The sequence below is a fragment of the Orcinus orca genome, chromosome 6, assembly GCF_937001465.1.
Source record: "Orcinus orca chromosome 6, mOrcOrc1.1, whole genome shotgun sequence".
Classification (NCBI taxonomy): domain Eukaryota; kingdom Metazoa; phylum Chordata; class Mammalia; order Artiodactyla; family Delphinidae; genus Orcinus; species Orcinus orca.
In genome coordinates this window covers 41,061,074-41,133,162 of record NC_064564.1, presented here as the reverse complement: position 1 = coordinate 41,133,162, position 72,089 = coordinate 41,061,074, and the positions used below count along the sequence as shown (strand labels likewise).

Here is a 72,089-nt window from a genome sequence, read left to right as displayed (position 1 = left end):
GATGAGATGGGAAGATCCTGACTTCCATGGTCCACATTTCCCAGAGGCTGGGCCCCTGAGTTAGAATGAGGACAGTGCTGGCCTTTACCATCTTACTTTCTCTGGCTGTTTGAGACCTTCTCTGAGCCTGTGCCTGGTGGGTGCCTGTGCTCTGGCACAGGAAGCAACCAAGTGCATCTCTGTTCCCTGGCTCTAGCTCTCCAGCTTGCCTCTTTCACTCTGCTCCCCTATTTTTCTGGGGTACTCTCTCTTTCTCTTGCTTTTGACAAGATGTGAAGTAGGCCCCCTTCAGGCAGCTGGCAGGGTATGGGGCCTGGAGTTCACTGTGTAGATTCATCCTTTCCCCCATCCCTTCTCTGAAGTTCTCTGATCTGTTTCTTCATCAAAAATGGGAATAGTAATTCTTTTCTGTGGGTTTTTGTAAAGATTAAATTAAATCACACACATTAAGTGCTTAGCACATAGTCAGTGCCCAATAAATTGAGCCTATTAATATTTCTGTGTAGTTACAACTGGCCACACAAGGGGTTCTCCTTGATCTACAGAACTATACTAACTGCGAGGACAACATATGCAGTCACACACAGAGAGCTGCAGCTGTGGAAGGCCCAGCCTCTGCTTGCCGGAGGCATGCAGGGTTGTGACCCACTCACATAAAGAAGAGGGTTCTGGTGGCAGCAGGAGGTGGAGGGATGCAGCTGTGTGAGCTCTGAATCTGTTGGTCTTTGGGTGGTGGTGGAGCTCCTCAGAGAGGCTGGCACAGTGAGGAGGGGCTGCTGAGCCAGGGCAGCCCTTGGCAACAGCTTCCCAACCAAGGAATGAGAACAGCTGAGGGGGAGGCACTGGCAACCATGAGGTGTGAGAGGACAGGGTGGCCATTGCTAAGGCACCAGCTGGCATTTCTGAAGCGGTTGTGGAGCAACCTGTTTGCCAACTAAGGCAGTGCTGCTGAGGCAGCTCAGTGCGGCCTTGGCCTAGACCCATTTGCAGAGGACAACGGCTGCAGCACTGAGATCCTGATCAGCTTCAGGAGCAGTGATGAGCACCACTGATATGAGCTCTATCTGTGTGGACCACAGGGAGGACAACTCAGGGATGCAGGTGTGGTAGTGATGGTCAGCAGCCCCTTAATTTAGTTCGTGAGTGTGTCTGTCTCCTGGGGCTGCCATAACAAAGCACCACGAACTGGGTGACTTAAACAACAAAAATTTATTTCTTCACAGTTCTGGAGGCTAGCAGTCCAAGATCAAGATATCAGCTGTGTTGGTTCCTTCTGAGGACTAGGAGAGAAAATCTGTTCCGTTCCTCTCTCCTAGCTCCTGGTGGTTTGCTGGCAATCCGTAGTGTCTCTTGGCTTGTAGATGCATCATCCTGATCTCTGCCTTCATTCTCTTTTTCTTTTTTAAAAAAAATTTTATTGGAGTATAGCTGCTTTATAATGTTGTGTTAGGTTCATCAGAAAAAGCTACAAAGAACAAATGCTGGAGAGGGTGTGGAGTAAAGGGAATCCTCTTGCACTGTTGGTGAGAATGTAAACTGATACAGCCACTATGGAGAACAGTACGGAGGTTCCTTAAAAAACTAAAAATAGAATTACCATATGATCCAGTAATCCCACTACTGGGCATATACCCAGAGAAAACCACAATTCAAAAAGACACATGCATCCCAATGTTCATTGCAGCACTATTTACAATAGCCAGGTCATGGAAGCAACCTAAAATGTCCATCAACAGACGAATGGATAAAGAAGATGTGGTACATATATACAATGGAATATTACTCAGCCATAAAAAGGAACGAAATTGGGTCATTTGTTGAGATGTGGATGGAACTAGAGACTGTCATACAGAGTGAAGTAAGTCAGAAAGAGAAAAACAAATATCGTATATTAACGCATATATGTGGAACCTAGAAAAATGGTACAGATGAACTGGTTTTCAGGGCAGAAATTGAGACACAGATGTAGAGAACAAATGTATGGACACCAAGGTGGGAAAGCCGTGGGGGGGGGTGGTGTGATGAATTGGGAGATTGGGATTGACATGTATACACTGATGTGTATAAAATTGATGACTAATAAGAAACTGCTGTATAAAAATAAATTAATTAATTAATTAAATAAAATTTTTATTGGAGTATAGTTGCTTTACAATGTTGTGTTAGGTTCTACTGTACAGCAAAATGAATCAGCTATACATATACATATATCCCCTCTTTTCTGGATTTCCTTCCCATTTAGGTCACCACAGTATCTTCATTTTCATCTATGTCTGTGATCAAAATTTCCCCTTTTATAAGGACATTAGTCATATTGGATTAGGGCCCATCCTAATGACCTCATTTTAATTTTATTATCTCTATAAAGACCTTATTTGCAAATAAGGTCACATTCTGAAATACTGAGGGTTAGAACGTCAACATATCTTTTTTGAGGGACACAATTTAACTCACAACAATGAGCCAGCCTCAGAGAGAGCAGTGGGGTCATTCTTGGAAGTCTGTAGGGTTATCCTTTAGTGCAGAACACTGCATCCATGGGGGGTTCCATTCCCATCGAGTGGCGAGACAGTGTACCCAGGCATTTAGACAGGCATGTACCTGAGTATATTTATCAGCAACTCTGGCCTCTACCCATCTGATGCTAGTAGAGGCCCCCTCTTCAGTGCTGACAGTCAGAAACATCTGTAGACATTGCCCCCAACTGAGAACCTCTGCTTTAGATAATGACAGAATTGAGCTATTCCAACCATCAAAACTTTAAGAACCACAACATACAGAAAGAGTAACACTGAATGAAAGTATTTCCAGATGATCCCCAACTCCAATTCTAAAACGTTTATTAGGAGATAAATTTTTAAGCAAGGGGTTAATTTGATTATCAATGATGTCTACAATCATAGCTGCCTTAGACAAAATAGACTCTGCTCTAGGAACAAGATAGAGAAATTTGTGTTGACCTCCTATCTTAAGCTATAATTGGCTGGAAACCACGGGTCAAGAATCAGGCAGAAGACATGTGTAGCAACATGGATGGACGTCGAGATTATCATATTAAGTGAAGTCAGAAAGAGAGCGACAAATACCGTGATACTACTTATATGTTGAATCTAAAATATGACACAAACAAACTTATCTACAAAGTAGAAACAGACTCACAGACATAGAGAACAGACTTGTAGTTGCCAAGGAGGAGGGGGTGTGGGGGAGGGATAGGTTGGGAGTTTGGGATTAGCAGATGCAAACTATTATATATAATAGAATGGATAAACAACAAGGTTCTAGTGTATAGCCCAGGGAAATATATTCAATATCCTGGGATAAACCATAATGGTAAAGAATATGAAAAAGAATGTGTATCTATGTATAACTGAATCACTTTGCTGTACAGTAGAAATTAACACAACATTGTTAATTGACTATTCTTCAATAAAATAAAGTTTTTAAAAAAGAATCAAGCAGAAGAAAGAGTATAGAGACATGGAGGGTTTCTGGGTCTTGCTGGTGCTTCCTTTCTTGCAGGGCTGCCCAGGTTTCCTCCGTAATAAAGTCCTGGAAGCCTGGAGGGATAGTTACCAACCAAGCAACCTAGTATTTACTGAGCACCCTAAAATGGTGCAAGGCATTTCATAAACAGGTATTTTACTTCTATTTTCTTACTCAATCCTCTCAAAAACCTTAGGAAGTGAATATTATTTTCATCATTTTAAAGATAAGAAAACTGAGACTCAGAAGGATTAAATACAAGTTCCTATAGCTAGTAAGTGGCAGATCCCAGTTATAAATCCAGATGTTCTGGCTCTAAACCTCATGCTCTTTATGCTACACAAAACTGACAGGGAAAATTGGAGAACCTCCTCCTCCTGGGATCAGTCTTTTCAAGATAGTCTGAGTTGAGACCTACCCAGCTACATGATTCCACTCAACTAGGAGAGAGTCAATTCCCCTCAGCAGGCTTAGGTGAGAAGATCACATGTTCTCAATATCCCAAGGTCCCAATATCTCCACTTGGGGAAAGGGACTAGTATAGTCTCCTTAGAATTGATCCTCAAGGGATCTGGGCCAATGTGGGACCAGCAGTAACATTCTTCAGGGAAGATCCAAGTACACAGTGGAACCTCTGTTCTCCAGGTCCTTTTTCTGAGGTTCTAAAGGACAGGACTTTTGTACAACGCTGTTAACCAGTCATCAGTTACACTGGCACTGAATCACATAGGGTATGAGTCACGCTCCACCCGTTCTATTAGGCCAGTGGTTCTCACACTATAGAGTGCATCAGAATCACCTAGAAGGCTTGTTAAACCACAGATTGCTGGGCCCCACCCAAAGAATTTCTAATTCAGTAGGTTCGGGGGTAGGCCTGGAAGTTTCCAACAAATTCCTAGGTGATGCTGATGCTGCTGGTCCAAGGACCACACTTCTTTTGAATTACCTTATTAAGTCATGAATAAGGAAAACCACTCCATGGTAGTTGGAGGTAAAGTCCTCCGGCCTTACTCCATGCCAGAATCCAGGTTATGCCTTCACAGCCCAATGGACCCTGGTCAGGAATTCAACAGATCAGGATGAGGAGAGCATAGGGCCTTGACTCCATCCTAACAGGAATAACCATCTCCTCAGAGTGGGATTCTTCTCTTTCCTTCGGGAACCCAGAAAGCCAAGAAGTTCTTGTCCAGTCACAGAGCAGCATTTCCCACTGGCAGAGCCCAAAGGCCGTCCATCACAGTCTCTCCCTGCTCCCTGCCAGCAGCCCCCAGCAACACCCCATCCCCTCCCTGGCATCACTCCTCCCCTTAGCACCCTCCCCAACAACTTTCTCCCCAGGAGCAGGGTGCTGTTCTGGTTCACCGCTCATCTTGCAAGCATACTGGAGCATACTGGAGGGAGCTGTGGACAAGGGGGCGACGCTATTACTATGAAAGGCAGTAATTGTGTGGGCAAAGGACCAAGAACACTTGTTGAAAAGATGGTCATCCAGAGATGCCAGCCCAGCAAGTATCAATACTTGGGTCAGATTCAGGACTCAAGAATGGTATCAAAAGAATGGTGTTTAAACGTCACCGCTGTGAGTCCCTTGGAACTTCTGGGGCTAGTCCTCAGCCATCCTGCTCCCTGATAAAATAAGGACAAGATGCGAAGCTGATACTTGAGTTGCTCCTGACTGAGTAGGGATTCAAGTGTCCAGGACTGAATAAAAGCCCCAGCCTTTTATTTCAATTGGAAATCAAGGCTACACTCAAAATGTCACATCCTAACCTGCTTGGCATGTTAAAGATATTTTATCATGTCATCAGAGACTCTGAATTTGCTCTACTGGCAAGTGGCTTGCAGACAACAATAAGTTAGAATCTCTGTTATCTGTATATCATAACCTGTCTGGTAAGCCAGGGAATTCTTCCTTCAGGTGATACATCTTGAAGTATGAAGAACCAGGTGAGAATGCTAGAGGCTATGGTAGAAACTGTTGAGAAGGTGGAGCAGTAAGCAAATCCATCAAACTGTAGTTTCAGCTTTAGTACTGGTCAAGCCGGATTTAAGACTGAAGCTGATCCTGGGTCAAAGAGAGGCCTCCTACTACACACTTCCAGTTCTGGGCGTGGGAGTCTGAGTCGGAACAGCTGGGTCTGGAGAGTAGGTACTTCCCCTGCCTACAGTGTGGAATGCCGCAGAGCCTCCAACACCCGCAGACTGCAGGAGAGACTCAAAGAGAGAGAAGACAGCCTGCAGGATGCTTCTAGAACAGTGACATTGGACTATGGTGCAGGTTAGAGTCACTGGGTGCTTTTAAAACCCCTCATGCCTGAGCCTCACCCCACACAGATTATCTCAGAATCCAGGAGGTTGGACCCAGGCACTAGTACATACTTTAAAGCTCCCAGGTAATTCCAGCATGCAGGCCAGACTGAGAAACTGTGCTCTAGGGCTAGGCTTTAACCCATGTGTGTTTACAAAAAGTAAAGGTGAAGCAGAAAAAGAGAATGTGCATTGCTCCAGGTGGGTAGGCCTCAGAGATGTGGCCAAGACACAGAAGAAACATTTACTCAGTGAGTCTCCTCAATCAGGTAAGTCCTTCCTGCCAAGAGTGGGAAGAGACCGGCAGGAGCTTTGTCCCCAGGGTTTCTGTTGGCAGAAAATGCCTACTCTGTGGGCCAAGGCAAAATGTGAGGAGACAAAGAGGATTCTGACACCCCCCCCAACAAGTCATAAAAACAGCCATATTTAGTGAACTCCTACTGTGGCCAGGAGCTGTTCCATCTACTTTCACACATTTAAATCTAGGGACAGTCCTGTGAGGTGGGTCTAATTATCCCCATTTTACAGAGAGGAATGGAGGCTGAGAGACTAGTAAATCACTTGCCAAGTTCCGGGATTAACTGAATCACGCTGGTGTGTCTGGCTGCAGAGTGTGTGCTTGTCGTGTCATACCCAGCTACGTCTTCTCCAGAGCAGAGAGAATCAAGGTCCCCAGAGAGGGGTGTGTGTGTGTGTGTGTGTGTGTGTGTGTGTGTGTGTGTGTGTGTGTGTGTGTGTGTGTGTGTACAGCAGGGTGAGGATCTGTGCTTCATTTGGGCACTTCAAATGATGCAGTTCTTCTTTTAAATACCTGCACATACACCACTCAAAAATACTGTCTTTCCACTAAATGAGGCACACAAAGTTCTGGTCTACCTGGAAAAATGCAGTGATGTCCTGTGTATGGAAAAGTCTGTGATCTCAAATGATGGGCTAAGTGTTCCTAGAACTAGGAACTTAGTCAACCAGAAGCCATTAGATTAGTGGTTTTCCTCTTGCCTTTAGGGGCTACAAAAAAATTCCATTTAACAGGCATTTTCACTGAAGCTTCCTAGAGTGTGAGAGTCTTGGTGTTTGGGTAGCGACTGCATCATCTGGGCTCCTGCCAACTTTAGTGTGTGAGGGCTCCTTGTCAGGGACCTGTGGACAGTTTTGCCGAGGGGTATGCCATTTGCAAGTCAGCAAAAGGAAGGTCCCAGAGTTTACAGAAAAGACCTTAGGATCAGGACGTTCGCAGTTTTTCAGCACTGGCCCCATGATCTGAAATCCATAATAATGCTGAGTTGAGAGGATGCGAGCTTGGAGATGTGATTCAAATGTGAGTCAAAGATCGTGTAGGCTCTCGTCAAACTTATTTTTCTTTTGTCAAGAATCCTTCAGAATGCTCCAGTTTCATGATGTCACTTTAGTGGAGTTAAGTTTCAAACAGTACAGAATTATAGAATTGCTTACTTTAGGCTTTAGTTACAAGGCCAATCTCTGAAGAGGCAAGCTCGTTAGGGGACCCTAGAGGTAATCAGGGCAAACAGCAGGAGGCAGGTTAGAAACCCCAACCTCTTGGTTCACAGTATTGAGCATAAAGCAATTAAGCAGTGAGCCCTCAAGTTAATCCTCACCTCCAAATTCCAGGGGGATGTGTAATTATACCACACAGCAAATGTGCAACGAAAGATCAGTTTTCTCTTCATTTCCTAACAAAAAGTGACTCTTTTCCCCTCGACAGATTTGTAATGCCTCATCCGCTGACATGGTGAAAAGGGAAAGGCACTGATGCTGCAAAGAAAAGGCAGCTGTCCAAGAGAACACACGGAACCCTCTGGCTAGAGGGATGGAAAGCAGAGGCTGCTTCTGGTCATTCCCATTAGTGGGAATAGAAGTCTGCAGCATGTTACCAAGAATATGGCATGGAGAAGACAGTGGGAGAAGCAAATTCATGGAGCACCTAAAGATGGTACTTTCGGCAAACTGTAGGTAAGGGATTAAGAATTAAATAATAAGGACACTGAAGAAATAAGAAAACAGTCAGCATAAAACTGATATAGGGCATGTTCTTGTAGGACCCAAAAGAATCCCCAAACATAAAAGAAGAAAAATAATCCAGACCTTAGTTACTGGGCTGTCACCAGTTTCCTGAGGAGATGCTACTGAAAATTGGTACCAGAATCCATTGTGTATATTTTATAATACATAAACACCTTATGAAATTCTAATTAAAGAGTCAGAGTCATTCTGAATAAACCCATTCAGGTCTTCATAAAATTCCAAATTAAAGAACCCCTTCAGGTACCATCAGGTGGAGTGGCTCCTGACCTGAGGAAACCTTACCTAGCTCTTACAGTTAAGTTGTTGATGCTCAGCCAGAATGGGTAAAACTAAGCAGACAGCCCCCCTAACAGACTGTTTCCTAACAAGGCTTGTTTCTGCCTCTGTGTGATACACGTTAAACTGGTTAGTTAAACAAATTTTAAGATCTAAACATTACAGGCAGGCTGACTCTAAGGTCAGGAGGTAGCTGGCCCATGACCACATGGGATATGGTGAGGGCTTAGGATGAACTCCAATAAGCATTCAATGTGGATTCAGATGTATTAGCTATTAAGCTCCACAATAGTAATTTATGGGTCTTAAAGATAGTTCTTTTTTATATTTTATTTATTTTTTAATTGAAGTATAGTGGATGTATAAAGGTAGTTCTTGAAGTCACCAAAAGTGATCACACCCAAACCCTATGGCCAACCTGAAACAGAACAGCTGAAATATTGGGAATGAAGAAACTAGCAAACTCCAGTTATTCTTTGAGTTTGTTTAGGTACATTCAACTAGGAGATGTTGTATACTAAATACTACAGATAGTTAGTAGAGTCTTTTCTTCCTGGCTTATTGAGGTTAAATTGACAAATAAAATTGTAATATATTTAAAATGTGCAACATGATGATATGATATACATACACATTGAGAGAGGATTCCCACCATCTAGCCAATTAATCTATCCTTCACCTCACATATTTACCTTTTTTTTTTATAAGAACACAAGTTCTACTCTCTTAGCAAACTTTAACTTAATTTAGTCTTGTGTTTTTCTGAACTGGCCAAATCAGTCATAAGAGTATATTGTTATGACTGGTCTGTAATTGTGGAAATTTTTGCCAGCTGGTTCATGGATTTCTACTAATTCTACTATCTTGATTACCCATAGGCATGTTTTCATTGCCTCTTTTATCTCTTAGTCTTGTCTCTGGGTATATTCAGTACTTTTCTCTTTGTTTTTTAACATCTTTATTGGCGTATAATTGTTTTACAATGGTGTGTTAGTTTCTGCTTTATAACAAAGTGAATCAGCTATACATATACATATATCCCCATATCTCTTCCCTCTTGCATCTCCTTCCCACCCTCCCTTATCCCACCCCTCTAGGTAGTCACAAAACACCGAGCTGATCTCCCTGTGCTGTGCCGCTGCTTCCCTCTAGCTATCTATTTTACATTTGGTAGTGTATATATGTCCATGCCACTCTCTCACTTTGTCCCAGCTTACCCTCCCCACCCCCTTGTCCTCAAGTCCATTCTCTATGTCTGAGTCTTTATTCTTGTCCTGCCACTAGGTTCATCAGAGCCATTTTTTTTTAGATTCCATACATATGTGTTAGCATGCGGTACTGGTTTTTCTCTTTCTGACTTACTTCAGTCTGTATGAAAGACTCTAGGTCCATCCACCTCACTACAAATAACTCAATTTCGTTTCTTTTTATGGCTGAGTAATATTCCATTGTATATATGTGCCACATCTTCTTTATTCATTTATCTGTCAATGGACACTTAGGTTGCTTCCATGTTCTGGCTATTGTAAATAGAGCTGCAATGAACATTGTGGTACATGACTCTTTGTGAATTACGGTTTTCTCAGGGTATATGCCCAGTAGTGGGATTGCTGGGTCATATGGTAGTTCTATTTGTAGTTTTCTGATGAACCTCCATACTGTTTTCCATAGTGGCGCTATCAATTTACATTCCCACCAACAGTGCAAGAGGGTCCCCTTTTCTCCACACCCTCTCCAGCATTTATTGTTTGTAGATTTTTTGATTATGGCCACTCTGACTGATGTGAGGTGATACCTCATTGTAGTTTTGATTTGCATTTCTCTAATGATTAGTGATGTTGAGCATCCTTTCATGTCTTTGTTGGCAATCTGTATATCTTCTTTGGAGAAATGTCTATTTAGATTTCCTGCTAATTTTTGGATTGGGATGTTTGTTTTTTTGATATTGAGATGCATGAGATGCTTGTAAATGTTGGAGATTAATCCTTTGTCAGTTGCTTCATTTGCAAATATTTTCTCCCATTCTGAGGGCTGTCTTTTCCTCTTGTTTATGTTTTCCTTTGCTGTGCAAAAGCTTTTAAGTTTCATTAGGTCCCATTTGTTTATTTTTGTTTTTATTTCCATTTCTCTAGGAGGTGGGTCAAAAAGAGTCTTGCTGTGATTTATGTCATAGAGTGTCCTGCCTATGTTTTCCTCTAAGAGTTTGATAGTGTCTGGCCTTACATTTAGGTCTTTAATCCATTTTGAGTTTATTTTTGTGTACAGTGTTAGGGAGTGTTCTAATTTCATTCTTTTACATGTAGCTGTCCAGTTTTCCCAGCACCAATTATTGAAGAGACTGTCTTTTCTCCATCATATATTCTTGCCTCCTTTATCAAAAATAAGGTGACCATAGGTGCGTGGGTTTATCTCTGGACTTTCTATCCTGTTCCATTGATCTATATTTCTGTTTTTGTGCCAGTACCATACTGTCTTGATTACTGTAGCTTTGTAGTATAGTCTGAAGTCCAGGAGCCTTATTCCTCCAGCTCCATTTTTCCTTCTCAAGATTGCTTTGGCTATTCGGGGTCTTTTGTTTTTCTGGGGTTTTATCTTGTTCCTTCATCTGGTATATAGCCCTCTGCCTTTTCATCTTGTCTATCTTTCTGTGAATGTGCAGGGTCTTTTGTGTTTCCATACAAATTGTGACATTTTTTGTTCTAGTTCTCTGAAAAATACCATTGGTAGTTTGATAGAGATTGCACTGAACCTGTAGATTGCTTTGGGTAGTATAGTCATTTTCACAATGTTGATTCTTCCAATCCAAGAACATGGTATATCTCTCCATCTGTTTGTATCATCTCTAATTTATTTCATCATTGTCTTATAGTTTTCTGCATACAGGTCTTTTGTCTCCTTAGGTAGGTTTATTCCTAGGTAGTTTATTCTTTTTGTTGCAGTGGTAAATGGGAGTGTTTCCTTAATTTCTCTTTCAGATTTTTCATCATTAGTGTATAGGAATGCAAGAGATTTCTGTGCATTAATTTTCTATCCTGCTACTTTACCAAATTCATTGATTAGCTCTAGTAGTTTTCTGGTAGCATATTTAGGATTCTCTATGTATAGTAACATGTCATCTGCAAACAGTGACAGCTTTACTTCTTCTTTTCCGATTTGGATTCCTTTTATTTCTTTTTCTTCTCTGATTGCTGTGGCTAAAACTTCCAAAACTATGTTGAGTAACACTGGTGAGAGTGAACAACCTTGTCTGGTTCCTGATCTTAGAGGTAACGGTTTCAGTTTTTCACCATTGAGTACGATGTTGGCTGTGGGTTTGTCACATATGGCCTTTATTATGTTGAGGTAAGTTCCCTTTACGTCTGTTTTCTGGAGGGTTTTTTTTTTTATCATAAATCGGTGTTGAATTTTGTCAAAAGCTTTTTCTGCATCTATTGAGATGATGCTATGGTTTTTCTCCTTCAGTTTGTTAATATGGTTTATCACATTGATTGATTTGTGTATAATGAAGAATTCTTGCATTCCTTATCCAGTACTTTTTAATTTAATTTGGATATTGTCTATTTTTTAGAAAACTGTAGAGGCTCTGGATGAGTCTTTAACTGCTAGCAGGGAGACTAGAGGCAGATCACTTTCACTCAGGCTTGGGTTTCAGTTTCATAAGGCCTGACCTATTCCTGGTTTCCTTTTACTCCATGGAGGTAGTACTTGAAAATCCTAACTAGTGTCTTGGAGTGTTTATCAGCATCTCTTCTCCTTGGCAGAAGGTGAAATCCAATTTTTGTTTCCCCAGCACCACGAAAAACTTTGTTTAGCAACCACCTGTTTCTGATCAGTGAATGCCTCTGGGATAAGTGGTTCAGATTATCTCACTTCTCTGTAGGATTTTGGGCTTTTGAATTTTTGCTGTCTCTGTAGCCCTAAACTCTAGTTTTTGTGTCTCCAGCCATGAGAAACAGGTGAAAGTTCTGGTCAAATTCTCAGCCTCTTAGAAGTTACTTTCTGCCTGGTTTCTCAAACTCTCCATCCTTGCTGCTTAAGAATCAAGAAGGAATGTCTTGAAGGGAAAAGAAGTTTAAAACATCAGCCTCACCTCAGTGAGTTTCCCTTCTATTCAGAATTTTCTCCAGCCCTGGCTATCTTCATATCTCTCCAAAGCCTTCAAATATATATATATATATATATATATATATATATATATAATATGTTTTATTTTTGTGTGTGCGGTACGCAGGCCTCTCACTGTTGTGGCCTCTCCTGTTGTGGAGCACAAGCTCCGGACACGCAGCCTCAGCAGCCATGGCTCACGGGCCCAGCCGCTCCACGGCATGTGGGATCTTCCCAGACCAGGGCACGAACCCGTGTCACCTGCATCGGCAAGCGGACTCTCAACCACTGCGCCACCAGGGAAGCCCAATATTTCTTTTTTAAATTCAGCTTCTCTAGTTCTTTTCCAGTGGGAGATTTGATTGGCAATACGCTAGCCTACCATTACCAGAAGCAAAATTCCAAACTAAGTCTTTTACACTACATTTCACAAATGCTTTACAATGTGGATCCTGTAGAGCAAAGGCTCTTGACCTGGAGGACTGCAGATGGAGTTCAACAGACCCATTAAGTCTTGAAATTGTTTGTAAAAGTGTTTGAATGTGTGTAAATGTCTTCAAAAGGGCCCACAAGCTCAGGAGTTAAGAACTACTGTGTAGAGTATCTATAAATATTTAATTTGCATTAAATAAACTTATTAATTACCTATATTAGATGAATAATTTATTCAATACCTAATTTAACATAATACTGCCAAGGTCTCATCCTAGAAAATGGGTCTGTATACCTAGTTATCTAAATACTTGATTCGAAGCCAGTAAATATTTTTCTATTATAAAGTTTCTTTTGCTACCATTAAATAGCACCATGATTATAATGGCATAGACCTCTTTAACACTTGAATGAAGCTCATTTCTAGAACTGTAGTCTAGATTTAGTAACCTACCCATAAGACTGACATTGTTCTTTAGGGCTGTCAGACACAGTGATAGCCAACACAGTTCTATCATGATGGTGAGTCCATGATGTCCCTGTGTTTCCTTTGGGAATCATGTAAGGATTGTTTTCTCTTTATAAACAAACTATGCTTTATTTTCACAGCTTCTGATAATGTATCTTTTGCATTAACACTGTGGATCCACTTTAAGCTTATCTGACCTCTCCTTTTGGATATGCTCTTTAGAGATTTGTTGTAGAAAATACGTGCACACAAGTCTCTATCTCCTTTACATGCTTGGAAATCGCTGAATAGGAGTAGGCTATGGGATGGCGAATCCGCTGAAAAATCAGCAGATTCGCAAAAACAGCAACTGAAACAAACAGGGGAAGATTTCCATAGACTATGTCCTAAAGACAGATGTGTCTTAGAGAACAACACTAAGAATAGAACACATGCCCTTCACCCCCTTAGGTCCTTGCAAGTTCCAAAATGTTATACTGTCTCATATCCCCTGCCGTGCTCGGACAAGTCTGCCTTCCCAGGGCCTCTGGCCTAGTTGAAGTCTCAGCTGATGGCTGGGGTTCTGCTGCCTTTGGACAGATCCACCTCTTCCCCACACACCTCCAGCTTCCCCAGTATAGGATGACTGCCTGCCCTCCCTGGACCCCTTGCCACACTCAGACCTCCTACCTGGAATCTCATCCCTGAACCAAGGATATAAAGGGGAGCCAGGGGGATATGGTAGCAGCACTGGGACAGGGTCTGGCAACTAATAGGTACTCAAAGAAATCTGAATGAAGAAAGGAAACAAATGAATGTGAGAAGAGGCCAGGGAGAAAGTGAAACTCAGGAGCTGGCTTCTTGGCCCGTGGCTCCTATTCCCCTCCCGACCCTGTCTCCCACCCCCACCCCCAAACTTCTCTCTGCTAAAAACCCTTCGGGCCTCTGGGAGTTCTCTTTCTAGGATTTGGCTCCCTTACAAATATCAATATCATGGCCTCCTTGCCTCCTGGGCCTGGGGGAACTTCAAAATCCTCATTTCTAGGACTAGCTCTCTACTGTTCTCTTGGCTTGGCTTTGATCTTGTACAAGGTTTACATTGCCTGCTCAATAGCATTTCCAGATCTAGAATTCTGAAGGCATTTCCTAAGCACTAAATGTTTCCAGGAGTTACACTTGTTTCTCCAAGAGTTTTCACTACGTGGTTTTCCCTGTGTAGATCTGGAGATAGACATTTGACATACATTTGGGGCCTGGAATAATAGAGATTTAATTTATATTTTTTAATATATTCCTCTGGGTCTACTCAGACAAAATCATGTGGTGGTACTAAACAAACACTAGAGAGTTTAAGATGAATAAGATGTGAAGCCTATTTTCAAGAAATTTACCACTTTGATACCACATCGGAATTAGTCAGAATTCTTTTGGCTGCAAATGACAAATGGAAATTTTTTTTAACTTTTATAACTAAATTGTGGAAATTCATAGCCTGAAAGTCAACTAAAATCAGAAACAGAATGTTTTCTGGACTCTTTCTTAAGTTATCATCTCAGCCTCTGTCTGTATATCAGCTTTCTTCTCTTAGGCTTCTCCAAGTCACTGGAAACATGACTGATAACAGCAGCCAGGTTCATATCACCCAGCTTTGTCAGTCAACCTGACCCAAGAAAAACAATCCTAGGAAAAGATTTTTGGTTGACCCACCTCGGGTCAAGCACCCATTTCCAGAAAAATTAGGTATGCTAATGGGATGGGTAGTATAATTGGTTCAACTCAGATGTCCATCTCTGACCACTCAGCAGTGACCAGAGGACCGAGAACTATAAGAACACAGCAGATCTCATTCAAATTGTATGTCTAAATTAACTCTTAACAGACAAAAATATAAACATCCATTACTACTTCCATAGGACCAAGTTCCTTCCACTCTCAGAACATTCTAGATGGGGCATTTCGTAGAATGGTTATTTATTTTTCAATGGGCTGTAAAATTTTCCAAATGTACGTAGATGCCTCTGATTGCAGAGAAAAATCTGGATCTTTTCATTGTGAACACTCCTCTGACCTCTAAATTTGATCACTGTCCGGCTAGAGCCCTCCTGGTCTACGGCACCAACCACTGACTGGGTCAAATCTCTGTTTTCTGGCCTTGGGAATGGAACATAAGAAGCAAGTGTCCTTATATCTAATAGGCAAAGTTCCACTTTCAAGCCCCTAAGTTGCCTTGGGGACGCTGGTGGAGTGGCAGACTGTGAATGACAAGGAGATAGCAGATCCAAGTTCTGGCCAGATACCATTGGTCAGGTCACTTCTCCTGATACTCAGGGCACAGACAGGATGATGGGGATGAGCACATACACCTGAGCTGTGAAATGCCATGCAGACCTAGGATGGCTGTTAATACAGGCCTAGCTGTGGTCCCTTCTAGAGCTTTTCAGGCTAACCAGTTGGCCTCATGCCCAGGAGCTCCCTCCACTTTTAGGCCCCATGCCTGTCTGTTCTGCCCAAAGCTGACTTGAACCCCTCTGGTCCTTGGGATTGCGGGTGGGGGAGCAGAGGACAATTCTCACCCTTAATCTGAAGTGGGCTAAGCCTAGTCATGTCCACTGTTGCCAGGGTGTAGGACTTGGTCCTTGGCTAGGAACAGATGCCCTGCCATCCCAGGACTTGCTGCTTTAGAATGAACAGAGAGTGGGAGGGTGAGGGGGAAAAAGGAAAAGTTTATCATCTGTTCAATCTGGAGGACAATGAGAGATCAAATTTTTGGCATAAAATGTTACCAGAGGAGAATGATAATTTAAAATTTTTTTCTAGTAGTAGAAAAAGCTCAAGACTGGGAGACAAGGGGCCCAAGTTTTACTGTTCACTCAGCTACTAACTATCAATGTAACTTTTGAGAGAGTAACTTCTCCTCCATTTCCTCATCTGTAAAATAGAGTGATTGGATCCAGTAATTTGTGTATTCTCCTTCCAGCTCTAACATCCAATGATCTGGATACCTGTGCACAGGAAGGAGTAGGGTAGTAGAGAGGAGAGCTATAAAGACTCAGCCTAGATCTGTTGTTCCTGAACTTGGTCACACCCTCCCCCACAGTAGCAGAATTTTTTCAAGGGGTTCTTAAATCCATACATGAGCCAAGCGTCATCTGCAGACTGAATTAAAAACATTTCACACATATACGTACTATTTTTAAATTTATAGGGGTGCTACTGGGATTAATTAAATTCATCTTAAGGTAAGTGTTCATTTTAAAGGTAAGTGTTCCTCATTATAAAATTTTTTTAATCAACAAATACCAAAAGAACAACTACCATTGTTCTTGGGTAATCTTTGTTTTTTTATTTACAAATACTTACAAAATGGAGAACCACTGACAACGAGGAAAACTTACTGTATGGAGAGCTTGTGCCTGGGGATGTATCGACTTAACTATTGCCTTCGGATTGTGAGAAATTAAGGCTAATTTAAGTTTAGACAAAATTCTACTTAGGTTTTAAACTCTAATCCCAGGGTCACCTCCTTTGTGAAGCCCCCCTGCGGGGTCATCACCCCATCCCACTCCAACAGGATTAGACATAACATCAGCCAGGGACCCAGCCGGAAAAATGACACACTCGAATAAGGATCATTTGACAAAGACTTAATAAAGGACTATTTACTGAGGATGAGCAGTTTATAGGGAAAAACAAGGGTTAGCACAGTACCCAGGATGCTAGAGCAGGGCTGTCACCAGTGGAGGCCTGGCAGGCAAAGGGAAGAGTGGTTGTTGGAATTGGCTGGTCGCAGAGGGTCATGAAGAGATGGCTGCATTCAGTGGAGCTGTGACTCCTGTCGGAGTGAGTGATGCAGCCTGCTCAAGTCCACACTGCAGGGAGGAAACCAGGGGAATAAAAACCCTACTCCCTCTCCTTCCCCAACCCCTGTCATTTACTGCTGCCCACCATGGACCAATGCAGCCAGAAGCTGGAAGACAAAGGAATCTACTGGTGAAGTTCATGCAGGTCAGTCTCCTAGGACAGAAAGCGGGGTGAAGAAAAGTAAAGAGTGGACCCGGAGGAGCACACAGAAGAGGTCCCTACACAGTCACCCTCTTTCCTGAGCTCCCACAGCGCTCTGTACTTAACCTCTTTCTGGTAACCTCTGGTAATTATCAATTGACATTTCTATCTCCCCACTACACTGCAGGTTCCCTAAGGGCAGGAAACATGTCCTGTTCACTGCTGCAGTCACAAACCACTCACAATGTAGATCCCTAAGAAGTATTTGCTGAGTTTTGATTTGAAGCAATGGTTTTGAAAAACAAGTACCATATGGCCAGCATAGGTGGCATCTGCTGATGCTGCTGAGTGTTCCTGGGACCCGTGGGTCCCAGGAACACATCTCCTTTCCCAGAGCTCCACATGAGATGAATGGAGAAAATCGCACTATTCAGGTGTTTGTGAAGCTGAGGCCAATGAGGGAATATGTCAAACAAACCGCTGGACTGATGCTTAGGATTGTAACACAAGTGATTAACTCTAAGCTCATGGAACAAATCTGAATCTTCTGAACGTTTCTGAAGGGCAACTTCTTTTTTTTCCTTCAAAGTGTTTCCTATTATATTACCCTTTCTTGTTTCCAAAGTCACAGACATTGAAGGGATTGGGGAGAGTGCATGTGAGAAAAGGCCAAGATCTCTCTGACTCTGGAACAAGAAAGTCCTGATCCAAAAACTGTGACCACAAAACAGTGTTTCTGGAAGAACCTCTGAAAGGTTGAGAGATGACAGGGTTCTCTGTACAGAATTCTGCCCATCGCAGGTGCAGTCACACTGACCGATGGTCCTTCTTTTCCTAAACCCCTTTCCTCAGCATCAGGTTGGGACAGTTTGCAAATGGGATGCAGATTTCCAGTACAATGACTTGTCCCTTGCTTCTGGCTGGGAACTTAAGCGGAGAGAAATGCGACAGTGCCATCAAGTAACCCAGGCACAAGCCATAAGGGGGAGCACAAGCCCCAGACACATATTCTCAAGAGTAATATTTCAAAATGCTTTAAATTCCCAAGACTAATTTTTGGTTACATGGAAGGAAGTGCCGTATTAGAGTGAGAAAGACTCCATAATCATTCTGTAGTTCTGTGAGAAGGTGGAGGAAAAATGTTTCGCATGGGTGGGTGGTTCACACGATCCCTAGAGATGAGTGTTGCCCAGAATGAAGCCCCAGAGTTGGACTAGGTCCTACGCTAGAGTGGTGGGTGGAAGGCAGAGCTGCTCAACCTTTTCTTTTGTAGGTCACACCCAATATGTCCACACAAGCCTCCTTCTCTAGTCTAGCAGTAGAGTCATTGCTACAGAGGACAAATCAGCAACACTCTGACAAAAGTACACTCTGATCAATTACTGAAATGCAAAGGAGAAGCCGGAAGTAATAAGGAGGTGTATGTCTATAAGATGGAGGGATGGACCATTACACATAGTATCAGACTGTTGACCAGTGGCCAGAGAATGTAGAAGGAGACTCCAGATGCAAATTCTTCTCCCAACTAGGTGCAGAGAGGCACAAGCCATACGTCATTCTAAACAAAAGGGAAGAATCAGGCCCCAACCCAAGGAAGAATCAGAGGGAAGAGCTCATAATGCTTTGCTCAAGGCACTACAGAACCTAAGTAGTTGGAACCAGATGTCCACCTAAATCAAGAAGGTAGAAGAAAGGAAAACAGAAAGATAGCAAAAGTTAATGAGATAGGAAAAAATCCACTAGAGAAGATCAGCCAAGCAAAGCACCGGTTCTTTGAAAAGATTCAAACGTTGATCCAAACATTGATAAGCCTGTGGTAAAATGATTAAGATGGAAAAAGAGAAGGCATAAGCAATATCAGTAATGAAAAGGGAGACATAATTATGATGCTGTGGATCCTGAAAAGAGAATAGGAATGTATTTTAACTATATCATGCCAATAAATTTGAAACTTTATATGAAATGGACAACTCCTTGAAAAATACAACATACCAAAGCAACTCAAGAACAGCTAGAACATGTCCTATAACCTCTAGGAAATTAAATCAGGAGTCACAAATCTCTCACTCTCAAATCCCAGATATGTTAACTTCATGAGCAAGTTCTACTGAACTTTGGTAGAGCCAATAATACCATCATACCCAAAGTTTCTCAGAATGTATAAGGCCTGTATAACCATGGATCTGAAATATGAGTAGAACAATGCAACCTGTTTAAATAAAATATTAACCAACTAAATCTAGCAGGTTATATTTTATTCACAAGTATGAAATTGATTATCATTAGAAAATCAATTAAAATAACTTATCACATTAATAAATTTTTAAAAACTCATATGATCATTTCAACAGATGTACCAAAAAAAGCATTTGAAAAAAAATCAACATCATTTTTATCATAAAAACACTCTTTGAAAAAGAAGAATAGAAGAATAGTCTATTGATCTGAAAAGGTCACCTGTAAAAAAAAAAAAAAAAACTATAGCAAATATTATTCTACATGTGAAATGTTAAATGCGTTCCTTTTGAGATGGGAACAAGAAGACAAGGATGCCTGCAATTACATCTATTCAATGTTGTACTGAAGGTTCTAGCCAGTGCAGAAAAGCAAGGAAAAGAAATAAAAATTACAAGTATTGGGCAGAGAGAAACAAAATTCTCATTAGTCACAAATAATGTAATTGTGTCATAGAGAGTCAAACAATTCTACAAATTATTTTAACTAATAAAGGTGTTAGCAAACTTTGGATACAAAATCAATTTATAGAAATCAATTGTGTTTTGATATAATCAAAGAAACAAAAAATTAATATCATTTACAATAGAATTTTTAAAGTACCTAACAAAAATGTGTGAGACTTTAATAGAGAAAACTATAAAACTTAATTTAAAATAATTTGTCTATCTGATAGGTGTGTAACGGTATCTCACTATGGTTTTAATGAATTTCCCTAATGCCTAATCAGCTTCTGTTTACAGTCATTGGCCATTTGGATATCTTTTTTTCTAAAGTGCAAGATCAAGTATTTTGTTCATTTTTCTATTCAGTTGTTTGTCTTTTTCTTATTGGAGCTTCTTTATAGATTCTAGAGATAAGTCATCTGCTGGTTATATGTGTTACAAATATTATCTGCTCTTTTCACTGTCTTTTATGATGTCTTTTTGGGCACTTAGTTTTGTTTTTTTTGTTTTGTTTTGGGTTTTTTTTTGTGGTATGCGGGCCTCTCATTGTTGTGGCCTCTCCCGTTGCGGAGCACAGGCTCCAGACGTGCAGGCTCAGCGGCCATGGCTCACGGGCCTAGCCGCTCCGCGGCATGTGGGATCTTCCCGGACCGGGGCACGAACCTGCGTCCCCTGCATCGGCAGGCGGACTCTCAACCACTGCGCCAACAGGGAAGCCCGGGCACTTAGTTTTAATGTCAGCAAATCTTAATATTTTATTTTAAGGTTAGTGCTTTTTATGTCAATTCCACATTATACAGTATTACACAGGCCTTAAAATTTACATTTGTATACTTGCAAATAATTTACAATGTAAAGTTTGCATTACTTTATTAAATGAAAAACAGGGAAATATGTATGTATATTATAAAGATCCCAAGCATGTATTAGAACTCTTGGAAAGAGCTGGGGGTAAATAAACTTCCACGCCACAGTAGCTGTCTCACAGTGGTACCTGAAACATGACTGATGTTACGTTTTCTTTTTATATTTTTCTATCCTTTCCACATTTTCTATATTAAACTCATTGCTTTTAGAATCATTAAAACTTTATGGGGGTAAAAATGAGAATGATACCTCCCACAAAATGAGGGGTTCCAGTAATCCCTGCACTTCCCTTGGCTGGTTTCACACTACCAGAAGTTAATTTCTGGCACACAAAGTATCCCAGGCTCTTCAGAATAGACTCTGATAAAAATTCAATCAGAACCACTTGAATTAGTTCTCGGACATGAATAGTATTGCCAAGCCCTTGATTTTGGTTCTCCAATGGGAACTGTCAGTCAGAGAGGGAAAAGGGCAGAAAGGACAGAGAGTGATGAATTGAGGTGTCTTGCAGCCTCCGCATTTTGAATCACAAGATACCAAGAATTTGGCAGTGTGGGCTTTTTCTGCAGGTCATCTACAAATGCTCCTTCTCCTCTTATTTATAATTGGAGGAAGTTAACACTAAGACCTATGGGAAATTACAGAGGAGGTGGGGAAGGCAACGATAACCTAAATAATAAATAGTATTAATAAATAATAAATTAAGAACTTAGACTCTGGTATCCAACTTATTCACTGCATGGTCTTGTACAAGTTACTTAACCTCTCCATGCCTCAGTCTCCTCATCTCTAAAATGGGGACATAATAATGCTACTCCACAGCATTGTTGTGAGGATTAAATGAGATAATATATGTAAAGTGCTTAGCACAGAACAGCTCATCAAAAGCATTCAGTAAACAGCTATTCCCATTGCCAGTCTGCATGAGGCACTCACATATGTCAAAGCAGATGCTTATGCAGGGTGTACTACTGGCCAGCACTCCAAGAGCTCACATATATTGTCTATTGAATATCGCATCTAATCCTCATGATATCTGGGAATTAAATATTATTGTCCCGATTTTACAGCTGAAAAAAAAATGGAAGATCTGAGGTCTGTAACCTTAGCCGAGGCCACAGAGTTCCTGAATAGCAGAGCAGGTCAGCCCCAAACTATCTATGACTTCAAGCTCACTCAAGTCCTCCTTCTTGGCAGGAGTGCTTCTGGGATGTTTGGAGCCAATGATGGTTAAACTGCCTCACCCTGAGGGGACTGAGTGATTTACCTCACCATCTGCCCTCAAATATCCCAGTGGGAAGAGAAATTGGAGAAGAGCATTTCCCCCAAGGCTCACAGAAATTCTGCCTAAAAAAACCACAGTCCCCCTAACCAGAGTATGAAATCCTCCCAAAATACTTCATTTTACACCTGTAAGGAATGTCATTTCCCCCAATTCCCTTTCTCAGCCTTAAGCACATCCTCAGATCCCTGGGGCTTTTATGCAAAGGACTCAGGGAATTCAGGTGGGTTCTCCTGGGCTGCCTTTTCCTCCAACGAGGAGATTTTGCACATTGGAACGAATAAGCTTCAACTTACACAAGGAGTAAGACTAACATCTTCTGCTAATAACGCTGTGAGTGGTCTGAGTTCCCAATGGGCTATTATTCATAGCAAGACATTGACTTTACTCTGAGTCACAAAAGTACTTGACTGATCTGAATTAATTAAGCCACATAAATCTCCTGAGGGCAGAGAGAACCTAGGAAGAAAAAGAGGAGGGAGAATGATGGGAAAGTGTTATCTGATACTGAGATGAACCTCTCCCAGGGTCTCTTATTTGCAGCATGTGGGATCTAGTTCCCTGACCAGGGATGGAACCCAGGCCCCCTGCATTGGGAGTGTGCAGTCTTAACCACTGGACCACCAGGGAAGTCCCTAGATGTACTAGAGTCTTATTGGCCAATCTCCTTTTGTTGTTTCCAATTTAGGGTCCTTCCAATTTTTCACAATTAAAAACAATACAGTAGTGACCAACTGTACAAACACCTTTGCACACTCATTTGATTATTTCTATAGGATAAATTCTTAGAAATGGAATTGCCAAGTCAAAGACTATGGACTTTTAAATGGCTTTTGATATAACCTGCTAAATTTCTCCCCCAAAAAGTGATGTCAGAAAAAGTTCCCACAAGATTTCTGAGGTGGTTGATTAATGACTTCAAATAGTTTCCTTGCATTTCACTCAGCCTCATTCCAAAAGAAGCTTATAGCACAGTCAATTGCCAAATGGTACATTTACCAAAAGTCTGAAGAGGTTGGACAACTTTCTGTAAGTTGTGACAGTTTTGAAGAAATGAGGACAGGCCACTACTGGAAGCAGTGAGATAAAGAGACTTTTTCATTATTATGCATCTTCATTTTGATGAAGATGTCATTTTCTTTTTGTAAATTTCCAGTTTTGGATAGTGACTATTTCTGCATGGTGAAATTATGGGATATTATTATTCTTTATTTTGCTTATTTGTATTTTCTAATATTTTTACAATGTCCTTATAATAGTAGCACAGGGTTTCTCAACCTCGGCACTATTGACATTTTGGTCCAGATAATGCTTTGTTGTGAGAGGCTGTCCTACGTGGCACGGGACATTTAACAGGATCCCTGGCCTCACCCACCAGAAGATAGTAGCACCCCTGGTTGTGACAACCAAAAGTGTCTCTAGATATTTCCAAATATCTCCTGGGGGGGAGGTCACAAATGCCCCCAGTTTGAGAACCACTGTCCTAGTAAAAAAGACAATACTAAAAATAATAATAAACCTTATAGTACCCTGCACTAGACACTGTTCCCGCTGCTTCAGGAGTATTATCTTGTTGATTCTTTTCAATGATCCTTTGAGGTGGGTACTATTATATTCATTTTACCTATAAGGAAACTGAGAAAAGAGAGGTTGAGTAACATGCCCAAGGTCACACAGCTAGAAAGTATAGGAGCCCAGACTGGAACCCAGCCAACTCCAGAGCCTGTGCTCATAATCATTTTCTGCAGCTGCCTCTCACTGAAAGTTTTTTTAAAAGACTCTTTTTAGCCATTTAATTTTTCCAGAAAAGCTTATAAAATATTTTCAAACACATAAAATAATACAATGAACATCCATACACTCATTACCTACATTTAACAACTACCAAGACTTTGCTATACTTGATTTGTTTGCTGCTTTCTGTCTGTCTCTGTCTCTTTCCTTTCCTTCTTCCTTACCTTTCTCCTTTCTTCCTTTCTATTACATCATTTCATCCCCTACATAGTTCTAAAAACTATGGATATCTTCTTTCATAACCATAATGCCTATTACACCTACCAAAATTAACAATTATTTGATGTCAATACATATTCAAATTGCTCTGATTATCTCAAAAACATTAAGTCTTGAAAATGTCCAGCTTTGGACAATGAATAAGAAGGATGAAGTAGTGCTTCCCCACATATCGTGAATCCTAAAGGGAAGAAAGATGTACTCATACACGTACGTTTCATAGGAACTCTCCACATGGTTGGGGCTGAAAATGAAAGGAAGACACACAGCTCACAGCAATAAAGATCGCACTGCTGGTTTGGGGATATAAGTCCTGACACGAAGAGGAACACAACTGATGGTTAAAGCAGCAGGGAACTGGGGCTAGCCTTTGGACTTCCTCTACTCAGCTTTCTCAATGCATATTTATGGTTTCATTTTAGTGCTTTTTCTTTGGCCCATTAAAAAAAAAAAACTTACTCTTTCTTTTGCTTGTCCTTGAAAAACAGTGGAAATTCTTCACAAGCCTGTGCTGAAGGACTAGCCTCCAAGGGCGTGCAGACAGCACACACTGGTCTTACTTCATTTGAGGGCAACAGGTTGATGAGTGAGCAGGATTCTTTGGGGGCCACTGGGAACCACTGCTACCGCTTCACCCTCAGTACCACCTGCTGGAGTGGGTTAGGGGCAATGAGCAGGACCCTCCTCGTATTAGTTTCCTATGGCTGCTTAGTGGCTTAAAACAGCACACCTTTATTCTCTTAAAGTTATGGAATAGGAAGTCCAAAATCAATTTCAATGGGCCAAAATCTAGGTGTTGGCAGGGCAATGCTCTTAGGGAAGAATCCATTTTCTTGCCTTTCCAGCTTCTAAAACTTCATTACAGGGAATTTCCTGGTGATCCAGCAGTTAGAACTCCACGCTTCCACTGCCCTGGACCCAGGTTGGATTCAAGGTCAGGGAACTAAGATCCCCCAAGCCACCTTGGCTCATGGCCCCTTCCTCCAACTTCAAAGTGTAGCATCTTGCTTCAGTTGTCACATTGCTTCCTGATTCTGTGTCACATCTCCCTCTGCTTCCCTCTTTAATGAGTCTTGTGATTACAGTGAAAGCCTACCAGGATAATCCAAGATAATCTCCCACCTCATGATCCTTAGTTTAATATCACATCCGTAAAGCCCTTTTTGCCATATAAGGAAACATTCACAGGTTCAGGGATTAGGACATGGATACATTTGATGGCCACTATTCAACCTACCACACTCCTCTTGAGAACAACTCATTTTGAGACCCCAAAGCCTTTTACATGTGTTTTTCATTTGATTATCACAACAATCCTTCAACGTAGTCAAGGTTTGAGTTTCCCAGGAAGCAAACCCTGAGGCAGGGAGTTAAGTGCATATAGTTTGTTTAGGAGGTGATCCTAGAAATCACAGAAAGAGAGTGAGGAAGTGAGACAGGAGGGGGAAGAAGCCAATAGAGAGTGTGGAATCAAGCTGTTACCACTGTGGGAAAGTGGAGCTCAATCCCCCAGGAGACTCAGACAGTATAGAAACTTTGGTTATTCTAACCGGGGGCTGAAGAAGCTGGGGTTTATCTACCAACTCCCCAGGCATCCTCTATGGAGGGCTGCTTTGGAGGCATTAACTCTCCAGCACTTCCAGCTTTCCATGCCCTAGCAGCCAGTGTTCTCCTGCGGCCAGAAGGAGACCTCAGAATCACAGGTGTCTTCAGCAAGCAGCCTGGGGAGGTAAAGGCCCAAAGGGTTGGCCAAGCCACCAGCAGTGTCTGCTAGGATCCCCACCTACCAATGAGACTCATTCACTCTTTCAACAAACATGTGTTGAGTGCTTGCTTCCTCTGGACCCCACAGTGTGCCAGGTCCCACAACTTACAAATGAATGAAGCTTCCTGCACCTGAGAAACTCAGTGTGTACAGTGTGTAAAGAGACAAGTTATCATACATGGTGGTAAATGCTATGCCAGAACTGTAAGTACTTGTGTCTGGTGCATAAAGAGTTTGCAATAAAAATTGATTTTTAGAAATAAGGTATTATAAAGTGCAGAAGACCTCTGTCTAAGGGACCGATATCTCTCTCCATCATCAGAGCCAGACACCAAAATAAGACACAGAGATGAAATAGGGTAAAATACAAAGTGACTGGGCCAAGGTCACCTAGCCTGTGAACCACAGAGCTAAGTGTTGAATATCAGGACAAGAATCCACATTTTCTGATTCCTAAGCCAGGATTCCTTTCACCCCACCTAACAGTCTCTGGGAGATAAGACCTAGCACCTGACACAATACCCAGTACATAGTAGGTACCTGGTGTCCTTGTGAAATGGAAGTAGAGCGTTCAGCTGACCATGAGAAAGGAAAATATAATCCATTGCAGGAATGGGAAGGGACTTTTCTTAGGGAGAAAGTCTAAAATTTTAGTGAAATTTTTGCTGCTAGAAAATCAATTTAATTTAACAGTCTAGGTTTGTTTGCTTGCTTTTTTCAGGTCCTGCTATTTTCTTCTCCAGTGTTTGGTGGTGTCCTCAAGCTGCAAAGAACAGAGGAAGAGGCTGTTCGGCCTTGTACTCTGGGTCAGGGGTCTACAGAGCGGGATTCACATACCCCAGGGTGAGCCCCAGAAAATAACTGATATACGAGAAGAAAACCCTGGGACTGTGTTCATACTTATCTCTAATAATTGGAGCCCAAACTTTGCTAATGTTAAAAAATGGACTGACACCAGGGCCCCCCTCAGAGGGTCATGTGTCAGGCACAAGTGTGAGGTAGCCTGAAGGGAGAATGGGAAGTTCCACTCTTTTTTTTTTTGTCCACTTGCTCTTTATTCTAACATGTTGCAGTGTGTGTGTGCCCAGGTAAATGGATATATGGGGTCTATTATATAATTTAAATTAAACTAACCTCACAAAATGGACCAGAGGCTAAAAAGGATTCCTGCAAAGAAACCTTACACTGAAGATAATACTAACGTAAGCACAAGTGAATAAGAAAATGACAGAGCTGACACTTCTACTCCTGGTACAAGCTCTTTGTCAGCCACACTAGGAGGTAAAAACAACGATGAGCTAATCAGATCTGGCAAGAGGTCAGCTTCAAAATTCAGAAATTATCAATACTACCTGAAATACAGATTTACAGCCACTATAATAAATGCTGAAATCTATATTATGCCTCTGTCTATGATAGGAGGAAGCCATCACAATAAGCGAGACATTTTAAAACATTGTCTATGTTATCTTTATTGTATTTTTTGTCTTCTATTTCATGTATGTTTTAGAAATACATAATATATTAGTATGGCGAGGACAATGAAAGAATTTGGAAGCAACCTGTCTTTTTAAAAAAATATATTTATGTATTTATTTGGCTGCACTGGGTCTTAGTTGTGGCACATGGGCTCTTAGTTGCGGCATGTGGGATCTAGTTCCCTGACCAGGGACCAAACTTGGGCCCCCTGCATGGGAGCACCGAGTCTTAACTACTGGACCACCAGGGACCAATCTTGGGCCCCCTGCATGGGAGCACAGAGTCTTAACTACTGGACCACCAGGGAAGTCTCAGAAACCACTTGTCTTGATGACCAAGGTGCTACACACAATCTATTAGCCCAGTGCTTTGCTTCTGATAGTGGCACCATGGGGCATAGTGGCGGGTTAGTAAATAAGCACTAAATGAATGACTATCCTTTCAGGTGACAACCACAATATATTAGGATAAGGCTAGGACATAGAATTCAAACAAGTTAGAGGAATGGGGTTCATTATAACAAGAGGCTGAGCAGATGCCTGCATGGAAAGAAACAACATCTTTCAATATCAAGGATCCCAACCAAGTTTCCTTCACAGTTTATACAAATATTAACTGGTAAACTGAATGGCTAAAATTTAGAACACTGATAATACCAAGTATTGGCAAGGATGCGGCACAAGTGGAATGCCTATACACTACTGGTGAGAGTGCCAACTGCATAATTGCTTTGGGAAAGTGACCATATCTAATAAGGCTGAAGAGATGTATAGCAATGACACAGCAATTCCTCCCCTAAACATATATACAATAGAAATGTAGAAAACAACACTATTCTAAATAGTCCAAAGTTGGAAGCAACCTATAAAACCATCAACTGTAGAATGGATAAAGAAATTGTTGTAACTGATACAATGAGAATGAAGGAACTATTGTTATATGCCATAACACATATGAATTTCACAAACATAACATTGAGCCAAAAATGCCAGACCAAAGAGTACTAACTGTAAGCAGTACCATGCCAAGCAATATAGGAGCATAAGGCAAAAGGAAAAATCAGTAAAACTGATTGTGATGATTAATTTTATATGTCAACTTGGCTAGGCCATGGTATCCAGATATTTGGTCAAACATTATTCTAGATGTTTCTGTGAAGGTATTTTTTAGATGAGATTAACATTTAAATCAGCAGACTCTCAGTAAGGACACGAGCATATAGGAATGGTTCCATAAAATGATAGCTATTGTGAATTGAATAGACCATGTCTAAAAAGTGATTCTTGAATGAAATACATCCTGTAGCTAGAAAAGTAGTGGTTGGCCAAAAATTTCATTCGGGTTTTTCCATAACATCTTATGGTGTTTGGCCAACCCAATATGATGCTTTTCCCTTTACTGAAATTTACAAACCCAGTGACCATCAATTACAGTAGATTTTAGCCTTCTATGGTATATCCGTGCTGATGGAGATGGACCATTCCTTGTGTAATGGCCAAGGCAAAGAAAACCTGAGACACAGAAGGACTCCATGTGAGCTGAGAGCAGGATTTGGGTCTCATATGTTCTCAGACAGTCCACACCTTAGTCAATGCCAGAACAAAAATAATGAGTTTTTTGCAGTGAAAACAAAGCTTTTTTTTTTTTTTTTTTGGGCGACTGGACAGGGCAACTTGAACCCTGGGCCCTCAGATTAAATCCCCACATGTCTTTTTAAGAGGAATTTATACAGCATAAATGATTGACTTGCCAATGGTGTGCTGAAAACAGAGAAAAGAAGGAGAAAGAGAAGGAGATTTTTAAAATTAATTTTGAGTTTTTAAAATATTGCATGAAAATATTATTTATCTTGATTATCTTGATTATTGAGGGCTTTGGGGTACTCCTTTGAATTTTACACCTGAGGCTAGTGCCTCACTTGCCTTACCCTTGTCCTGGCTCTTCATTTATATAAAGTTTATATAAAGTTCAATAACAGGCAGAAGTAATCCATGCTGCTAAAAGTCAAGATAATGGTTCCTTTGGGGGGGAGGGGAGGAGTAGTAACACATGGGATAAATGGGGTGCTAAAATGTTCTCCTTCCTGATGTGGGTGCTGGTTAAATGTGCATGTTCTCTTTGCGAAAATTCATTCAGATGTACACTCATTATTTGTGCTCATTTCTCTATGTATACGATACTTCAACAAAAACTAATGTAAAAATTAGACTAGTGCTCCCATTGTCCACCTCTATCATCTCTTCCAAATTGGTAATAAAAATTTAAATCAATTGCCAGTTTATCTTTGGGGCATCACTTTCAGAGAAATGCCTATCCTACCCAAGACCCCTTGGATTTCAAGGAGGAAAGAAACCACTCACGCTAACTCCAAACAAGGGGGCATTACTGAAAGCATATTGGGAAATCTCAACAATCTGAGGGGCAGGAAGTACTGCTGTCCTTCATGAGAATCTATATATTGGCATCTTTAAGGGGCACTTAATAAATGGCACCCCTCTTTCCAACACAGTGCTGAAGAAATTGAGAAATAAAGCAAAGCAGTGGTCTATGGAGGCCAAAATGCAGCCTTTATTACTGATGGAGACCAGATTGGAGTTTGTGGCTTTTAGTCTATTAAATAAGCATGCTTGCTAATTCCAACCACAGAATTCAGATCACTTACCCACCTGTCTTAGTCCATTCAGGCTGCTATGACAGAATACCATAGGCTGTGAGGCTTATAAACAACAGAAATTTATTTCTTACAGTTCTGGAGGCCTGGAAGTCGAAGATCAAGGTGCTGGCTGATTCGCTGTCTGGTAAGGACCCACTTCCAAGTCCACATATGGCTATCTTTTCACTGTATCCTCATACAGTGGAAAGGGTGGGGGAGCTCTTTGGGGTCTTTTTTTTTTTATAAGGGCACTAATCCCATTCATGAGAGTTCAACTCTCATGATCTAATCACCTCCCAAATGCCCCTCCTAATACCTCCTACTAACCATCATATTGGGGGTTAGGTTTCAACATTTGAATTTGGAGGGGACACAGACATTTAGTCTGTAGCACCACCCCATTCCAATTACACTAGACCAGTAGAACACGCTTTCCTTGTGAAGGGTGAGAGCTGAATCCTGTTCCTTATGGGCAGCTCACTCCCAGGAGGAAGAACAAGCCAAGCATGCTCAGTTATCTTCCTAAATTCAGCAGGTGATGAGTAACTCCACTCCCTAGAGGGAAGACAGGCCAATATTGTACTAGGAAAAATCCCTCATTGTGGAAACCAGGAGTAGGGAAAAGACCTTCCTCTCTAACACTGTGACTCAGAAACAGAACCACCAGGGATTGAGATTCTCCTTTCTCTCAAGGTCTGAGTGTTCTCTCATCTCAACTTCTCTCAGTGCTTCCCTCATTGTCCCCTAGCTTCCCCTTCTCACTCACGGTCTGATATGGTGGCCTCATTCCCTAAGTTTGTCTCACTATTCAGCTTGGCTCCCTGAAGCTGACACACTTGCCCTCTCAGTGTCTCCACTCCAAATTTACAGGAGAAGAATCAGACTGTCCCAGCTCATCTTCTAAAGCCAGGCTGCCCAAGACTCAAGCAAGCAGCCAGTCAACTTATTCAGCAACTTGGTCAGGAAAGTTCACTCACTCATGCTAACAAAACTCACAGGAGGCTGTATGTAAATCAGGAAGCCACTTTACTGATTTACAAAGGGAGAAGTTACTTTCCAGTGACTAATGTCTACTCATGTCTATGGAAAGATTATAGTGGAAATTTGAATTAGTGATGATAATAAATTGATAATTTTTAGGTGGGCTAATGCTTTTTTTGGCTAAGTGGCATAGGTTTATAGTTTATTTTAAAATAATTCAATATGAGAAGTATAAAAATGAAGGGAGGCAACTACTTTGGAAAATAGTTTGACAGCTCTTTACAAAGTTATAGTTATCATGTGACCCAACAATTCTACTCCTAAGTATCTACCCAAAAGAAACAAAGAATATGTGCACGTGAAAACATGTACGTAAATGTCCATAATGGCATTATTCATGATGGCCAAAAAGTTGAAATAACTCAAATGTCCATCAACTGATACATGGGTAAACAAAATGTGGTATATAACCATACAATGGAATATTATTTGGCAATAAAAAGGAACAAAATACTAATACATGCTAAAACATGGATGAATCTCAAAAACATTATGCCCAGTGAAAGAAGCCAGACACAAAAGAACACATATGGTATGATTCCATTTGTAAAAAATATTCAGAAAAGGCAAATCTATAGAGAAAGAAAGTAGATTAGTGGTTGCCTAGGAACAGCTAGGACCAGGGATGGGAATGAGGAGTGACTATAAATGGGCACCTGGTTGCTTTTTAGGGTGATAGAAATGTTCTAGAATCAGACTGTAGTGAAGGTTGTACAACTCTATAAATACACTAAAAGTCTTTGAATTGTTTAGCTTAAATGGATGAATTGCATGGAATGTGAATTGTATCTCAATAAAGCTATTTTTTTAAAGGAAAAGGGAAGGAAGTATTGGGGGGAGGAAAAGGAAAGAAGGAAGGAAGGAAGGAAGAGAGGGAGGGAGAGAGGGAAGGAGGAAAGAAGGAAGATTTTTGTCAGCCATGATGGTCATAGTCTTCACAGTACCAGAATGTCTGAGAAGCCAAAATTATCATCAGAATGTTTGATGAGAGAGAAATAGAAGATCTTAAAAGATTTTAGATGAAGGATATTCTGAAACCTAATAAGCCACCACTTCCCTACAGCCCCCATCTTTCCTCTGAACAGTGCTGGATAAACACAGCAAATGTCTGACTCATTGGTTCTCTCTTTTCTTTGGTTGGTGGTGAATATCCCTCTCTAGTTACACACTCTGAGTCTATATGATAAAATATGATGGGATTAGTATTTTTTCTCTAAAAATATATCCAAACTGCCCTAATTATGATGTTTAGTGTTTCCAAAACTCTTCAGACACAATTATTTGAACAAGCTCTTGGTTCCATCCCATAGCTGGACACTCTTTCATTATGTACGAAATTTTTTACCACTCAAATGGTAACCTTACTTCCAAAGTCTTGGGGAAACCATCACTCTCAGGCCCATGTAGCCCTTATAGTATATTGAGGTACAGCATTATCAGGGTTTTTTGGCAACTCTAGTTAGATTATATGCATTTCATTATCAATTAAATTTCATTAACTTTCTTTCAGAGATTTCTGTTCTGTTGATAGTTTTTTTCCTGTTTCCCAGGACTGTGATGTAATTAATCTCCAAATACAGACTCACACAAATCTCAAATCCCATTTCTAGATTTTGGGAGCCTGAGGGAGGAGAAGTATGTGTGTTTGGTCTGTCATTCCGATCCAACCTGCAACTTCATTTATTATGATTATATAATATCCCAGAGTTTTGATATAACATGATTTATATAACCATTCCATATTTTTTAATATTAAAATTACTGTTGTGATCAACATCCCTATATATAAATCTTCTAAAGGAACTCTTTTAATGCCTGTTCAATAAAATAGTGAAATGATTTGGTGGTCTATGTTTGGGTTTTCATAAACATATATATTATCAAAAGGTTAAAGACCCTGAATAGCCAAAGCAATCTTGAGAAAAAAAAAAACAAAGCTAAAAGTATCATGTGCCTTGACTTCAGACTATACTACAAAGCTACAGTCATCAAAACAGTATGATACTGGCACAAAAACAGACACACAGATCAATGGAATAGAATAGAAAGCCCAGAAATAAACCCATGCACACATGGTCAATTAACCCATGACAAAGGAGGCAAGAAGGAAAAAACAGTCTTATATTCCCCATTGTATGTATTCCCCACTATATACAATGGGGAAAAAACAGTCTCTTCAATAAGTGGTGCTGGGAAAACTGTATAGCTACATGTAAAAGAATAAAATAATAACATTTTATCACACCATACACAAAAATAAACCCAAAATGGATTAAAAACTTAAATGTAAGACTGGAAACCATAAAACTCCTAGAAGAAAACAGGCAGAACACTCTTTGACATAAGTTGTAGCGATATTTTTTTGGATCAGTCTTCTCAGGCAAAGGAAACAAAGGCAAAAATAAACAAATGGGACCTAATTAAACTTAAAAGCTTTTGCACAGCAAAGGAAAACATTGACAAAACGAAAAGACAACCTACGGAATAGAAGAAAATATTTGCAAATGATATGTCTGATAAGGGGTTAATACCCAAAATATACAAGCAGCTCGTACAACTCAATATCATAACAATAAAAGACCTGATTAAAAAATGGGCAGAAGACGAGAATAGACATTTTTCCAAAGAAGACATACAGATAGCCAAAAGAAACATGAAAAGATGCTCATCACTAATAATTAGAGAAATACAAATCAAAACCACAATGAGGTATCACCTCTCACCTGTCAGAATGGCTATCATCAAAAAGACCACAAATAATAAATGTTGGTGAGGATGAGGAGAAAAGAGAACCCTAGTACATTGTTGGTGGGAATGTAAACTGGTGCAGCCATTATGGAAAACAGTATGGAGCTTTCTAAAAAAACTGAAAATGGAACTTCCATATGATGCAGTAATTCTACTCCTGGGTATATATCTGAAGAAAACAAAAACACTAATTCAAAAATATATATGCATCCCTATATTCATGGCAGCATTATTTACAACAGCCAAGATATGGAAGCAACCTAAGTGTCCACTGATGGGTAAATGGATAAAGAAAATGTAGTACATATATACAGTAGAATATTATTCAGCCATGAGAAAGAAGGATATCCTGCCATTTGTGACAATATGGATGAAACTGGAAGGCACTATGAAATAATGAAATAAACCAGACAGAGAACATACAGTAGTATGTTATCACTTATCTGTGGAATCTAAAAAGTAAAACAAATGAATAAATATAGCAAAACAGAAACAGATTCACAGCTATAGAGAACAAATCAGCAGTTGCCAGTGGGAAGAGAGACTGCGGGGGTGGGGGGGTAAGATAGGAGCAGGGGATTAGGAGGTACAAATTACTATGTATAAAATAAATAAGTTACAAGGGTATACTGTACAGCACAGGGAACATAGCCAATATTTTATAACTTTAAATGGAGTATAATCTGTAAAAATATTGAATCACTATATTGTACACCTGAAACCAATATAGTATTGTAAATCAACTATACTTTAATAAAAAATTTTAAGGTTGGACATATCAGTGCACTGTTTAATCTAAGGACAAGAATGAGAAAACCAGATCAACCTTCAATTTGGGGAGCAAACCACATCAGAATTCTCTACTTCCAACTCTTCATGATTCCTAACAGTCCATTTTCTCATCCTTTCTTTATTCCCTTACCAAAGATCCTGTACAGAATCAAAGGAAAGACAACATGCAGAAAGATCTAAGCTATTGAATAAGCTCAGCCCTGGAGAGCAAATGGATGTTTGGCTGGAACCACTCAGATACCTAAAAGGTTTTCATCTTTGGAACCATCAATCTAACACTGTCACTTGTACTAGCTTTATTCTTTAACTTGCAAAACAATTTGTGAAAATTCTAGGATTCCTTTGTGAAAATTCTAGGCTTCCTTTTCTGCACAACCTAATGAACTCTAATGAGCTGCAAGAGTTTTAAAAACTCTGTTAATTCAGCACTGGAAAAACAACTGAAGCTACTTTACACCTCTGGAGGCCCCAAGTGAAATAAGAAAAGTTAGAGCTGTAAATGTATTCTTTAGTAAAGATCAGAGTTACTGGGCTTCCCTGGTGGCACAGTGGTTAGGAATCCACCTGCCAATGCTGGGGACATGGGTTCGAGCCCTGGTCTGGGAGGATCCCACATGCCACGGAGCAGCTGGGCCCGTGCGCCACAACTACTGAGCCTGCACTCTAGAGCCCACGAGCCACAACTACTGAGCCCACATGCCACAACTACTGAAGCCCGCATGCCTAAAGCCCATGCTCCGCAACAAGAGAAGCCACCTCAATGAGAAGCCTGCGCACCGCAATGAAGAGTAGCCCCCGCTCGTCGCAACTAGAGAAAGCCTGAGGGCAGCAACGAAGACCCAGCATAGCCGAAAATAAATAAATAAAATTAAATTTAAAAAAAAAAGATCAGAGTTACCTCCCAAGAGCTAGAGAAGATGGGAGGAGGTACAGAGGAAGTATGAACACAACCAGATAAGTAGGAGCTTCTCAATACAACGTTTGTTAAATAAATGAGTCAGAATCATAGCCAAGAAGAAAAAAATATCAAACCTCTAACCAGGTGCATCAAAACAATCATGTTTAGGGCTTCCCTGGTGGCACAGTGGTTGAGAGTCCGCCTGCCGATGCAGGAGACACGGGTTCGTGCTCCCAGTCCGGGAGGATCCCACATGCCGCGGGAGCGGCTGGGCCCGTGAGCCATGGCCGCTGAGCCTGCGCGTCCGGAGCCTGTACTCCGCGACGGGAGAGGCCACAATGGTGAGAGGCCCCGCGTACCGCAAAAACAAAAACAAAAACAAAAACAATCATGTTTAAATCAGAAAGGGGGAAGACAATATATTTATTATTTTCTAGGTTGAAAACAGGGTTATAAGAAATCTCAAAAGTGATTAACATAAATTTGGGAAGAACCATAAGATTTAACTCCAATCCAACATGAAAATCTACTTGCTGTCCTTCAGTTTTCATCTTTTCTCAATTCGTCCATATCCTTTTCTCTCCTGTGAGGAAGTGCCAGAATGAGAAAAAGGGGCAGGACGAACTCAGGGAAAATATAAAGCTGAGAAAATTTGAATTTGTTCATTCAGTCTTTCAAGTCTTCATGTATCATTCATTCAACTACCATTTACTGAGTGCTTAATATGTGCAAGAGATTATTCTTTCATTAAAAAAAAACCTTTTTCTTACTATAAGAGTAGAAATTTTGAAAATTCATAAAAATATAAAGAAAATAATAACAATTTATTTAATGTTCCACCACCTCGAAATAACCACTGCTAATAATCTGAGAGTATTTCATTTTGGTCTTTTTTCTATTCTAACTTTTTTTTTTTTTTTTTTTTAGTAATCAGGGTCCTATTTAATATAACATTTTTTCAAGTTATTTTAATAGAATTTTGATTCTTAGGTTTGTTTTCATTAGCATTATATTGAGCCCATTTTCATGGGTCATTAAAAATCTCCAAAATATAATTTTGTGGATATATAATATTTCCTCAGCTGACCGTGCATATTCCCTCCAGTGGATGCAACATACTGTAATAGCCTTTCCTCTGTTATTGGCTATTTCAATGTTTTCCAGTGTATTACTACTAGGGCATAGTAAATTTTTTTTGCACATAAATATTTTTTGTGCCACTGATTATTCCCACAAGAAAGATTGCTAGAATCGTACTGCCTGAGTCAACTGGATCATGATTAAGTCCAACAGCTCAGCACCATCCAATAGAATGTTATGATGGTGAAATGTTTATATCTGCACTGTCCAGTGTGGTGGCCAATCACCACATCTGACTACTGAGCACTGGAAATGTGGGTAGTACATCTGAGAAACTGACTTTTTAATTTTATTGCAATTTAACTAATTTAAATGTAAATAGCCTCCTCTGCTAATGGCTATGATATTGGACAGTGCAGCAACAGCAGGTCTAAGGTCTTAATTTGTTTGACTTTTGGAGACTTTCACAAAATGGCCCTGATTCTGTTTCCATAGCACTGAGTTCAAGAAACTATTGTGCAGGTCTGGAGAGTCTGATGATAATGAGGATTTTGTTTATGCCTCATGAACTGGGCCTGTTCTTATATCAGCTGGTTGGTCTCAGCAGACATGAGGCCAGACTATGAGCAGGCCTGGATCTGCCTCATGAAAATAAGCCTTATGAATACATGGTGAACCTAGACAGAAACACTTTTGTTTCCAAAAGGCTTAGATGTGACCCTCCCTTACTCAGACATTACCATCCCCAACTGTGTGCCTGTTGGTGAAGCTGTGGGGACTTCCTTCTATACCTTGACATCAGTAAATGCTGATTAATTTACTCAGAGGGTGCCTGGGTCTGTTTTTTCCATCAATACATACCTACTTCTGACATGTTTCAATATAATGGTCATGTAAGAGGTATGAACTTCTTCAAAGTTCTTGAGATATCTGGACAGCTTTCTTCCACACAAGAGTCAGTACTGATATATTCCCACCACCAGTATATGCAAGTGCTCATCTCAGAGCACCACCTCCCAGTGTTGGCATTATTTTTTTTTTTTAATAAATTTATTTATTTATTTATTTTTGGCTGTGCTGGGTCTTTGTTGCTGCACGAGGGCTTTCTCTATTTGCAGCAAGCGGGGGCTACTCTTGGTTGCGGTGCGCGGCCTTCTCATTGCGGTGGCTTCTCTTGTCGAGGAGCACGGGCTCTAGGCACGCGGGCTTCAGTAGTTGTGGCACGTGGGTTCAGTAGTTGTGGCTCGCAGGCTCTAGAGCACAGGCTCGGTAGTTGTGGCACATGGGCTTAGTTGCTCTGCGGCATGTGGAATCTTCCCGGACCAGGGCTCGCACCTGTGTCCCCTGCACTGGCAGGTGGATTCTTAACCATTGCACCACCAGGGAAGCCCCAGCATTATTTTTTTTATTTACAAATTTAATGGATAAAAAATGGTATAGAATTGTCATTTAAATTTACAAATCTTACATTTCTACAGGCAAAGTGCTAAGAGAGCTCCCATTTTTAAAAAAGTTTTCTCTCTTGACCCCACACCTCCACATCTGGCTATCATCTCATTTCTCTGTTCTCCTTAACAATAAAACCATTTGAGTTATCTTCACTCTCTGCCTCCAGTTCCTCTTCTCCTTTTCTCTTGTGGACTCATTTCAATCAAGACTTCACCTCCACCCACTCTACCAGAACTGCTCTTGTAAAGGTGACCAGTGACCTCCATGTTGCTAAGTCCAGTGCTCACTTTTTAGTCCTTTTCATACTTGACTTATCAACAGAATTGATGCAATCGCTACACCCTCCCTGATATGCTTTCTTCTTTTGGTTCCTTAGACATCTCTTTACTTTCTCACCTTGCTGGCCACTCCTTCATAGTTTCTTGTTCTGGTTCCTCCTCATCTCCCCAGCCTCAAAATGTTGATGTTCCTTAGTACATACTTAGTACTCAAACTTCTCTAATCTATTGATGCCTGCTCCCTAAGTGATCTCATTAGTCCCAGGGCTCAAAATGCTACCCATATCCCAACAGCTCCCAAATTTATATCTCTAGCCCAGACTTCTTCCCGAAACGCCAGACTTGTACATCAACTCTATCACCATCTTCACTTTGATATATCAAATGAATATGTCCAAAATCAAGTTCCTGATTTCCCACCTCAAATTCCAAATCTAGAATCATCCTTGATTACACAATTTCCTCACATCCCAAATATATTAGCAAATACTATCAGCTTTGCATTAAAATACATCAGAATCTGACCACTTCTAGCCACATCCATAAGCCACCATCAACTCTCACCTAGATAATTGCAATAGTCTCCCAACTGGCCTCCCTGCTTCTGCCCTCAACCCACCTTAAATCTATTTTCTACACAACAGCTAGACAGAGCTCTTTAAAATATGAGTTGGGACTTCTCTCTCCTTTCCCCAGACCCTCCACCCAGGCCTGTCTCTAACATGTGTGAGGCCCCACGCAAGAATAAAATGAATGCTGTCTTTTCTTTTCCCTCCTCTGGTTCTGTTCTGAACCATGAAGAGGCTGGAATACACAGCCCATCTTGCATGCCTGAGTTTTATCTGTACTCAAAATCATAGTGGCCCCCTGACTGTCCCACAGGCCTAGGAGTGTGCACACCTGTAGTATGGTCAACCCTTGGGAGGATGGACCAAGCAAAGAGCTGTACACAAGCCCTGGAAGCTGGTATGGGGCTGTTTGGGTGGGGAATTTTAAGGTCCCAGGTACCCATCGCATGGCCTAGAAAGGGGGGTAAGGTCTCCAAGTGGGGCATTACCTCAGCAGATTCTTTGGCCTAGAGAGAGGGGGCACAGCCAGGGGAGCCAGAGAGAAGCTACTAAAGTGAAGGCTCAGTGCAGGGTCTCTGGTGCCTGGATTCAATGGACTGGCAATGTCCCAACTGGAAGCTGCCCTGCAGCCTGAATCCCAGAGTGAAGACAACATGGAGCAAGGCTGCAGCTGATCCATGAGAGACAAGTAGGATAAGCATACAGCCTTTGAGATCTTGAAATCTTTTGTTGCCACAGCATAATCTATTCTATCCTAACTACTATACATATCTTGCTCTGTGAATGTGAGTGACCATGTCTTACTGACTTGTATCTCCAGCACCTAGCACAGTGCCAAGCACATAATATATACTCAAGTAGTACTGAATGATTGCAACCCTTCTGGATTTCATCTGTATGATTAAGGGAGTTAGAGTAGATATTCTATAAGGTATCTTCAAATTCTAGCGTCCCATGATCTCAATAATTTCAGAAATAAAAGGTTCTGCATTTCCTTCTCAAACACCCACATACATACAAAGCCTCATTACAACCTGAATTTCCTTTTTCTTCTGATGAAAAGCTTTTGTACGTGGCTGTATATGCTTATAGCATTGCGAGAACTGCTTAAGGTTTTAAAATCCTAGTGCAATCAGCCTGTACAGGCAAGAAATTAAATACTGAGGATGCCTTTTCTGTCCCTGAATATTATAACCCTGAGTGATGTCTCCCACCTCCACCCACTTTTGCTGCTGACTTGCGCAAGTATACCTGCTGTTCAAAGACCATCTGAAATTACCTCTAAGAAGGAACTGCTTTGAGAATGAGGCTTATAATTAAACAGTAATTGAAGTTTCCTGTGGTTTTATGCATGGGTCTTATCTAATGCCTAAGTAGATGAACTGCCTGGCTTAAAAGTCAAATGGAATTAGATGCTTGTACGAGTGAGAGGAGGTCTCTGTTCAGCAATGTTGCTTCTTTAGGCTCCAACTAGGTTTCCAGCACTATTGTCAGAGCACCTGCACAACACTAATGACAGTTCAGCCCTGCAGAAGTGACTGTCGGAGAACCCCGGAATAGTAGAGCTGAAATGCACCTCAGCTAGCTCTCTGCCCAAAGCCCTTGTTTCACAGGAAATTGAAACCCAGGGAGGTAAAGTGACTTACCTCAGGTCACAGAAGAGGAGAAGATCAGGGAATTTAGGGGGTAAGACTATGATGATTTGATTGATTTACTGGATGTAGCTTGTTACAGAGACAAAGGAATAGAGGACAATCCCACAGTTTCTCGGTTGGGGGAATAGGAAGAATGAGGGAGTCAAATGAGAAAGAGCCTGTCTGAAGGAAATTTAATGAGCAGAGTTTAAGCTGTGTTGAATTTGAAGTGTCTGTGTGCTGTACAGACAGATATCAAGCAAACAGTTAGATACTATAAATCTGAAATTGAGGGAAAAGGACAAGGCTAAAGAGATAAACATAGGGGGTCATCAGCATAGCCAGCAGAATACCAACATCGAAGGGCTTTCTTCAACATAAAAATTAATAAAATAAAGAGGAGTTTACAGAGTAGACTACAAATGAGTGGCCAGGGAGATAAGAGGGAAATCAGGATAGAAAGGCATTAGTAAAGGCAAGGGAAGAGAGGGCTGCAAGAAGGTAAGTATGTTCGATAGTTGTGGCACATGCTTCTGGTTGCTTCTCCAAGATTCATTGTTCTCTTTTTCCTCGCTAACAAAACCCTGATTTTTTTTCAAAGTGGCAATAAATCTGGTCCAAAAAAACCCCCCAAAAACAAAATCTTGATTTCCCGGGTTCCTTTGCACAGAGGTGGCCCCTATGACATCCTTCTAGACAATGAGATATAAGCAGATGTCTATCTATTTAGTGGGGCTGCCAGGAAAACAATTATTTTCCTGATACAAATGGTCAAACAGCTGGCATCTCATGTTTGCTCTTTACCTTTTCTCCTTTCTTCCTTCCTTCCTTCCAAAATAATGATTCTATGTCCAGAGGTACAGCAGCTGTCTAATGAGCATGAGTACAAGAGACACACAGTAGATGCTGGAGTGGAAAATTGAGTCTGATTCTTGATCCACTCAGTGGAAAGAGTGGGAAACTTGGGAGTCAGCCTTGGACTCCTACTGCCATCTCACTTCCTTTGATGCAAGACACTTGATTGTACCCTTAAATAGTCTTCAAATTCACTTTCTTCTGACCACCCCACTAGCCCTGCATCATTCAGGCCCGTGCCATGTCTTGCCTGGCTTACTGAACTGTCCTCCTGCTTCCACATCTACCCTTTCCAACCCGTCCTCTAACCTGCTGTCAAACATGGAATACTTTTATGTTGATTCCTGCTTAAAACACCAAGACGATTCTTCACTGCTTAGTGGATAAAGTCAAAGGTCCTTAGCCCCACAGACAGGCTCTTTATGATTCGGCTCGTGCCTTACATTGATGATCACATACTATGAAAGTATACATTTCATCCACTTTGTGAACCAGAACCGTGTACCAAGCATTGCACTAGGAACTTTACATTTATTTAGTCCTCATTACATTTGTTCCTTCACATATTTGATAACAATATTCTCATTTTACAGATGGGTCAACTGATTCTCAGAGAGGTTAAGTCACTTGCCCAAGAACACATGGCTAGTTTAAGTGGGGAAGGCCTGGATGTCAAAATTCTTTCCACCAAGGCAGGGCCTTGACATGAAAGAATGTACCATTCCCTCCCCCTTCCGCCCCTGCCCCTCCACGTCTGGTTCCTCAATATTCCCCATCTACCCTAAATGAGCAGTCTTGTTGAAGAACCCAGCCAAAGCCAGTCTTGCCCCTGGGGCCAGAGGAATCCAGCCCCTGATGTGGTGGGGAGGAGACAGGTTCTCCACACCAGCGTCAGCAAAGGACAGAATCGCGCAAAGCTGGAGCTGCTTCGCGGGCTGGGCGGCCTGATCCTCCCAGTCAAGGCCCCTCCTTCTCCTTGTTAGCTGGGTGTTGGGTGCGGGGATGGGGAGCCGGGGATGGGGAGCCGGGGCTGGAGAGCCTTTCTCCTTTGACCCAGCCGGCGTGGCTGGCACCACGGCCGTGTCGGAGTAGGATCCGAGCTCCAAGGCCACCCCCTCCAGGATCCAGAGCTGTAAGACCAGGGGGAAGGACTCTGGTGACTCCCCCAAGGCTCGAGCAAGACCCGGCTGACCACTAACAGTCTGGGCGCTTCCCGTGCGCTCCAGCAACGCAGCCCGCTTCGCTGCTAGAGCGCTTTTGCGCGCCACTGCCGCCCAGCGCGCGAACCCAGAGAGGTCGCGGGCAGGAGGACCCGGGAGGAATGCAGCCCTCCGAGCCCTGAGAGCCTCGACGTTCTGAGACGGTAGGGGAATCTCTGGGAGCTGCCATAGGTCGGATGGGGCCCCCAGATCTGTAACTGGAGAAGGATCCAGGTCCCCGAGGGGCATCTCCAGCTGGCACCTCTGGGCCTCGGACCGCGGACTCGGAGCCCAGGCTGTCCCGTGGCCAAACCGGCCCGAGTTCCAGTCTCCGGCACGCGGCAGCCTCGCACCCCGGACCCTCCCGGGCACGGAGCATGTCCAGCCGCCTTACTCAGCCCTCACGGGCAGTGGCGGGACGAACTCTGGCTGCTCCAAGCACCCCGACTGGACCCTGGGCAGCCTCTTCTGTCCGGCTGGCCTCTCCCCTGGGTTTAGCCCCCTCGCGCCCCCGCGCGTCCTTCTTTGTTTCTGAGCTTGCTCTGAAAGTGATGTAACGAGGCCAGACTCGCGCGCCGCTTTCCCTCTTTCCCAGGCTAAGTCCTTCCTCCCTCCAGCACCCGGCGCTCTGCGCGCAGAGCTGGGTGCTGGCCTGCGCCGCCGCTCAGCTCCCAAAGCCCTGGAGACCGACGGGCACTGCTGGGAAAGACAAGCTCCCACGTCCCACCTCCTGGATGCAGAGTCAGTTGGAAAACCAGGCTTTCCTTCCAGAAACAAGGGAGAGAGCCGAGGAAACAGCTGCTGTGGAGGTTTCTAAGGAGACTCAAACTGGTGTTTTTTCCCCCGCGCTCCCGGGAGACGGCAGGAAACCTCAGGTACCGCAGTGACCCCAGCCTGTGGATGACTATATGAGAGAGAGGCAGGGGCTGCAATAGTAAGAAGGAGACAGATAAACAGAGAAAGAGAGAGAGCAACAGAAATAGAGGGAGAAACAGACAGAGACCAAGACTGACAGACAGTAGAGTGTCAGACACAAAGAGTAAGAGAGATAGTTGGTGGTTGGGAAATGGACTTGGGTGCTTTGTTTTGTTTTGTTTTTAACCCAGTGCGTTTTCCTCTGACAGTAGGGAGGAACATTGCTCCCTGGCTAGCAGGCAGTCCCCAACCTGGATGGAGTGAAAGATGCGGCCTGATGACATTAACCCGAGGACTGGGCTGGTTGTGGCCCTGGTGAGTGTCTTCCTGGTCTTTGGCTTCATGTTCACTGTCTCTGGGATGAAAGGAGAGACTCTGGGAAACATCCCCCTCCTGGCCATAGGGCCAGCCATCTGCCTCCCAGGCATCGCAGCCATTGCCCTGGCCAGGAAAACTGAGGGATGCACCAAGTGGCCCGAGAATGAGCTGCTATGGGTCCGCAAGTTGCCCTGCTTCCGGAAACCCAAGGACAAGGAGGTGGTGGAACTGCTGAGGACCCCTTCAGACCTGGAGTCGGGCAAGGGGAGCTCAGATGAACTGGCAAAGAAGGTGTGCCTCAGGGGGAAGCTCCCCCTCCAAGGGCAGGGCGAGGTGCCTATGGTCAGCTCCATCACCACCCCCACACCCGCGGAGGAAGGAGAATGCCAGAGCCGGGTCCAGAGCGGGCATCGGGAGGAGCCGTCCAGACACCTGGATGGCTACTGTCCCTCAGGCAGTTCCCTCACCTATAATGCGTTGGATGCCAAGTGCTCAGCCTGGGACAGGTCTGAGTGCCCTGAGCCTGAGGACAGCATCTTCTTTGTGCCCCAGGACAGTATCATCGTTTGCTCCTACAAGCTGAACAGACCCTATGAAAGATACTGTTGTTACATCAATCAGAGCCAAGGCATATGGGACCATGAGACGATAGTCTAAGCTTTGCATACAAGGGTCACTGTGTTAAAAGCAATATGACCATACTCAGCTCTCAATGGAAGGAAACTGCCCTGCTCCAACAGCCTTCACACTGTTAGAAACTGACCTGGTATGTGATGGGTGTGCAAGCCTCCGGTGCCTGAGAGCCATGTAAATAGGCATGTTGGGGACACATTTTAGGGAAGGATGATGAAGGTTAAGGACACTTGAAGAGGCAGTGGGTAGGAAAGGAAGCAGTTCCAATTGCTTTTAAACAATTTAAACCATGTTGGATGTTTTGTAAAATAACCCAGAAAGTGCTACCGAGTACCTGCTGAAAGCAAGATAAATCTAGAGTGGGCTGCAGATACCAGGCATGAAATGATACGTGGACTATTCATAGGGAAACTGAGCTGCTTTCAGTCTAAAGAAACTGAATGAAAAAACAATTCAGTGCCTCATTGTATGAAATGATTTTCGTCTGGTGAAGCTTTTCACACTTAGTATTTGCTGAAAGAAAAAAAATTAAGATAGAATAGCTACAAACCTCCTAAGGTGCAATGGCTATTGGAGAAAGGGGAGTTAAAGACAGTTGAATTATGTAATTGAGTTTTATGTTATTATCTTCAGACAAGACCAGGGATTTTAAGTAAAGCAAAATAAGTGTGACCAGTTGTGTGAAAAACTAACATTTTTAGATGGTTATGTTACTTCTGAAACTCTTCATTTAATTTGACTTACTGGGTCTTTATCTGAAGTGTTTTTTAGCATTTACTATCATTCATGTATAATTTCCTCATCAGGTGCAATATGACTTGATGTAATATTTTCATAGATTAGAATTTGTTTTCATCAAGTCAAAATGGATTTTACATATATATACAAGTGTCTTTAACGTTTCTGGGAGATGTTATTACTATTCCTATATGCCTTTTAAAATTTGAAGTCTGTGACGTCAATACCATTAGTCTTGAACTTTATGCAGAATTTACATGAAATGCAATGGTTAAATTTCTGAAAATGTCATTATTTGTACACTTGTTCAACACTCCCAAAGACTGTAAATGCCAATGAAACAAGAGTTAATCCACTAGATTTAACTAAAGCCCAGTTTTTATTATGTTCACCTGATCAGTGAACATTACATGACAAAGGTCTGTTTTATTTAATTTTTTGCTGCTGAGAAAAAAAAAATCACAATGGGATCCTAAAATGTATTTCCTACTTCATTTGCTCACTGGCAATCAACCAAAATACCATTTGATCCCTGCTGAAGAGAAAAATTAAATTATATATAGAAATGGTGGTATATTTCATTTTAAAGATCAGGATAACTTTGCATCCTTCAAAGAATGATTTATTTTTTAATGATTGTATAGTTTCAGCCACTTTCTCCCAAAAGGGGTGAGCACAAAAATTTTGGGCATACCTCTTTTGCGTATTTCAGATCCAACTCTGTAATTCTTTAAGTGTGGCATTTATTCTGTCTTAAGAATTGTGCCCTTAAAAATCATAATTTTCTAATCAAATTCAACATCAAAATTGTAATTTTATTTTAGTATGACTTAAGTGTTGGAAAACGAGATGTGTGATCCTGAGCAAATTTTACCTTCTTGCACCTCAGTCCCTGAAATGGGAAAAGTGGGACTGACTGACACCAGATTATTTCTGTCATTCATTCCCAGTTTGAATATTCTATGGCATTATGTCAAAGGCACTTTATATTTTGCCAGGAAATGAATTACAGCAAAATGCATGCCAAGGTTATGCAATTCATAATAACAATTATGCAACATGGATTGAATTCTTGTTGCTATTCAAAAGAATTTTGTAGATATATGAAAGTGGATTTGTTTTATTACCAAATATTATTTATTCAACAAAATATACTTCTGGGAATAAAATGAAGATGTTAAGGGCAAAATATTTTTAAGAAGAAAATTTTCAATATTAGTATACCCCAAATAATCAAATACATACCCTTGTACTAAATGTAATTTACTTTGTATTTGGAATGGAGGGAAAATAGTTTCCTAAAATCACAATACCTCTTAATAATTCTACTGCATTTTGAAAGATGGAAATCATGTTTCTACGAAGGTAAAAATTATTGGATAACTCTTAGGAATAAAAATCTTCTCTAATTTGTCACTTGTGGACATCTTTAGATGTGAGGAGATAGCAAGACATCAGAGAGAGATGTTCACGCAGACTCAGCAAATTCTACACAGGGTCTGAAAAGAGATGGTTGTAGTGTCAGGTATGGTTTGGGGTTTGGAAAAGTTACTTTCTGATTTCTTCAGTTCAAACTCCTTGATACCATACACACACACACACTCCAATTTCCAAATCCAAAGTCAACTACTAGTTTAGAGAGATAGGGTATTTTATTACATTTTCAAGTCCTATTTCAGAAGAAACTTTAAGTTTCTTCTTCCATCTACCTACTTAAGATCCTTAAAGTATCTAAGTATGCATTTGAGGGAATTTTCTGCAGTGCTAACATAATGGTGTGCAAGTGCTGAGCTGGGAGGCTTAACTTTGACTGGAAAGAATAAACTGTGTGATTGTGTGTGTGAATTTTTCTTAACATCTTATATTAAGCCACCCCCACCTAACACGAAGCAAGGTAGCCTAGTGCCCCACATCAACACTTGTTAAGTGCTATTCAGGGTAAAACTGTCATTCTTTTGAACAGAGGTAGAAGAGAAGAGAAAGGGGTCTGAGCTCTTTAGAGGAAAGCAGAGCAAGCAGTTCATTCCAATCAACAGTGTTAGCAAATGGTTAACATGAACAGAACTGACATGAGTATTGTTCCTGGTATCCTTTAAGAGCATTCAGACAGATATAAATTTAACTCAGTATTGGTTATTTTTTATTTTCTGTTAATCCAATTAGTCATTTCAACTTGATTTTAAATAGGCATTTTATTTTTGAAGTCTTCTCTACTGAATTTCTCTTGCTCTATATTCCTATTTATATTGCACACGGTATTCTTTTTCCAAACTGTTTCTTGATTCCAAAGTGTGAATGTAGCCAAGATAGCTAAGCTGGAGCTTATTTAAACAACTGTTTCAAAATTTAGTTTCCACTGCAATCATGGCAAACAAAGTCCAGATACAGTCAAGTTCAGGCTCTCTTCCAAGCCCTACTAACCAGCTCCTTTGAGAATGTTTTCAATAGTTTGGATCTTAATAGCCACGGGGCTGGCAAATGTAGAGAAGGAAGATTCATCCTTTGAAATATTTTTCCCTTTTGTTATCTCCAACCTCTACTTATTTATTAGTATCTCCTTCCTGTGTCTACAGCATCATTTATTTGGTGAATTTGCTGCTTTACTAGTACTTTATAACATTAAAGAAAATGTTTTTGAAAATACACAGTCCCACTATCCTAACAGAACTACTATATTTCCATTTTAGTATTGATATATCTTCCAGGCCTCCCCCACCTTACATATTATAAATGTGCTTTTTTTCTTTTCTCTTTTAGTTATATCCTAAATATGTTTTCATGTTTCTATGCAGTGTTCCTAATTATCACTTAACAATTTTGTAATATGCCATTTTAGTGAAGTACCATAATTTATCATGCTGTTCCTTACTGCTAGCCAAATATCGAGTGTTATAGATGATTTCGTTGTTTTTTCTTTTTTCTATTGTTGGTGACACAGCTACACTATTTGTCATTTGCCCACAGAGGTAAAAATGTACATTTGAAATGCTGTCTCCTTATAGATGAGAGTGACGAGGCAGAAATGTGTAAATGGATCAAATGCTCAAATTGTTGGTTTTTTCTTCACTCAGATAGATGCAAGACATAGGCTAAGAAACAAAATGATGCTTCTTCAAAAGGTCCCACATCAGGACCAAAGCCAGTATTTTTAAGAGTGAGATGAGACAGAGCCAGTATTTTTAAGAGTAAGATGAGACATTTCCCCAGTTAAGATACTACTCGTGTGTAACTCAAAATCAGATTAGAGTGGTGTCAATCTTCAAGAGCATAATGTTGAATAAGCAAAATGAAAAACAGATGTAGACATAGACAATAATAATTACTTCGTAATATTTCAAAAGCATTTTCTTAAAGTATCTCATCATATATTTTATAATATATTTAATATGTATGTATATTGTTACCTATTAGTGACTTTCAAATGAACTGAATTTCAGGAATTCAATAGACTCTATCCATGAGTTTTCTATGTTTCAGTTCCTCACTGGAAAAATTAAACTGAAGTTGGAGATGTGGATAAATGCTTGGTTCATCCAAATATCTCAATAAAGGATTGAATTCCATTTAGCCTCTTGTCCAGATAACATAAAATCACGTAAACATCACTGAGCTAGAGATCATGTCTTTGATTTCTTACCGCCTGCAGGGTCCCTCACTGCATGGACACCCTACAACAAAAGAAGTTTATGCATGATGCTGTCCAGATACTCACACAAATAGCTGGGAACTGATATTAGATCTCCATGGTCTTTGGCAAGTTATTCTTGGGCCTGACCCTTGTCAGAGATCCTTTATTTTTCCCTTTATTCCTTCTCCTGACCCCATGATAGAGCCTGCAGACTTGGTATCCTCGATGACAGAACGAGGCTTAGTGTGCTTTATCCAAAATAAGGTACAGAGTTACAGAAGGACATAAATCTATTAAAACATCTCTTGTGCTGCTCTTTGACAAATCTATCCTTAGAAAGTTAAATATAACAAATATTTTTCAATTAATCACTTTCTTATTTTTCATAGTAATGAACTATTGACTGTGAGACAACTCTAGTCTGAGACAAGACCACATCTGTTTAGAAGAATTAGGCTTTTGAAAATTACCTGCCTGTAATTCAACGTGAAAAGTATGGACAACTACTTCATTGTAAGTGATTAGACCAACTCACAAAGGCCCACCTGGCCCTGTGCTCTTCCATCCTAACCTCCCACCCTCCACAGCAGATATCTTTTGCTGTTCCCTGACTCTGCCCTGTGGCTGACCACCCTGAGCCTTCGCCCCAACAATCTTCTCTGCCTCAGATGTCCTCCCTGTCTTGGCCCCTCTACTGCTTAATGCCCTAACATCCTTCAAGGGGCAGCTGCCACATCTTCCACAATCCTTTAGATTTTCCCACTCAGAACTAACACTTCTATTATTCTCTGGTCTGACAACATCTCCACCATTTATCATTGTGCATATTAGTTGAGTATGTGTTTGTCTCTCCAACTACAGTGTAAGCTTTTTGAGGGCAGGAGCCACATTTTATTCATCTTTCCACTCCACTCCCCCCACCCCGGGGCACATACACACTCTGCCTTGCTCAGTGAAAACTCTCAATTGCAACATTTGGGTCACTCTCAAAGCCTACTTCCCCTTTCTAGCAGGAAAAAAGAAACAACTCTACCTTGTTGATTTGAATTAAATCAAATTGAATATAGTCAGCAACAATGTGGGTTAAAATAAGCTTCTGTGGGTTGAGACCCTAACTTTTATTTAGCATATTGTTTCTCTGGGGAAACCACACCTTACATAACAAGGAGAAGAAAGAGATAAACCTTTCCGGAACAGCTTCTCCTCCGTCCATGGCTGACCTGACTCTTCACTGCCTGCCTTCTTCTGTGAGTCATGGGCCGTACTGCACATGTGACAAGAACTGGTGGTCCCAAGAGCACGTGACAACTGAGCTTTTGAATTCCTGACCAGAAAGAAGGTGAATCAATGTACTTGGGGTAATCCTGTAAGTAGGTCAACAAAAAATAATTCCAGCTTTGACTATTGTCTCGCTATTATGCTTCCATCCAATAATTCTTAACAGGACCTTCAAGGCCACCTAGGTATTCTCTTGGTCAGTCTTAGGGTGCCAAGTTGCAGACCCTCACCCTCACCTCTTCTGAAACTTCCATTCTTTGTAAAGGTTGTGAGATGCTCAGAGACTGTGGTTGATGATTTAGAGAAGCCCTGGCTTATTCTGGAGCAAGATGATGACATTGTTCAGCAATTCCTCTGAGCAGTATTTGAGGCCAGTCTTAATAACTTCTGACCCACACAATTTGTCCTGTGAATTTCCTAAATTATCTGACTGGCTAAAAGTGGGATTTAATTTGAGATACTCTTTTTCTTGACCATGCGAACATCAGGTCTCCTTTAACAATGGCAAGAAGGACCTCCTTTGAATATGAGTGGGGAAGGGGGCAGCAAAGGGAAAGCATGGCTATGGAATTGTCAGCACAGGGAGAAGGGCCAACAGTCCCTGATTAGGCCCGTCACTGCTGACGCATCCACCCCCTCCATCCCCTGACATCACCGCTTCTCATCTCTAACAGTCATAAATGCTAGAAAATGTACTAGAGGATACACCAAACAGAAATGTTTTAAAAACAAAAAGAGTAAAAGGAAAAGGCAAGCGAATTTTGATACATTTTTTAAATGGCTAAGAAAAGAAATACACTTAAGAGTGTATTCCAGGGCTTCCCTGGTGGCGCAGTGGTTGGGAGTCCGCCTGCCGATGCAGGGGATGCAGGTTCGTGCCCCGGTCCGGGAGGATCCCACATGCCGCGGAGCGGCTGTGCCCGTGAGCCATGGCCGCTGGGCCTGCCCGTCCGGAGCCTGTTGCTCCGCGGCGGGAGGGGCCACAGCAATGAGAGGCCTGCGTACCGGGGGGGAAAAAAAAAAAAAAGAGTGTATTCCAATAAGGGCCAAGTTTAGCTAAAAATATCCTGCTGGGCTGAGTTAAAAGGAATATAAAATAGTATCCAATAAATAAGAACAAATTAGTTTAAAAATTACCCAATAATAGACAAACAAGTATAATAAAAACTAGGAAGTTAAAGGAGCATCAAGTGAATGCTGTTAGCCAAAGTATTAGAAATGTAAAGATAGTAAAATTAAATAATTTTGAATTTGTAAATTCAGTCAACATGTCCCACTGAAAGAAGAATGGGATTTCAGATGCGAGCAGTTATACCAAGGCCAGGACTAGGAGCCCAACAACATGTGCTCAGCTGAGGCAAAGACAGGCAAGGAACAGGGCTGGGCTCACTTCTCCTCCCAGATAGGATTTCCCCAAAGCAGGCTCTCATCCTTCAGGTGGCAAAAATATACAGCCCAGAACTGCCACTCCCCCAACAAGCCTGAGGTCCCTCCAAAGCTCACCTCTCATTCTCCAAGCATTAGAATAGAGGTCAGCAGCAAACACATTTAGGGGCAATGGGCAACATCACCCTATAGAGGTCCTAGCTCTTGTAAGCCTTGCCTGGTCTCTGTCCTCCCCATCTCCCCCTTCCACAAGCCAGCCCAGCATCCATTCCTTCACTCAACAAGTCCTGGTTAAGGGGTGGGTATGAGTCGGGCTCTGTGCTGGGCCTGGGATGCAGCAGTGAACAGAACAGACCAAGCTCCTATCTTCATAACACTCTCAGCCTAGCAAGAGGAGGCTGGTGAGCACAGTGATGGTGTCAAGGGCTGAGATAAGGTTGTTACAGCAGCACTTGGCAGGCACACCTAACCCTCACCTTGTTGGGGGAAGGTAGTGAGCAAGAAAGATGTCTAAAATGATCCTACATCCCATTCCAATGTGTATGTGTGTGTGACGGGGTCCTCATATATCCAAGCAATTCTCCAGTATCAGCTAGGTGTCCTAAAACTCAACTCAATTCTGACAGTATCTACCCAGAGACAGCATCAGATACCACAGGTTAAGGGCTCAGTCCTACAAGACTGCCCCTGTTTCCACTTCAGATGTCAGAAACCAGCCCAGGTTGTCACTTGTCCTTCTGATCAAGCTGCTACAGATTGAAGATTCCAAGGACCCCCTCTTGGGTTCAATTAATTTGCTAGAGAGGCTCACAGAATTCAGAGAAACATTTTACTTAGTAGATCACTGGTTTATTATAAGAGGATATTACTCAGGAACAGTCAGATGGAAGAGATGTATAGGGCAAAGTACGGGGAAAGGATGTGGAGCTTCTATGACCTCTCAGAGAGTACCACTCTCCCAGACCTCCCAGACATGTTCACCAACCTGAAAGCTCTCCAAATCCCATCCTTTTGGGTTTTTATGGAGGCTCCATCACTTAGGCATGATTAATTAAATTATTGGCCATTGGTGATTGAACTCAACCTCCAGCCCCTCTCCCTCTCCCCTCCCCAGAGGTCAGAGGGGTGGGACTGAAAGTTCTAACCGTCTAATCACATGATTGGCTCCCCTGGCAACCAGCCACCATCCTTAGGTGACCTAGGAGCTTTCCAAAAGTCACCTCATTAACTTAATGAAAGACATCTTTATGGTGCTCACTTAGGAAATTCCAAGGGTTTTAGGAGCTCTGTGACAGAAATCACAATATCACAGATCACAGAGGGAAAATGTCTGACATGAGACCTGAAAAATGAGTAGGAGGTAGCTGACTAAAGAAAAGAGGGAAAGAGTGTTCTGAGCCAAGAAAACAGTACATATGAAGACCGAGAGGGGACAAAGAGAATGATACACGTTTGTTTGGAGAAATGCAAAGGATCACCAGATGGCTGGAGAGGGGGCCAGGTGGGGAAGGACATGTCATGGGTTGAGACTCTCCTCCCCTACATTAAGGCTTTGCTGGCCCCAGAGACCCCCATGCTGGACTGTCAGAGATGGAAGAAAGCTTAGAGATAGATAATCCATCAGCTTCTTATTTCACAGAGAAAGAATCCCTGGCCAGTTTGCTTGTCTCCAGCACAACATAAGGAAGGAAGATTAGACTCACCTTGACTAGAGCTTACAGGTTTAACTGAATTCTACCTGTAAGAAGAAATAATTCAACAAGCAACTGTTTGGTTTGGTTGCTATTAAAAGGTGAGGTTCTTTTCCAGGGGACAAATAACTAATCAGACTAAGCAGTCCCCCTTTCCAAACTGTTGTTTTGCTATTGCATGGACTAAAATAACTTGGAGCTCTTAAACAAAAATATCTGATATAAACCCAGCTTCTAAAATCACCATCTCTGTGATACTTATTATTATTATAGACAGATTGATACATGGGAATAATTTTTTCCATTGTGGACAAGCCAACAATAATCATGATGTTAACCAGATTTACATCTGTATGATCAAAATTTTCTGTGCCTCCAAATGTCCCTAATTTTCCCCTTACCTCATCTGCCTGGAACTCAGGTCCTTTGTACCTCCCAGCACAGATACATCTATCATTGTCAACGAGTGTCCCATCGAATGTTAGTTCCTTGAGAGGTGAATACATGTTACAGAATAAAAGGTTTTGATAGTCAGACAGTTTGGGAATTGCTGGGTTAAACCAAGATAAACATATTTTTTTACTGTCAGTATCCCTAACACTCAGAATAGGACCTAGTCCAGAGTGGGCACTAAATCAGTACGTACTGAATGAGTGAATGTAGGATTCAATAAAGCCATTTACTCACGTGCTCTGTGACATCCAAGAAAGGGACTCAGTATGCAGCATTCCCCTGGGGCTTCCCTCGGGACTAGTATTCTGCGAAACATACTTTGTGAAATCTTGCCCTAATTCCTAAACCTTGAAGCACTAATCCTGACTAAGAAGCCAAATTTCCAGAAATCAGAAAGAATGAAGGGTCAAAGGAAAGAGGGGCAAGTTACATAACCCCCAGAATTACCCTCATTTTCTTGGCCCTTGCCCTTTACCCACGAGCAGTCTCCCCAATAAACTGTGCTTCCCTCCACAGGGAGAATTTGGGTAATCAGGGCAAAGATGTATCTGCCGGACATATTTTACCTCCAGATGTTAACTTTCCAGGTCCCCAGGTTTGCCCAAGGAGGGTTGCCAGGTCCTGCCTTCAGCTCCAAAATTGAATTGGTCTTAGATACCAGAAACTGGTGAGGAGTTTTGATAAGAGTTCTAAGAAGCTTTATGATGCAGAAGTAGTGTTACAGAACCAGCAACCCATGGGAAATTGTAATCCCAGCCTCCCCTATTCCCACCCCAGAAGACCTTGAACCAGCATTCTCACCGTCAACCAAGACCTGAGCAAATGGTGCTTTGTGTCCACCTAGAGGGGTGGGATAGGGTGGGTGGGAGGGATATGCAAGAGGGAGGAGATATAAGGATATATGTATATGTATAGCTGATTCACTTTGTTATAGAGCAGAAACTAACAGACCATTGTAAAGCAATTATACTCCAATAAAGATGTTAAAAAAAAATTAAAAACAAACAAGAATGACCTGAGCAAATACCATCAAGGTAGGCCAGTGGTTCTCAAACTCTAGCATACATCAGAGTCGCCTGCATAGCTTGTTAAAATCCAGATTGCTGGGACCTACCCCAGAGTTTCCTATTCAGTGGAATTTACAGTTCAGAGAAATTCTCAGGTGATGCCAATGATGCCAGTCCCTGGTTGCTTCCTCACCACTACATGTTCTTTCAATTGTTTTTTTCTTTTCACTTGTCAGTACATTCATTTTTTTTAATCTTTATTTTATATTGGAGTATAGTTGATTAACAATGTTGTGTTAGTTTCAGGTGTACAGCAAAGTTATTCAGTTATACATACGCATGTATTGGGTTGGCCAAAAAGTGCCTTCGGTTTTTAAGTAAGAACAAGACACATTTTTCATTTTCACCAAGAACTTTATTGAACAATGTATTCACTTCTGTTCCACTACCGTCTGCCATTTTTCAGGCAACTTCATAATTCCATCTTCCCAAAACATTTTATCTTTTTGAGTAAAGCACTGGTCCAGGTGCCTTTTACAGTCTTCCAGGGAACTGAAATTTTTTCCATTAAGAGAATTTTGTAAAGACCGAAATAAATGGAAATCTGAAGGTGCAATGTCTGGTGAACATGGTGGATCAATCAGAACTTCCCAGCCAAGCTGTAACAGTTTTTGCCTGGTCATCAAAGAAACATGTGGTCTTGCGTTATCCTGATGGAAGATTATGCATTTTCTGTTGACTAATTCTGGATGCTTTTCGTTGTTTGTCACTTTCAGTTGGTCTAATTGGGAGCAGTACTTGTTGGAATTAATCGTTTGGTTTTCTGGAAGGACCTCAAAATAGAGGACTCCCTTCCAATCCTACCATATACACATCACCTTCTTTGGATGAAGACCGGCCTTTGGTGTGGTTGGTGGTGGTTCATTTCACTTGCCCCACGATCTCTTCTGACCCACATTATCGTACAGTATCCACTGTTCATCGCCCATCACAATTTGTTTTAAAAACAGAATGTTTTCATTACGTTTAAGTAGAGAATTGCATGCAGAGATAAGGTCAAGAAGGTTTTTTTCACTTAACTTATGTGGAACCCAAACATCAAAGTGATTCACATAATCAAGCTGGTACAAATGATTTTCAACACTTGATTTGGCTATTTTGAGTATGTTGTCTATCTCCCACGTGGCATAACATTGATTGTTCTCAATTAATGTCTTGATTTGATCGCTATCAACTTCAACTGGTCTACCTGACTGTGGAGCACCATCCAGCAAGAAATCTCCAGCACGAAGCTTTGCAAACCACTTTTGACACGTTCGATCAGTCACAGCACCTTCTCCATACACCGCACAAAACTTTTTTTGTGTTTCAGTTGTGTTTTTACCTTTCTTGAAATAATAAAGCATAATATGCTAAAAATGTTGCTTTTTTCTTCCATCTTCAATATTAAAATGGCTATACAAAAATTCACCAATTTTGATAAGTCTTTTTTTAAACACGCTGATATGACAGCTGTCACATACAATCTAACATAATTGTTTCAAATGAAGTTAAAGACAACTAAGTGCTACTAGAGCCATCTTATGGAAAAAAATGAATGAACCTTTTGGCCAACCCAATATCTATTCTTTTTCAAATTCTTTTCCTAGTTAGGTTATTATAGAGTATTGAGCAGAGTTCCCTGTGCTACACAGTAGGTCCTTGTTGGTTATCTGTTTTGAATATAGCAGTGTGTAATGTCAATTGATTTTAAAGCCACAAGCCCAATGCAGACCCACGGGTCCAGCTATGGCCATGCAGTAGAATTTGGATATAATGCCTGGTACACAATAGGCACTCAGTAAATAATTTGATATAGTTAATGAATAATTATTTATCTAATCCCTAAGACTGAGGTTCTACTTTGGGGAAGTGTACCCTTCCTTCCCTGAGGTAACTAGAGGCCAGTCCTTTACCCGAACTTGCTCTGCTGGGCTTGTGAACCCCTCCCTGCCTGTCTCCAGATCTTGCAGAGGCCATGTGCCTAAAAGCCAGACCTTTTGACTAGCAACAGGAGATAAGAGGGCGCCCAAGTGGGACAGGCCCTTTTTGGACCCTTGAATTTAGACTCATGGCCTGCCTGGTGAAAGCCGACTCCATCATGGTGCAGTTTGTCCCAACCATTCCTGGTTGATTGCTCTCCCTGCCAGACCACTCCTGAGCTCCTAGCAGGACACTGGCTGAAGCTTCACAGCCATTATGGGATCACAGGACAGGAATCTAAACCAGATTCCAGTACAACTTTGAAATAGAGACTTAGACTAGAGATCCTGGAAGCTTTCCCAATCAGCCAGAATAAGGAATGGAAGCCTTCCCAATCAGCCAGAATAAGGAATGGTTAACTTTATTATTTTCTTTTGTACTATTTTAATCAGACTCTGATGGCTAATTTCATTCTTCCCTCTCTGTGACTTGTATTTGTGAACTGTGTGGAAGAGAAAATTGTACTATGGCCCTGGAAGTGCAATATATTCAGGCTCTGATGGATGATGGGGGAAGTAAATTCCAAGAATAAAGATTTTTCTAAGAAATCCAGAAAGAGAAATTAAAATCTATTGCTTATCAATACCCCAACACTTTAATATTCTCCACAATCCCACATTACTGAGGAAGTCCAGGTAGCTGCCTATGTATAGGCACGTGATAGAAGAGTGGCCCATCTGTGCTAAACCACAGCCTTCCTACTCCTTTTCTGTTGCAGTTTCTATCACTGTTTCCCTTGGAAACCAAAGGAGCAACTGCCTGCAGAAACATCTCTCTCTCCTCACTCATCAGTCCCAAGTACTAGCAGCCTGTTTTCTTCCTCATTGAAAACATCTGATGTTGGGGGATGGCGTGCATGTGGGGGACAATATAAAATTATTACTACACTGGGTCAGATAGGTTGTGCATTCCATCTAGTATTCTTTCTTGGATGCTTTCACTTTTCCTCTTCAGTTTATGATATATCATCAATTTCTTCTCTGTGTTGTAATGATTTGTGCACACAAATCTTCTCCACTAGACCTTAGGTTATTTAAAATCTAGGAAAGACATGGGTTTCTTTTTGGCATTCCAAACAGAGCCCTAGCGAAGCCCTTTGCTTGATAAAAGTGAGCTTAATTATGTAATTATTGATTAATATGATTTTAACCCAGTGATGAAAGTTTTAGCATTCATCAATGATTCTTGCCTGAATTGATTATTTCTTTAGTAGTTACTAAATATTCATTTTTCTTCTCTCATTCCAATTTCATCAATTAGAATTTTACCTTAAGAAACAACTCTTCAGGACTTCCCTGGTGGCACAGTAGTTAAGAATCCACCTGCCAGTGCAGGGGACACGGGTTCGATCCTTGGTCCTGGAAGATCCCACATGCCGCGAAGCAACGAAACCCGTGAGCCACAACTACTGAGCCTATGCTCTAAAGCCCACGAGCCACAACTACTGAAGCCCACGTGCCTAGAGCCCGTGCTCTGCAACAAGAGAAGCCACCGCAGTGAGAAGCCGCGCACTGCAATGAAGAGTAGCCCCTGCTCGCCACAACTAGAGAAAGCCCACACGCGGCAACAAAGATCCAATGCAGCCAAAAATAAATACATAAATAAATAAAATTTTTTTTTAAAAGTAAAGGGTTGGAGGAAGATATGCCATGCTAAACTAATAAAAAGAAAGCTGGAGTAGCTGTATTAATTTCAGACTTTGGAGCAAAGAAAATTATCAGGGACAAAGAGAGCTTTGTGGATTGAATTGTATCCCCTCAAAATTCATATGTTGAAATCCTAAATCCCCAATATGACCATATTTGGAGATAGGACATATAAAGAGATAAGTAGGTTAAATGAGGCCATAAGGGTAGGACCCTGATATGATAGGATTAGTGTCCTTCTAAGAAGAGATACCAGAGGTTCTTTTTCTTTCTCCAAGTATGCTCAAAGAAGAGGGCTTGTGAGAACACAGCAAGAGGGCAGCCACCTGCAAAGCAGAGAGAGAGGCCTCACCAGAAACTGACCACACTTGCACCCTGACCTCAGATTTCCAGCCTTCAGAACTGTAAGAAAATAAATATCTGTTGGTTAAGCCGCCAAGTCTATGGTATTCTGTTATGGTAGCCCATGCTAACTAAGATGGAGGGGTGTTACATAGTGATAAAGAGGTTAGTTCTCCAAGAAGAATAACAATTCTTAATGTGGATGTACCTAACAACATAGTGTTAAAATACATGAGTAAAAAACTAACAGAACTGCAAGGAGAAATAGATAAATCCACTACTATAGTTGGAGACTTACACCCCTCTATCAGAAATAGACAGATCCAGCGGGCAGAAAATCAGTAAGGACATACCTGAACTCAACAACATCATCAGTCAACTGGATATAATTGACATCTATAGACTACTTTATCCAACAATGGCAAAATACACATTTGTCTTATGCTCACATGGAACATACACCAAGATACACCAGATTCTGGACCATAAAACACACCTTAACAAATTTTAAAAAAACAAAATTATATAATGTATGCTCTCAAACCACAATGGAATTAAACCAGAAATCCATAACTAGATAGCTGGAAAATCCCAAAATACATAGAGATTAAACAGTGCATTTCTAAATAATACATGGGCCAAAGAAGAAATCTCAAGAGAAATTTAAAAATATTTGGAACTAAGTAAAAATAAAAACACACCTTATCAAAATTCGTGGGATGTAGTGAAAGCACTGCTTTGAGGAAAATGTATAGAATTGAATGCATATACTAGAAAAGATCTAAAATCAATAATCTAAGCTTATACCTTTAGAAATGGAGCAGCAAATTAAATCCAAAATAAGCAGAAGAAAAGAAACAATAAAAATTAGAGCAGAAATCAATGAACTTAAAAAATAAGAAATCAATAGAGAAAATTAATGAAACCAAAAACTGATTCTTTGAAAAGATCAATAAAATTGATAAGCATTTAGCCAGGCTAACTAAGGAAAAAAGAGAGATAAAAACAAATTACTAATACCATAAACAAAAGAAGGGATATCACTACAGATCTCATGGACATTAAAAGGATAATAAAGGAATGTTATGAACAATTGTATGCTCACAGATTGGATAACCTAGATGAACTGAACCAATTCCTTGACAGACAATTTGCCAAAACTCACACAATATGAAGTAGACAATATGAACAAGCCTATATCTATTGAATAAATTGAAACAACAAAAAATAACTTTCTAAAATAGAAAGCCCCAGACCCACATGGGTTCACTGATAAATTCTTCAAAACATTAAAGGAAGAATTATACCAATTCTCTACAATATCTTTCAGTAGGCAGAAGCAGAGGGAATACTGCCTAAATCATTCTATGAGGCAAAATTACCCTAATACCAAAATCAAAGACTTTAAAAGAAAACTATTGACCAATATCTCTCATGAATATAGATGCAAAAATACTCAACAAAATATTAGAGCATATCTTAACCAATGTATAAAAAGACATACACATCACAATCAAGTGGGATTTATCCTAGGTATACACAGCTGGTTCAACATTAAAAATCAATTAATATTGATTAATTGATTTAATTAATAATTAATTAATTTAATGACTCCATCACATCAACAAAACTGAGTCATTTGTTGAGATGTGGATGGATCTAGAGACTGTCATACAGAGTGAAGTAAGTCAGAAAGAGAAAAACAAATATCGTATATTAACACATGTTTGTGGAACCTAGAAAAAGGTACAGACGAACCGGTTTGCAGGGCAGAAGTTGAGACACAGATGTAGAGAACAAACGTATGGACACCAAGCAGGGAAAACCACAGTGGGGTGGGGATGGTGGTGTGCTGAATTGGGCGATTGGGATTGACATGTATACACTGATGTGTATAAAATTGATGACTAATAAGAACCTGCAGTATAAAAAAACAAACAAACAAACAAAACAACTAATACTAAACTTTCTTTGGGTTATTTGTATGGAAATATGTTAATATAAATGTTTCAGACATTTAAAAAATCAATTAATATAATCCATCACATCAATAGGCTAAAGAAGAAAAATCAGATGATCATATCAGTAGGTGCAGAAAAAGCATTTGACAAAATCCAACACTCATTCATGATAAGCACACACAAATGGGGTTGGGGGGATTTCCTTAGCTTGACAAAGAACATTCACAAAAAACCTACAGCTAACATCATACAGTTAACATGTCACCATCACTAATGGTGAGAAACTAGAAGCTTTCCTGCTAAGATCAGGAACAAGGCAAGGATGTTCCCCCCTTACCACTCGTTTTCAACACTGTACTGGATGTCCTAGCTAATGCAATAAGACAAAGAAAGGAAACAAAAGGCACACTGATTGGAAAGAAAGAAATAAAACTGTCATTGTTCACAGATGACATGATTGTCTATGTAAAAATCCAAAAGAATTGACCAAAAATCTCCCAGAACTAATAAACTATTATAGCAAGATTAAACAATACATAGGTAATCTATAAAAGTTGATCACTTTCCTATATACCAACAGTGAATAAGTGGAATTTGAAATTAAAAATGCAATACTATTTGCATTAGCACCCAAAGAAATGAAATTCTAAGGCATAAATCCAGCAAAATATGTATAAAATCTACATGAAGAAAATTATAAAAATTTGAGGAAGAAAATCAAAGAACTAAATAAATGGAGAGACAGTCCCTGTACAAGGATAAGAAGACTCGGGACTTCCCTGGCAGTCCAGTGGTTAGGACTCCACACTACCACTGCAGAGGGTATGGGTTCAATCCCTGGTCAGGGAACTAAGATCCCACATGCCACATGGCAAGGCCAAAAAAAAAAAGGTTAAGAAGACTCAATGTTGTCAAAGGTGTCAGTTCTTCCCAACTTACTCTATAGATTCAATCCATCCAAATCAAAATCCAGCAAGTTATTTTGTGGTTATTGACAAACTGACTCTAAAGTTTATATGGAGAAGCAAAAGACCCAGAATAGCCAACTCAATAGTGAAGAAGAACAAAATCAGAGGACTGACACTACTTGACTTCAAGACTTACTCTAATTCTATAATAATCAAGACAGTGCAGTATTGGTGAAAGAACAGACAGATAGACCAATGGAACACAATAGAGAGCCCAGAAATAGACCCACATAAATACAGTCAACTGATCTTTGATAAAGGAGCAATAGTAACGCAAGGGAGAAAAGACAGTCTTTTCAACAAATAATGCTGGAACAACTAGATATCCACATGCAAAAAAAAAAAAAAAAAAAAAAAGAATCTAGACAAAAACTGTATACCTTTCACAAAAATCAACTGAGGAGATTCATTCAAAATGGAGGAGTAGAACGATGTGCACTTACTCCCTCTTGCGAGAGCATGAGAATCACAACTAACTGCTGAACAATCATCGAAAGGAAGACACTGGAATTGACCAAAAAAGATACCCTACATCCAAAGACAAAGGAGAAGCCACAATGAGATGGTAGGAGGGGTGCAATCACAATAAAATCAAATCCCATAACTGCTGGGTAGGTGACTCACAAACTGGAGAACAATTATACCACAGAAGTCTGCCCACTGGAGTGAAGGTTCTGATCTCCACATCAGGCTTCCCAACCCGGGGGTCTGGCAACAGGAGCAGAAATTCCCAGAGAATCAGACTTTGAAGGCTAGTGAGATTTGACTGCAGGACTTTGACAGAACTGGGGGAAAAGCAGACTCTACTCTTGGAGGGCACACACAAAGTAGTGTGCACATCAGGACCCAGGTGGAAGGAGCAGTGGCCCCATAGGAGACTGAAGAAGACTTACCTGCTAGTGTTGGGGGGGTCTCCTGCAGAGGCAGAGGGTGGCTGTGGCTCACCATGGAGACAAAGACACTGGTAACAGAAGTTCTGGGAAGTACTCCTTGGCATGAGCCCTCCAAGAGTCCGCCATTAGCCCACCAAAGAGCCTGTGGGCTCTGCTGCTGGGTCACCTCAGGCAAAACAACCAACAGGGAGGAAACTCAGCCCCACCCATCAGCAGACAAGCAGATTAAAGTTTTACTGAGCTCTGCCCACCAGAGCAATACCCAGCTCTACCCACCACCAGTCCCTCCCATCAGGAGGCTTGCACAAGCCTCTTAGATAGCCTCATTCACTAGAGGGCAGACAGCAGAAGCAAGAAGAACTACAATCCTGCAGCCTGGAATGAAAACCACATTCACAGAAAAATAGACAAAATGAAAAGGCAGAGGACTATGTACCAGCTGAAGGAACAAGATAAAACCGCAGAAAAACAATTAAATGAAGTGGAGATAGGCAACCCTCCAGAAAAAGAATTCAGAATAATGATAGTGAAGATGATCCACGACCTTGTAAAAAGAAAGGAGGCAAAGATCGAGAAGATACAAGAAATGCTTAATAAAGACCTAGAAGACCCTGAGAAAACCATAATTCAAAAAGAGTCATGTATCAAAATGTTCATTGCAGCTCTATTTACAATAGCCCAGAGATGGAAACAACCGAAGTATCCATCATCGGATGAATGGATAAAAAAGATGTGGCACATATATACAATGGAATATTACTCAGCCATAAAAAGAAACGAAACTGAGCTATTTGTAATGAGGTGGATAGACCTAGAGTCTGTCATACAGAGTGAAGTAAGTCAGAAAGAGAGAGACAGGTACCGTATGCTAACACATATATATGGAATTTAAGAAAAAAAAATGTCATGAAAAACCTAGGGGTAAGACAGGAATAAAGACACAGGCCTACTAGAGAATGGACTTGAGGATATGGGGAAGGGGAAGGGTAAGCTGTGACGAGGCGAGAGAGTGGCATGGACATATAAACACTACCAAGCGTAAGACAGATAGCTAGTGGGAGGCAGCCGCATAGCACAGGGAGATCAGCTCAGTGCTTTGTGACCACCTGGAGGGGTGGGATAGGGAGGGTGGGAGGGAGGGAGATGCAGGAGGGAGGAGATATGGGAACATATGTATATGTATAACTGATTCACTTTGTTATAAAGCAGAAACTAACACACCATTGTAAAGCAATTATACTCCAATAAAGATGTAAAAAAAAAAAAAGACCTAGAAGAATTAAAGAACAAACAGAGATGAATAATACAATAACTGAAATGAAAAATACATTAGAAGGAATCAATAGCAGAACAACTGAGGCAGAAGAACAGATAAGTGACCTGGAAGACAGAATGGTGGAATTCACTACCATGGAACAGAATAAAGGAAAAAGAATGAAAAGAAATGAAGACAGCCTAAAAGACCTCTGGGACAATATTAAACGCACCATCATTTGCATTATAGGGGTCCCAGAAGGAGCAGAGAGAGAGAAATGACCCGAGAAAATATTTGAAGAGATTATAGTCGAAAATTTCCTTGACATGGGAAAGGAAATAGCCACCCAAGTCCAGGAAGCACAGAGAGGCCTAGGCAGGATAAACCCAAGGAGAAACATGCCGAGACACATAGTAATCATACTGACAAAAATTAAAGAGAAAGAAAAATTATTAAAAGCAACAAGGGAAAAACGACAAATAACATACAAGGGAACTCCCATAAGGTTAACATCTGATTTCTCAGCAGAAACTCTACAAGCCAGAAGGGAGTGGCATGATATATTTAAAGTGATGAAAGGGAGGAACCTACAACCAAGATTACTCTACCAAGCAAGGATCTCATTCAGATTCAATGGAGAAATCAAAAGCTTTACAGACAAGCACAAGCTAAGAGAATTCAGCACCGCCAAACCAGTTCTACAACAAATGCTAAAGGAACTTCTCTAAGTGGGAAACACAAGAGAAGAAAAGGACCTACAAAAACAAACCCAAAACAGTTAAGAAAATGGTCATAAGAACATACATATCGATAATTACCTTAAATGTGAATGGATTAAATGCTCCAACCAAAAGACACAGGCTCGCTGAATGGATACAAAAACAAGACCCATACATATGCTGTCTACAAGAGACCCACTTCAGACCTAGGGACACATACAGACTGAAAGTGAGGGGATGGAAAAAGATATTCCATGCAAATGGAAATCAAAAGTAAGCTGGAGTAGCAATATTGATATCAGGTAAAATAGACTTTAAAATAATGTTAAGAGACAAGGAAGGACACTACATAACGATCAAGGGATCAATCCAAGAAGAAGATATAACAATTATAAATATATATGCACCCAACATAGGAGAACTTCAATACATAAGGCAAATGCTAACAGCTATAAAAGAGGAAATTGACAGTAACACAATAATAGTGGGGGACTTTAACACTTCCCTTATGCCAATGGACAGATCATCCACAGAGAAAAGTAATAAGGAAACAAAAGCTTTAAATGACACAATAAACCAGATAGATTTAATTGATATTTATAGGACATTCCATCTGAAAAGAGCAGATTATACTTTCTTCTCAAGTGCACATGGAACATTCCCCAGAATAGATCACATCTTGGGTCACAAATCAAGCCTCCAGATATTTAAGAAAATTGAAATCATATCAAGCATCTTTTCTGACCACAACACTATAGGATTAGAAATCAATTACAGGGGGAAAAACGTAAAAAACACAAACACATGGAGGCTAAACAATATGTTACTAAATAACCAAGAGATCACTGAAGATATCAAAGAGGAAATCAAAAATACATAGAGACAAAAAACAATGAAAACATGACGATCCAAAACCTATGTGATGCAGCAGAAGCAGTTCAAGAGGGAAGTTTATAGCAATACAATCCTACCTCAAGAAACAAGAAAAATCTCAAATAAACATCTTAACCTTACACCTAAAGGAACTAGAGAAAGATGAACAAACAAAACCCAAAGTTAGTAGAAGGAAAGAAATCATAAACATCAGAGCAGAAATAAATGAAATAGAAACAAAGAAAACAATAGCAAAAATCAATAAAACTAAAAGCAGGTTCTTTGAGAAGGCAAACAATATTGATAAATCTTTAGCCACACTCATCAAGAAAAAGAGGGAGAAGACGCAAATCAATAAAATTAGAAATGAAAAAGGAGGAGGTACAATGGACATTGCAGAAATACAAAGCATCATAAGAGACTACTACAATTAACTCTATGCCAATAACATGGACAACCTGGAAGAAATCGACAAATTCTAAGAAAGGTATAACCTTCCAAGACTGAACCAGGAAGAAACAGAAAATATGAGCAGACCAATCACAAGTAATGAAATTGAAACTCTGATTAAAAATCTTCCAAAAAACAAAAGTCCAGGACCAGATGGCTTCACAGGGGAATTCTATCAAACACTTAGAGAAGAGCTAACACCCATCCTTCTCAAAGTGTTTCAAAAATTTGCAGACAAAGGAACACTCCCAAACTCATTCTACGAGGTCACCATCAACCTGATAACAAAACCAGACAAAGATACTACAAAAAAATAAAATTACAGACCAATATCACTGAATATCACGAATATAGGTGCAAAAATCCTCAACAAAATACTAACAAACAGAATCCAACAACACATTGAAAGGATCATACACCATGATCAAGTGGGATTTATCCCAGGGATGCAACGATTCTTCAATATACGCAAATCAAACAATGTGATACACCATATTAACAAACTGAAGAATAAAAACCATATGTTCATCTCGATAGATGCAGAAAAATCTTTTGACAAAATTCAACACCCACTTATGATAAAAACTCTCCAGAAAGTGATCATAGAGGGAAACTACCTCAACATAATAAAGGCCATATACAGCAAACCCAGAGCAAACATCATTCTCAATGGTGAAAAACTGAAAGTATTTCCTCTAAGATCAGGAATCGGACAAGGATGTCCACTCTTACGACTATTATTCAATACAGTTTTGGAAGTCGTAGCCATGGCAATCAGAGAAGAAAAAGAAATAAAAGAATCCAAATTGGCAAAGAAGTAAAACTGTAACTGTTTGCAGATGACACGGTACTGTACATAGAAAATCCTAAAGATGCCACCAGAATACTACTAGAGCTAATCAATGGATTTGGTAAAGTTGCAGGATACAAAATTAACACACAGAAATCTCTTGCATTCCTATACACTAACAACAAAAGATCAGAAAGAGAAATTAAGGCAACAATCCCATTCACCACTGCAACAAAAAGAATAAAATACCTAGGAATAAACCTACCTAAGCAGGTAAAAGACCGGTACTCAGAAAACTATAAGACACTGATGAAAGAAATCAAAGATGACACAAACATATGGAGACATATACCATGTTCTTGGATTGGAAGAATCAACATTGTGAAAGTGACTGTACTACCCAAAGCAATCTACAGATGCAGTGCAAGCCCTATCAAACTACCAATGGCATTTTTCACAGAATTAGAACAAAAAATCTTAAAATTTGTATGGAGACACAAAAGAACCCAAATAGCCAAAGCAATCTTGAGGTAAAAAAATGGAGCTGGAGGAATCAGACTCCCTGACTTCAGACTATACTACAAAGCTTCAGTAATCAAGAAAATATGGTACTGGCACAAAAACAGAAATATAGATCAATGGAACAGGATAGAAAGCCCAGAGATAAACCCATGCACCTATGGTCAACTAATCTATGACAAAGGAGGCAAGGATATACAATGGAGAAAAGAGAGTCTCTTCAATATGTGGTGCTGGGAAAACTGAACAGCTACATATAAAAGAATGAAATTAGAACACTCCTTAACACCATACACAAAAATAAACTCAAAATGGATTAAAGATCTATATGTAAGACCGGACACTATAAAACTCTTAGAGGAAAACATAGGAAGAATACTCTTTGACATAAATCACAGCAAGATCTTTTTTTTAAATAGATCTTTATTGGAGTATAAGTGCTCCACAATACTGTGTTGGTTTCTTGACCCACCTCCTAGAGTAATGGAAATAAAAACAAAAATAAACAAATGGGACCTAATGAAACTTAAAAGCTTTTGCACAGCAAAGGAAACTATAAACAAGATGAAAAGACAACACTCAGAATGGGAGAAAATATTTGCAAACGAATCGACGGACAAAGGATTAATCTCCAAAATATACAAGCAGTTCATGCAGCTCAATATCAAAAAAACAAACAACACAATCCAAAAATGGGCAGAAGACTAAATAGACATTTCTCCAAAGAAGACATACAGATGGCCAAGAGGCACATGAAAAGCTGCTCAACATCAGTAATTATTAGAGAAATGCAAATCAAAACTACAATGAGGTATCACCTCACAGCAGTTAGAATGGGCATCATCAGAAAATCTACAAATGACAAATGCTGGAGAGGGTGTGGAGAAAAGGGAACCCTCTTCCACTCTTGGTGGGAATGTAAATTGATAAAGCCACTATGGAGAACAGTATGGAAGTTCCTTAAAAAACTAAAAATAGAATTACCATATGACCCAGCAATCCCACTACTGGACATATACCCAGAGAAAACCATAATTCAAAAAGACACATGCATCACAATGTTCACTGCAGAACTATTTACAATAGCCAGGTCATGGAAGCAACCTAAGTGTCCATCGACAGATGAATGGATAAAGAAGATGTGGTACATATATACAGTGGAATATTACTCAGTCATAAAAAGGAACTAAATTGGGTCATTTGTAAAGACGTGGGTGGACCTAGAAACTTTCATATGAGTGAAGTAAGTCAGAAAGAGAAAAACAAATATCGTATATTAACGCGTATATGTGGAATCTAGCAAAATGGTGCAGATGAACCAGTTTGCAAGGCAGAAATAGTCAAAGATGCAGAGAACAAGCGTATGGACACCAAGGGGGGAAAGCGGGGTGGTAGGATGAACTAGGAGATTGAGATTGACATATATACTCTAATTTGAATAAAATCAATAACTAATAAGGACCTACTGTATACAACAAAATAAAATTCAAAAAGATATATAACATTAAAAAAGAAAAATCAACTGAGAATGGATCACAGACCTAAATGCAAAATGGAAAACTATAAAACTTCTAGAAGATAACATAGGAGAAACTCTAAATGACCTTGGGTATGGTGATGACTTTGAATACAACACCAAAAGCACAACCCATGAAAGAAGTAGTTGACAAACTAGATTTCATTAAAATTTAAAAACTTCTCTCTACTAAAGACACTGTCAAGAGGATGAAAGACAAGCCACATACTGGGAGAAAACATTTGCAAAAGACATATTTAATAAACAACGATTATCCAAAGTACACAAAGAACATTTGTTTTTTTTTAACATCTTTGTTGGAGTATAATTGCTTTACAATGTTGTGTTAGTTTCTGCTGTATAACAAAGTGAATCAGCTATATGTATACATATATCCCTATATCCCCTCCCTCTTGCATCTCCCTCCCACCCTCCCTAACCCACTCCTCTAGGTGGTCACAAAGCACTGAGCTGATCTCTCTGTGCCATGCAGCTGCTTCCCACTAGCTATCTATTTTACAGTTGGTAGTGTATATATGTCAATGTTACTCTCTCACTTCATCCCAACTTACTCTTCCCCCTCTCTGTGTCCTCAAGTCCATTCTCTACATCTGTGTCTTTATTCCTGTCCTGCCCCTAGGTTCTTCAGAACCATTTTTTTTTAAGACTCCATATATATGTGTTAGCATACAGTATTTGTTTTTCTCTTTCTGACTTACTTCACTCTGTTTGACAGACTCTAGGTCCATTCACCTCACCAAAAATAACTCCATTTCATTTCCTTTAATGGCTGAGTAATATTCCATTATATATATGCGCCACATATTCTTTATCCATTCATCTGTCGATGGACACTTAGGTTGCTTCCATGTTCTGGCTATTGCAAATAGTGCTGCAATGAACATTGTGGTACATGACTCTTTTTGAATTATGGTTTTCTCAGGGTATACGCCCAGTACTGGGATTGCTGGCTCGTATGGTAGTTCTATTTTTAGTTTTTTAAGGAAACTCCATACTGTTCTCCATAGTGGCTGTATCAATTTACATTCCCACCAACAGTGCAGGAAGCTTCCCTTTTCTCCACACCCTCTCCAGCATTTATTGTTTGTAGATATTTTGATGATGGACGTTCTGACTGGTGTGAGGTGATACCTCATTGTAGTTTTGATTTACGTTTCTCTAATGATTAGTGATGTTGAGCCTCCTTTCATGTGTTTGTTGGCAATCCGTGTATCTTCTTTGGAGAAATGTCTATTTAGATCTTCTGCCCATTTTTGGATTGGGCTGTTTGTTTTTTTGATACTGAGCTTCATGAGCTTCTTGTATATTTTGGAGATTAATCCTTGGTCAGTTGCTTCATTTGCAAATGTTTCCTCCCATTCTGAGGGTTGTCCTTTCATCTTGTTTATGGTTTCCTTTGCTGTGCAAAAGCTTTGAAGTTTCATTAGGTCCCATTTGTTTGTTTTTGTTTTTATTTCCATTTCTCTAGGAGGTGGGTCAAAAAGGATCTTGCTGTGATTTATGTCAAAGAGTGTTCTTCCTATGCTTTCCTCTAATATACAAAGAGCACTTAAAACCCAATAATAAGAATACAAACAACCTGATTTTAAAATGGGCCAAACAACAGGTACATGAAAAGGTGCTCATCACTAATCATCAGGGAAATGAGAATCAAAATCACTATGACACATCACCTCACATTTGTTAGAGTGGTTAATTATCAAAAAAGCAAGAAATAACAAGTATTGGCAAGGAAGAAGAGTAAATGGAACCCTGGTGCACTGTTGGTAGAAACGTAAGTTGGTACTCTAATTATGGAAAACAGTATGGAGTTTCCTCAAAAAATCAAAAATAGAACTACCATATTATCCAGCAATCCCACTTCTGGGTATATATCCGAAGGAAACAAAAACACTGTCTCAAAGAGATATCTGTGTCCCCATGTTAACTGCCACATTATTCACAACAGGAAAACAACCAGTGTTCGTCTACAGATGAATGGATAAAGAAAATATGAGTGGATAAAGGAAAAATATACATACATACCTAATGGAATATTATCCTGCCATAAAAAAGAAGAAAATTCCTCTATCTTTGACAACATGGATGAACCTGGAGGGCATTATGATAAGTAAGTCAGACACAGCATGACAAATACTGTATGATATCACTTATGTATGAAATCTAAAAAACCAAACTCATAGAAACAGAGAGTAGATTGGCAGTTGCCAGAGGCAGAGAGTGGGGGAAGTCAGTGAAAGTGGTCAAAGGGTACAAGTCATAAGCCATAAGATGAATAATTTCTGGGGATCTAATGTATAGCATGGTGACTATAGCTAACAACACTGTATTATATATTTGAAAGTTGCTATGAAAGTAGATCTTAAAAATTCTCACTGCAGGCAGAAAAAATAGGTAATATATATTTTAACTAACCTTACTGTGGTAACCATTTCATAACATAGATCTTCCTCAACTTATACTGAGATTAGGTCCCAACAAACCCATCTTAAGTAGAAAATATCAAGTCGAAAAAGCATTAAGTACAAATACCCTACCAAACATCATAGCTTAGCCTAGCCTACATTAAACAGGCTCAGAACACACGTTAGCCTACAGCTGGGCAAAATCATATAACACAAAGCCTATTTATAATAAAGTATTGAATATCTCATGTTTTTATTGGATACTGAACTGAAAGTAAAAAAAAGAATGATTGTATATTTGCAGCAACATGGATAGACCTGGAGATGATCATACTAAGTGAAGTCAAGTCAAAAAGAGAAAAACAAATACCATATGATATTTCTTTTATGTGGAAACTAAAGTATGACATAAATGATCCTATCTATGAAACATAAACAGACTCACAGACATAAAGAACAGACTTGTGGTTGCCATGGGAGGAGTGGTAGGGAAGGGATGGGTTGGGAGTTTGGGGTTAGCAGATGCAAAGTATTATATATATAATGGATAAACAACAAGGTCTTACTATATAGCACAGTGAACTATATTCAGTATCCTGTGATAAACCATAATGGAAAAGAATATAAAAAAGAATGTATATAAATATACATATAACAGAATCACTTTGCTGTACAGCAAAAATTGACAGAACATTGTAATTCAAATATACTTCAATAAATACATACATACATACATAAAAATGATTGTATAGGTAGAGAACAGTTGTAAGTGTATCAGTTGTTTACCCTTCTGATTGAGTGGCTGAATGAGAGCTGAGGCTGCCACTGCCCAGCATCACAAGAGAGTATCATATTGCATATCATTAGCCTGGGAAAAGATCAAAATTCAAAGCTGGAAGCATGGTTTCTACCGAATGTGTATCACTGTCGACCCATTTTAAGTCAAACCACCGTTAAGTCAGGGGCTGTCTGTATATATACATCAAATCATCATGTTGTACACCTTAAACTTACACAACGTTATATGTCAATTATATCTCAATAAACCTGGGGAAATTTTTTTATTTTAAAAAATGTTTTAAAAGTGGGTGGAACAGGGAAGACATATGGGAACATATGTTTATGTATGACTGATTCACTTTGTTATAAAGCAGAAACTAACACACCATTGTAAAGCAATTATACCCCAATAAAGATGTTAAAAAAAAAAAAAAAAAAAAAGTGGGTGGAAGACCTTAACAGACACTTCATCAAAGAAGATATGGTGGGATAGGGCGGGTG

The 72,089-nt window shown here is 40.5% G+C and overlaps 1 protein-coding gene across 1 annotated transcript; it reads left to right on the top strand.

Moving 5' to 3' along the window:
• The first annotated feature begins 42,295 nt into the window (after nt 1-42,295).
• Nucleotides 42,296-50,791, top strand: TMEM215 (transmembrane protein 215). Its single transcript, XM_033437763.2, has 2 exons — nt 42,296-43,256; nt 43,506-50,791. The coding sequence occupies exon 2, from the start codon at nt 43,564-43,566 to the stop codon at nt 44,269-44,271; it is 708 nt and encodes a 235-aa protein (XP_033293654.1). The 5' UTR covers nt 42,296-43,256; nt 43,506-43,563; the 3' UTR covers nt 44,272-50,791.
• The last annotated feature ends 21,298 nt before the right edge of the window (nt 50,792-72,089 follow it).

What these genes read in the sequence shown, in the direction of transcription:
- TMEM215 (XM_033437763.2), top strand. Translation starts at nt 43,564, where the DNA reads ATGCGGCCTGATGACATTAACCCGAGGACTGGGCTGGTTGTGGCCCTG.